This window comes from Triturus cristatus, chromosome 9 (genome assembly GCF_964204655.1).
Source record: "Triturus cristatus chromosome 9, aTriCri1.1, whole genome shotgun sequence".
In the NCBI taxonomy this organism is placed as follows: domain Eukaryota; kingdom Metazoa; phylum Chordata; class Amphibia; order Caudata; family Salamandridae; genus Triturus; species Triturus cristatus.
The window spans coordinates 843,695,296-843,767,384 of NC_140592.1; the positions used below are offsets into that span (position 1 = coordinate 843,695,296).

Below are 72,089 nucleotides of genomic sequence, written 5' to 3' on the forward strand. Positions count from 1 at the left end.
AATGGCTAAAAATCCTAGTTTGCAAATGTTTTCTAAATAATAATGGCTCTGCCATATTTGCCTCATAATGCAAGATCTGTAGCATGATCTGACCATTTAAACTAATAAATTGTTTGTAGCTCAAACGTATCAAAAGTTAATAAAAAATGTGACTTGTGTTGCTGCGGAGTAGATGTCAGTTAATAGCTCACTGTTCTATGTTAGGATGTTAACTTATAAACTGCAAGTAACAAAAGGATCTCTCTGACAAAAGCAGTAGCCCACTGGCCTTACATTATGTGCACTTTGTGATCTGCATGGTACATGTTCTTTGCAGCAGGTACATTAACCCTCTGAGCTACCTTTCCATGAGTCAAATCTTCCATTAGACAAAATTCCGATCGCTCTCTAGGAAGAACATTAATCACCAGAGTCATCATTACATTTTTATTGTTACCGAAAATTATTGGAGGCCAGGAAGGAGGCAGCAAGCGCTTTTAAAACCATAATATACTTGCAAAAATGATGCCTCCACCTAAAGGTCACACCGGTTGCACCGCCCTAGAGCTGGCCTTTCTCAAGGGTCCTGTGATCTCAGTGACAGGGTCATTGTTCTAGGGTGTACTGCTTCATAGGCCTACCCGCAAGACTGGAGGTGAACTTCAGTATGAATACTGGTGGACAAGCCTTGAAGGTTAACCTACACTTGTCATGCTAGGGTCCACCTGCTGGTGCTACGACACCGGGGCTTCTAATGTCTTGCGAAGCCTTCTAAGGTCTAGCATGAGATAGTGCTCTCTCAGGAGAGTGGTCTGGCGGACTGGTTATTAAGGCTGAACCTGGTTCCCCAGTTCCAAATTCAGCAGCTCTGGCCATAGTGCCACATCCTCTCCCCCACTGAACACCATACTGCCCCACTGAGAAAAACTCAGACTGCCTTCAACTACATCCCAATTTTTGCCAGTTATAAACACCTGGATGCGGCTCAATTTAAAATACGCACTGGGCAAGAGCAATATGTGGCCTACAAAAAAAAGTGACAGCATCCTGGAAAAAGCAAACAATCATAGGGAATGCAAAATTTTGCAAACCATGTGAAATGTAAGCAGGAACAACATGGTTACCTTAACGCTTTTACACTCACTATTCAGAAATCAGTGAGTGCTTTTGCCTGAAGAGTTAAGGACATGACAACAGGGACCTGAATGGACCCATTTCAATGGACATTGCTTATATCCTTACAAAACGTAAGCAGTATGGTAAAAAAAGACCAAATCCCTAGATACAGAGCAGCAGTACAAATTTTGTTTTTCAATCCTCACATTGCAGTACCTCCAGGATTGGTGCACTAGTTCCAAGCCCAGGGAAAACAAAGCCAAGTTAACAAAAATAGCGCTTCACTGGCAAACTCTGTAAAAGTGGCGCTAATGTGTTTGGGTGTGAATAAAATCAATCTGGCCAGTTTGCTACCACTCTGTCTTACTTTATTTAGTTATTTATTTTTCATATTTCTAAACTTTTATTCCCGATGCTGCACTTTGGAATTAAATGTCAGTAAAATAGACATTGATTACCAGCAAAAGTGATTTTCTTGTTTGGATCCATTTCACAGGGAAGCAAATAAAAGAAAGGTGGGGAGACAGTGCTGCGCACAGGCACCTCCTCCTCCTAAAAGGTTAGAAGATTAGGTTGCTCTGCGCACACCGGCCCTGTTGGTGTCACCCCATGTGAGGGTGTCACCCGGTGCGTTCTGCACCCCCCCCCCACCCCCATAGTGACGCCTCTGATTCCTAGTGCAAGTACTACATACAAAAGGATGCTCTTGATGGATCTCCTTAAAATCATTGCAAACTTTTACCATACATAACGTTACAAGGAAATTTGTTGGAAAGGCATGCGTTGTAAAAACACATGCGTTGAAAATAATGCGTAGTTAAGACTATGCATCGTTACAACGCATGCGTGGGAGCGCTTGCATTATAATGGCAGGCGAGGTAATAGCCCCGATGTAATGGTTGTTTCCCCGCTGGCTTGTGCAGTGATCATTAGTAATTGGATCGAAACACAGAGGAGGGGCAGTTTAATCTTAAGGATTATTTAGAGGAAAACATTTTCGTGACCTTTGAGGCTTCCGTTGACCGTTTGCTTCCGGTTCTCGGCACCATAAACTCGAGTACGCTTTTGAGAAGGGCAAGTCACGATTTACTCATGGCGAAGTGCAACATGCATTGCTGCGTGCGCAATGGAAAGGAAAGACAAAAATAATGTTTTTACTAGGGCAGTTCTTCAGAAGGAAATGTGGTCAAACAGGTTGTTTTCCACTTCCGCATTTTGTTCTGGCTGAAACGTGCTTGTTTAACTAGTGGAGACTGAAGATTGCATTTGGATCCAAAGAATAGCTTTTGATACTGTCTTTTAATTGCATTTGATAACAAAACGAAGTGAACTTTGCCTCTCTGGGAAAGGAACACATCATAGCTCGATAATGGTTTTTTATTTGCAGGACGTGCTTCGTTTCTGGCAGGTATGTTTGGCCCTGCATGGCCCTTTTCTCTGTTTAGTCTCCGGGGCGTGTCATTTAACAGAGGTCAAACACAAAATAACTTTTCTGCTTCTGGGATCTTTTCTTTTGTGGTATTAAAATGAAATATTACCGCCCTGGTGCAAAGAAGATATGCAAAATGTAACACCTATTATCCTCATGTGACCAGTTGATATCAAGGCCGAGAGAGACTGGGAAAACGTCCCTGGGCGATAATTCCTTCTCAAAGTCACCTTGTAATTCAGATTGTATCCGGAACGCTCGCGATATTTGAATCCCCGACTGTGTGTGTTTGTTGGTGGTGGGGAGGGAGGGAGAGAGAGGAGATTGGGGGTGTAATTGGGTCACCTAGTTGCGCTTCATGCCAGTCCCTGCAAGGAGGCTGACCGAGCAACCCTTCTTACCTCAGGCTGTATGGAAGTAAGTCCACCTGACCAGTTTCAAATGTGGGAGGTACACGGGAGACCCCAATCACACTAAAGAATGACAAACTGGCTAAAGGCCCTCTCCAAGGGTAGCGCATGCGTACTGCCTAGGCGAGACCTAAAAAGCATTGAAATCTATGCTTCTTAAATGGATAAGTATGATTTTCCACTCATAAATTGTGTAGATGTTTTATTTCCATTTCCACACTGCAAAAGGACTTTTAAAAATGGGAACACACTTGCAAAATGTTTGTAAATGCCCACAAAAATATGTTTGCCAGTGTTTATCAACTTTTTGCTGGGTAGCCAACCATGAATACCCTTTGTGCCCGCCCTTAGTTGGAGACTTTCCATAAAAGGCAATCCACAAAACTAGCTAATTGTCCTCAGGAGAAAATCCAATCTGTTGATGGAATTGTTGAATGATCCTGATATTGTGAGAAGAATCAGTGAATTTCCACCTGTGGGTTAATATTCTGCACATGTATGTTTCACTTATAGGTGCAAAAACATCTGTCAATTGGGCCCTAATATTTGAGAGTGTCCATATAAATCAGATCCAATGCAATTCTACCCACTGTTATAGAGCTGGTATGTATATTGAACTGATGTGTTTAATGCTGGAGTGAATGAACATACTAATGAATGAATGAATCATTGTGGTACTCGAGCCAGATGGAAAGACTGCTGTATGTTGGCTACTATAGCCTTGGAGAGGAAAACATTGGATTGCCTTAGTCCTGACTGCAGGCCTATCTAGAGAATTTTGGACTTTATAAAAGAGCCATTTTGCGATCACAAATTTTGCAAATTTACAAAATGACTGTTTGCTATGCACGAAACCTGTTTAGTGATTCTAAAAAAAAAAGGAGATTCACAAAATGGCTTTTTACTATTTAATAAACCCCCTTTTGTGGTTAGACAAGCCTTTCTAAATTTCAAAAAAGATTTTGCGACTCATTCTGAATCCCCTTCTAACTGCGATTCAAAAGAGATGTATCAGTAGTTTGAGACCACAATTGTGACCGCAAACTATTGAAAAGATACTGCCACTTCAAACTGGAGACTTTAGAGTGTCTCCCTCGCCCCGCTGCAGTTCTATAGTCGTGAAAAGAAAACATTCCTTCTAAGGGCGAGGATGTCTTAAAATATAATTTGTCAAACACATAGAAGTTAAATATCTGCCTATATAGGAACACTCCCATACATGTTGGAGCGCACAAAAACACACCTTTATCAGTCTTATCAGTTCTGAATCACTCAGAAATAACTCCCTATTTTTCAGCTAGTTTGAGGTATTTGTGGAATGTTTCACTTGCACTTATGAACACAGTTTTACTCCATAAGTGTCGCAACTTCAACATGAGTGAAATACGCAGAGAAATGGGTATTATATGCCGCTATATCTTCTTACATATTCCCCCACACACATCTAGAGGCAGTTTAGTCTGTAGTGAGTGTTCCATTAGTTTTCACACTCACTCATATATTCATATTCCCAACCTAAAGTCAATCATTGGATGTTGTTGTTCAAGGCATTCTCAATCTCCTTCAAAAATATGAAAATAAATGCAAAAGCGATATCCAGTGAAGTCACTATTCAGCCAAAAAATTCCACACACCAGTCAAGCCAAAACCCATCTGCGGAATTCCTGAGACCATGTGTCCCATCCAAAGTGGGGTTAATAAAAATATCACGTTGTATCAGGTGTAAGAACGTGTTACCTACCACTGTAAGAAGGTGTGTCTTCAGAAATTCACACTACAAAAATTCATAGCATTCCTTCTTTGTTTTATCAGTTGACTTTTTTTCCGGGCAAATCCTCGATGTGAATGTGCCTGCAGACAATGGAGCCCAATCCTTTTTCTGAGAGGAAAGTTCAGGGGTTGCGGGTACTAGTGGGTTGCACACAGACAGCTTGCTTGAACAGGGTACTCTTCAAGGCATCTTTGAAGTGGTGAAGGCTACTACAACCAGATTTATGACCATAAAGTTACTATTAGTGCATTTGCAGCTGTTTGTGGAGACCTCTCAGCCAGCGCGGATATCTCCATAAAGTAATGAAATCTCCATAAAGTAATGAAACAAATGAATACATTTTAGTACAATTTAAAAAAAAGTTAATTTAATTTTTTTTTAAACATAAGATCACCTTTCTTCAACTCTTTTTCACCTAAGACTAGCACACTAACAAGACACTAACATACCAGTTCGAAAACTTTACATCCTATTTAATTAAATTTTAAGTTAATTTTGTATTAACTTTTTTAAAGGAATTTATATTTTTAATTCCCCTCCTTACAGTATCAGATATATTGAATATATTAGAAGTTTAGTTCTGAATTATGTGGTCATTTCTTTTATTATTTTTAATGTAAGTTACCATTTAAAATAAATTAAATTAAAATGTAATTTAGTGGTTAAAAAAATAAATGTTGTAAATTATAATTAACAAGCATTAGATTTTTTTAAATGTATTCCAGCATTGCAAATATTGTTGTTGGTGCTAGTTTTATTCCCTATCTCCCTGATTTCTCTTGCAATGTGTTGCAGTACTAGTGGTTGGCCACATGGGTGGTGCTTGACTTACTTGAAAGTTTGGTTGATATGTAAACCTGCTTTGTAAGTAGTACTACTAGACTAGATGTAGGTGTGTATTTTCTGAATTAAAATTACCTTAAACATTTGTGGGTGTGCTTTACATTGGCATGTCTCTCCTTAAACCACTCACATTAGCTACTAAAACCTACATGTCCGTGTTCGAACATTTCCACAGCCACAACAGAGATATCTGCACAGAAAAGATAGGAGCGGTGGAGGTGGAGAATCTTCGACTCAAGTTTGTGAATTGCAATTTAAAGTACATAAAGTGGTACTACTTTAGATACTCCAAAGTGGCTTTTGTGAATAGGGCCCAACAAAAATTTGGTCCACACAATCGGTTAGGTCAGGTGTCAAAATATTTTATTTGTATTATTTCAAACTCTAGCCAATTCCCTTTGTAGGTAAAACTATGTCTAGGAATGAAAACATATTGTCTGTTTGTCAAATCACTTTAGCATAATCTTCAGTCATATAGGTCTAAGCACACACATTCCTAGCTCAGACCCTTTGCTCTCAGGACACACATGTACTTTAAAATATAGGGGCTAGCTCGGTTTTCCTAGGAGAGTGGATGCATAAAATCAAATCAGTAAACAAAGAGGATTCTTTCTGATTCGATTAGCGTTAAACTTCAATTAACTTTTGGTATCTTGGTATATGCTTGCATATGAGAGCAACTATTGCTAGGGAGATCTTAGGAACTTAGTCCATAAATTCTATATCACATGACTGTCAAACACAAGAATTAGTGCACGCCAAGGAAAACATTTAAACACAGGCAAGATTATAATGAACCATGCAGCCAATGAACATCGTTTGCAGCAATTATTTACATATACGACAACTTAATCAGACCGGTAGATAAGATACTTAAAACAAGTTAGTGCCTGGGGCTCTTTTACAGATCTTTGGTGAGGACGAAGAGAAGGCTTGTCTTCAGGTTTTCTTCTTTTTGCTCTTCTTGGACTCAAGTCTGGCGATTTGATTCCTGCATATATTGTGTGGCCTAGCAGACATCTTGAATTGCTTGCCAGGTAGGTATGTGCGTTGATGTTTATGGTTTGAAAAGGGATGCAGCAGATCTTGAAAGTGACGTAGGCGAGCATGAGGAGCCAATGGTGTGTGTAAGACGATGGTGCAAAATGGTTGTACTTCCTTTTCCCCCTGGTCAATGATACGACTGCATGGAGACCCCTCTTCAAAGACCAAAGGCTGTGCACAGAGGGATAGGCTGAAGAGCCTGTTCTGTTTTGATTTCTTGTAAGAGTTTCAGTGATGCCATGAGTCTTGTTTTTCCATAATGTATTATTGGCACATTTTGAAGAACAATCTCCCCTACTCATACTGCCGCTCTTTTTTTGCTCAGCCCTCCACACTCTTTCTCTCGTTCATAATCTCTATGTGTTTCCATCAGGGCCGGACTGGCAGTAGCGGGCACTGGGCGTATCCCTGGTGAGCCATCAGGGTGGGGGGCGGTTTTGGACACCGGGGTCCGTTTTTGTTAACAGGGGCCGGTTTTATTGGCCCCATGTAACAAAAGCAGCTGCAGTGTTTTCCACGCACCCCCCCCCCGCACCCCATCCCCCCACCCCCACTACTGGTCCTACTGAATTGTCAGGGCTGGTTTGCGTTCCCAGTCAGGCCCTGGTTCCCATTCTCTGCTTTCTTTTCTGATCTCCTTGCCCTTTATATGATTGACACTGTTTCAAAAATCCCAGCATTGCACGACAACATGGGGGTTTCTTTGCAACCAGAAATCCTGTATACATACCACAACACATGCCCTTGCATTCAAAGAAGTGTGAATGGATATTTTCCTGTCAGGATTACTGTGCCTAAGAAAATGGCCATCACCATTAATGTGCCTAGATTATGCCTATCGAAGTTACTATAGTATGCACATCTGTGAATTTTCCTCATAATATGTCAATATACCATTTTGCCCTAAAATGTGCCTGACAAAGTTTCTGTGCCCTAGCATAAGCCTGTCCGTTACTGTGACATACACAGCACTCGAGAAAAAAACCCACAAATGTGAGAGAAACATTTATGTCAACCTTTTATTAAGACATGTAATTTAAGTTGTCACTCTTACTTAAATATTTCATTTATAATTACGGAAAGAGAAAGCAACACATATTATTCATGTAATAATTTACAGAGAAGCACAAAAAGGAAACTTATCTCTGTACATACATAAGGCACATTTGCACAAATTCATCATTTAAAAATATATTTCCATAAAACACAAATAGCACTGGAAACAAGGGAGGCTTAGGCAACAACATAATATAGAAAGTTTCTACAGCTATGTGATTCAGGATGATCACGGATCCACAAGCCCAGAACCAGAGGAAGATCCTTCTCCTACCTCCCCGCCAAGACCTGGAACACCCTCCCCTCAGGCAATCTCCATCGCTGACCCTATTCAGGAAGGATCTCAAGACCTGTCTCTTCGACTGAACCTCCACGCCCAGATGGATCAGCAGCCCACCCCCCCACCTCAGCGCTTTGATACCCTCATGGGTGAGTAGCTGCGCTTTACAAACTCCTGATTGATTGATTGATTCATCGATTGATTGATGGGTTCAGCATGTGGTACTAAGTCCTTGTGCAAGTACTACATACAAAAGGATGCTCTTGATGCATCTCCTTAAAATCATTGCAAACTTTTTTCAATTTGACACACAAATCCTTAACTCTGTAAGAAATCCTACTAATAAGAAACGGAAGAGTCTCTGTTTCCTCACAACGACATGGATCGCCAATATTTTTTTACAACGTATGTGCTTTTACCATACATACCTTTACAACGAAATTCGTTGGAAAGGCATGCATGGTAAAAAACACATGCGTTGAAAATAATGTGTATTAAGACTACACATCGTTACAAGGCATGCGTGGGAGCGGTTGCATTGTAATGTCATACGAGGTAATATGCGCGATGTAATGGCTCTTTCCCCCCTGGCTTGTGCAGTGATCATTAGTAATTGGATCGAAACACAGAGGAGGGGCAGTTTAATCTTAAGGATTATTTATTTAGAGGAAAACATTTTTCTGACCTTTGAGGCTTCCGTTGACCGTGGAACGAGCCACTACGTTTGCTTCCGGTCCTCGGCCCCATAGTACCGCCAGGGGCACCCTTCAGTCCCCCCTCCCCCAAGATGCATACCCAAATAACACACACACAGACTATTGAGTTGGGTAAAGTTTGCTGCAGGTTTATTACATATTACAATATGTAATGGGTGGGTTATCTTACGGGCGATCCAAGGGCAGGCAACCAACTGGGCCGCCTGCCCGCCTGATGAGTCGGGCAGCGCTGGAGCGAACCCCGCCTTTGCTGCCATCCAGGTGATTCTTTTCTAGGATCACGTGCCGTTGGTAACTTCTACACATGCCCCCCCTCTCGGGCGGAGCGTCGCATAGCAAACCCCCGGTTGTTCAGGCCCACAACCGCCCACAGGACTAGCGGGGCGCCGACGTGGCTTCCGGCACCCTTCCTCAGGCTCCTCGGTTTTGGCTCAGGCACCCCCTATGGTGCCGCGCAGAGGTACCCTTGTTACCGGCCTGCTTCCAGATCGCCCTGTAACTCCGCCTGCAACGAAAAAAGAAACATTACAATGCTCTGAGCCCCCCCACCCGACCCATACGCCGGGTAAGCGGTAGGGAGGGATGCGGCGTCCTGGGCGAACAAAGAGGACGCCAGGAGGGTGGGGGAAGGCTAAATAGCCTCCCCTTCCCCACAGGGGCCCGGAAGTGACGCGCTTGTGCGTCACCTCCGGGCAAGCGAGAGGGGAGGGGGTCTGCTCTAGTGGCCCCCTGCGGGGGCCGCGGTCGACGGCATAAACTGGAGTACGCTTTTGAGAAGGGCAAGTCACGATTTACTCATGGCAAAGTGCAACATGCATTGCCGCATGCGCAATGGAAAGGAAAGGAAAGACAAAAATAATGTTTTACTAGGGCAGTTCTTCAGAAGGAAATGTGGTCAAACAGGTTGTTTTCCACCTGACCCATACGCCAGGTAAGCGGTAGGGAGGGATGCGGCGTCCTGGGCGAACAAAGAGGTCGCCAGGAGGGTGGGGGAAGGCTAAATAGCCTCCCCTTTCCCACAGGGGCCCGGAAGTGACGCGCTTGTGCGTCACCTCCGGGCAAGCGAGAAGGGAGGGGGTCCGCTCTAGTGGGCCCCCTGCGGGGGCCGCGGTCGACAGCATAAACTGGAGTACGCTTTTGAGAAGGGCAAGTCACGATTTACTCATGGCAAAGTGCAACATGCATTGCCGCATGCGCAATGGAAAGGAAAGGAAAGGAAAGACAAAAATAATGTTTTACTAGGGCAGTTCTTCAGAAGGAAATGTGGTCAAACAGGTTGTTTTCCACCCGACCCATACGCCAGGTAAGCGGTAGGGAGGGATGCGGCGTCCTGGGCGAACAAAGAGGTCGCCAGGAGGGTGGGGGAAGGCTAAATAGCCTCCCCTTTCCCACAGGTGCCCGGAAGTGACGCGCTTGTGCGTCACCTCCGGGCAAGCGAGAGGGGAGGGGGACACCGGCCGGCGTCCCCGCCCCCCCTCCTCCTTGGGAGGGGGTGGGGAGGGGCGACCGGTGCCCCGGCGGCACTAGGGCGCCGACCGCTCTAGTGGCCCCCTGCGGGGGCCGCGGTCAGCGGCATAAACTGGAGTACGCTTTTGAGAAGGGCAAGTCACGATTTACTCATGGCGAAGTGCAACATGCATTGCCGCATGCGCAATGGAAAGGAAAGGAAAGACAAAAATAATGTTTTACTAGGGCAGTTCTTAAGAAGGAAATGTGGTCAAACAGGTTGTTTTCCACTTCCGCATTTTGCTCTGGCTGAAACGTGCTTGTTAACTAGTGGAGACTGAAGATTGCATTTGGATCGAAGGAAAATGCCAAAGTGCTGCAGCTTTTGATACAGTCTGTTTATTGCCTTTGATAACGAAACGGAGTGAACTTTGCCTCTCTGGAAAAGGAACACATCATAGGTTGATAAAGGTTTTTTATTTGCAAGACGTGCTTCGTTTCTGGCAGGTATGTTTGGCCCTGCATGGCCCTTTTCTCTGTTTAGTCTCCGGGGCGTGTCATTTAACAGAGGTTAAACACAAAATAACTTTTCTGCTTCTGGGATCTTTTGTGGTATTAAAATGAAATATTACCGCCCTGATGCAAAGAAGATATGAAAAATGTAACACTCGTTATCCTCATGTGACCAGTTGATATCAAGGCAGAAAGAGACTTGGAAAACGTCCGTGGACGATAATTCCTTCTCAAAGTCACCTTGTAATTCAGATTGTATCCGGAACGCTCGCGATATTTGAATCCCCGACTCTGTGTTTGTTGGTGGTGGGGAGGGAGGGGGATTGGGGGTGTAATTGGGTCACCTGGTAGCGCTTCATGCCAGTCACTGCAAGGAGGCTGACCGAGCAACCCTTCTTACCTCAGGCCGTACACAGGAGGCAAGTCCACCTGACCAGTTTCAAATTTGGGAGGTACATGGGAGACCCCAATCACACTAAAGAATGACAAACAAGGATAATCCTCTTCCACACGGTGTGCTACAGCACCATCCCTCCCAAGCCACTGCACTTTTAATCACATATATAACTGTGCCACTAACAGTCTCTCCATTTTTTTTTAAATTGCACTTTCAAAGTTGCCCAGATCCTAAATTGTGGGAATTATTTTTCCATCTATAAACTCCATAGAACCGAAGTTTGAGATAGAAAAAACGGAACAGCCAGTGGAACATTGTTGTTTACTCCGAACAGTGAGTGGGAGCCCCACCAGGGACAGAAACATGCAGGCCTAAATGTGCATGAGGCTTAAACAACATCCAACATGAGTATCCATATGAGGAAGGACTTTGGGGTTTCTGTTTCAAAGTGGTGGAACACTCTCCTGTGGAGATTTTGTAGGTGCAATCCTTCTCCTGCGTCAAGAAATGATTACGGAAATACTTGCCCCTGAACTGCACACTTGGGTTAATTGTATTGTCTGGGTGATTTTGTTTGTATCTGTTTTGTGCTATCCAAACAACTTTGAAGTCGCTCTGCTGCATTGGGTGCTGTCTGAAACAATATAGCTTATACCACGTGTGCCTCTTACATTTAAATAAGACCAAACCGCTACAGATCTATCACCCAGTACCCTTACCAGTCCACAGCAAGGGACAGCTTACCAACTGGACAGGGATAGAATGACTAAAGAGTTCTGCTACACACCACAGGCCACTGGAGGTATCTAGCGTGATACACCTCTGCAGGTCCAGACTATATACCATGACCACTTTTTGATATCTTTTCATGACAGTCATATGAGGGATGACTGTAACATGGTCCATCCTGGCAGATCTCAGACCATCTCACCCTCTCACCTATGCCTGCTTGGGACCATAACATCTCAAAATGAACCACTCTGTGCAGTAGCCATCATAGTGGACTGTTTACATAAAGACTACCACAAAGGAACCTGCAGTGCTGATCTAAGCTACCACCAATGTGCTAATCATAAGCTTCGCTTCTATCTGTTACTCATTCATCACACCACTAAGCGCTCCATCTCATGACACAATAACCGCACCTTGGTGATGCATGACATGGAAACACTTTCCACTTAGGATCACAAAAAAGTACACCCTTCCAACCACACAACCTACACATTGAAGTGTACTACCCATGAGTACAAGTGTTTCAGCTCCCCACATAGGGGTAGTAAGTGCTCTATAAACATAGCAACGCAATGCAATTCAACCAATCTACGTGAATGCATTCAAATTGTCTGTGCACTTCAGAATTTTTTCCAATTATAGTGTCTCCATCAGCTTTAATACCGGAGCTCTGATTTCCATAGAATTTGCGCCAGGTTTGTGATACTTTTTTAACACAGACCCTCCGCAAAATCCTGGTTGGTATATACAGACCATTGTAAATGACTATTTGCTTTGGTTTGTAACCAAAAGTAATGTAAGGCTGCACAATGCACGGCCTTGCATTATTTTATGTGAAGTGGGTATTCCATGGGTAGTGCATAGCCGTTCTCGTGCATCTTCTCTACACGTCGATTTTGATGCAAATCCATATCTACAAAGATTTGTGGACATGGATTTGTGCCAAAATCCTGTGCCTATGAGGCAGGTGCAACAAGGAGAAATATTTGTATTTTTCCTCATTTTTTCCTCTTTATACTCATACAAAGAGGAAATTGCCTTAAAGCATACTTTTTGCGCAGGTAGGGATCCCTTCCTGCATAAAAAACTATACTGACCACAACGCAGACTCCTTTGCACTAAGGCGCAAGGGTGCCTGCATTGGCGCACAGCTGGTGAAAGTGCGCCAGTACAAGGGGAGAGCAGAAAAGGGCCACCTCTTTGTAGATATGGCACAGTTCTGCTCTCTTCAGTTCAGGCAATGCAGTGCAGCAACTTTACTCGCCACCGTTCATTTATGCTTCAGAGTGAAAGAATACAGCTAAATCGAGCCATCATTTTCTGGTATTGCATCCACAATATGTCGCGTTTTCTCCGGACCTAACTAGTTGTGCCTGGTGGTTTCAGATATGAGTCTTATTCTTGTGACAGCAAGAAGTGCTCGGTGAGAACAGCCTCCAACAATGCTAGAGGTCACCTTATCACCATGTACAGTGGAAACAATAAAGGCGGTTAAACATGAAAACAAAGGTTGATGACTGCACCCAGCCACGTGCACTTCAGAGCACAGGTGCCCTTCAGCGTGTGAAGATCACCTTGCACAGGAGTGCCAGGACTATGAGCACATCCACAGCCAATGAAACGCCGGAGTATTGCATCACCCAAGACCTGGGTTTCTCACAAAAGCTCCCAGCACCGCTGTTTTTACACCTGATCAGGGGTTGTGCTGTCGAAACGTCTGTGGACCTATCCTCAAGATTTCACTTCAACATGCACGTGCAATTTGCTCCTACAAATTCATAAACAGTGCAAATTACTCACACCTTTGTTCATCACAATCTAGTTATGCTGCTCACACACAGATCCCCAATGCACAGATTATTTGCCTTTTTAATCAGCACATCCCCCATCCTCAGCGAGATGCACTAGCCTCCGCACACACTTTTCTTTTTTCACGGAGTTTTATATAGCGCAAACTTGACCCGAAGGTATCAGGTATCAGAGCGTCTTACACAAGCACCAGTTGCGTTACACAAGGACACATTCATTTTTGTTAGGCACGGAGAGATTAAGTGATTTGACCAGAATCACAGGATGTTGCGCGTCCTTGCCGAGACTCGAACCCGGTTCTCCAGTTTTGAGGTGGACCGCTCCACTCCTGTCATAGGATGTGTAAAAAAGTATTTGGGATGTTTATGACTCCTGTCCGATTTTCAGAGTCACCTAATGGCAGTATGAGGATTTATGTGCGGACTTCATCTCTATGTATGTGTAGTGGGTTGATATATTACATTTCAAACATCGCAGTGGGCTGGTCCATTAATGCCCTGCATCTGCGTTGAGCCCTGTGCACCCACACGAGTGGAGGGCTGAGGACCTTCTTTGATCTTCTGTCCTTGTCCCTCCGCCCACATGCATACTACAATACATCACTATGTAGGAGGCTCTCGCTTGATACTTACACCTAGATTATTTTGATGGTACAATACTGGAGCATGGGAAGTGGAAAGAAACATAGGGTTTCATTTATGAGTTTTTTTTCCCTATGGCAGCCCTGCAGGCCTTCCTGCTGCGCTGCCCTACGGCAAAAGAAAAGGGCAGGAATGCGCCGAATCTGCACTGGCACACAATGGACTGCCATGCGCCAACACAGGCACCTCTGCACCATGGTGCAAGGGTGCCTTCATTGTGGGGATGATCATTTTTGTGCAGGAAAGGAAACCTTCCTGCACAAAAACAATCACAAGGGGCTTTTTCCTCTTTCTATGTGTGCTGCAGCACACGTAGAAAAAGGAAAAGCAAGGAGAAATAAAGCTATTTCTCCTCGTGCCTCCCTTAGGCCTCCCCTCGGGAGGCGTATGTGTTTGGAGCTGCCTTAGTTACAATTTCTCGTAAATCTGGGGCAGTGTGAAAAAACCATGGATGTTGCCGGGAACGCCCCCAACAACACTCATTGCATGCCCCTTTAACGCAGAAAACTGTGTTAAAGGGAATTATATTTACAAGGCAGCATTAAGGCAAAAAAGTGGCTTAGAGCTGCCTGGGAAATACAAAGCAGGCTCATACCCCACCGGAGCGACACAAAAAGAGACGCGCTGGCGGCGCAAGGGGCTTATAAATAAGCCCCATAAAGTTTAGCATCAGTCAACAATCTGGGGCAATAGGAGATTTGCATGAAAACTGAGTGTTAGTGCTTCACCAAATGGCATTGTGTTGGGTCGCGCCGGACCTCCAATAATGCAAGGAAAAGGGTGTGAGCAAATATGTTTATAAAGCAAAACCCCATAAACATTACCACATCGTGAAATTTACCAAACAAACACAATGTAGCACTATTTAGCGCTGGCGATAATAGCACCAAAAACATGCACCAAATGCAAATAAGTGAAATCAATGAGCAACAACTGAAGGCATCTAAAAGTCACTTAGAAAGACACCCCATCTTCAAAAAACAAACAAACACAATCACCCCTTAGTAGAGAAAAATATTCTTAGTGCCAGTGACACTGTTGGGCAGTGGATACCACTGAAGAAAGCGATAGACTACCCCATAACCAGTTCTATTATATCAAGGTTTCCTGAACAAATAGCACCATCCGAGTCCCAACAGAGAGGTCGCATTAAATATACAGCAAATGTCAAATTACTAGCTGTACTGCACCTCCCAGCATAAGGCTACTTCCTGAGTGCACGCGCATCCCTACATTCAGATCTCCTGAAGCCAAAGTCAATGAGGTGCACTTGTGTTTTTGTGGAAATCCCAACTGGGTTAAATGTTTGGAGTATAGCTTCACCGGTGCCAGACATAGATGCTGATTTTGATTGTGAATCCTGAGACCGTAGGATTATTTGCTATTTTTAGAGATTTAGTGAGATTCTCAGACATTAATATCACAGTGTGATCCTCATTAAGGAATTTGTGTATAAGCTGTGACCAAGGAATGTCTTGAGCAAGTTGTGTGTCGTTATTTGCACAACTGGTTTGACTTACATAGAAAGTGAATAACTGGTGCTATGAATTGTTGTTTTAAACCGCACGTCAACATTTCACACTGTTTTAGAAATGTGTGAAGTGTTATTAAATTTATTGGCCATGGTTTACCTTGACATGGCAAGTGGACACCCAGCATTTGCATTAAATGTTTTCGAAGGCTCATACAAATAGGAAAACACTTTTTGATGCTCAATTGCAATGGACTACAGCCTCAAAGATGCACTGGTTTATGAACAATTGGATACAATGTGCACCTTTTTTTGTTGAAAGTGTTTCCTATTGCTTGCGAATTCACAAAAGAAGGAAGTGGTAAAAGAGCCGCACCAATTACCAGTGACGGCTTATCGATAGGGGCAAATGAGCGTTACCTCAAAGTCTCCTTCCCAGAAAACATCACCATGCTGAACACAACTCTAATGGAAACACAAAATTGGCTAACAACTGATCACCTCAAACTAAATACTCAAAAAATGGAGCTCCTTCTTATCGCCCCACTCAACCAGACACTGGTAATCGAAGAATGGTTGAAACAGCTTACAGCCCTCAACTGCACCCCACAAATCATTGACTACAAAATCACTGAGCGTTACTCTTGACAAAAATCTCAATATGCAGAAACACATCACTGCCTCCACCAAAGTAGCAAACCATCAAATGAGTATATTAAGAAAATAAAATCTTTCTTCCCCCCCAGCGATTTCAAACATGCTATACAAGCCTTAGTGATTCCAGAGATGGATGATGGTAGAACAATCCTTTCTGCACTACCCAGATCCAAACTTGCTCCTCTAATGGGACTAACTCAACTCTGCCACTAGACTCATCACAGTCAAAAAGATACAACCACATCACTCCGGATCTCAAATCCCTCAACTGGCTCCCATACGAAGCTAGAATCCAGCAAAAAATTGCCTGCATGATGCACAAAGCCCTCCACCACAATATCCTTATCTATCTCGTCCAGAAGTTCAAACTCTCCAGAGGTTCCTGAGCAACCAGAAACTCCTTTCTTCTGAAACCTCAGAGATTCCACAAGATGAAAACCTACAACCGTGCCTTCTCTGGGATTGCCCCAAGAATCTGGAACACTTTACCTCCAGAAGTCAGAACAAATCCCTCAATCATTTCATACAAGAAAGAAGCCAAAGAACTCCTCATGAACACATTTCTTCCCTAGATCACATGAATCTACTCTCCTCAGTCACACACATGACTAACTATCTCTGGCTACCTAATACGCTCCTCAGTGCAATACCGACATTACCCCCCTGTTTCTCAACTCTGCCTGGTTTTGCAGTGGATAAACTATGACATTATGTTGTTATGAATGATGTAACTTTGCTATTCGACTGTTAGTGAACTTGTAGTGAATATGTTACTACTGATTCTAGTACACAGCATGCTGCAATTCTGTAAATCACTCTGATACCCGCAAGGGTCATGTGTGCTCTATAACAAACTATTAAAATAATAAATAAATAAATATGCGTTCTTTTTGTGTCACTCCAAGAATGAACGGAATGCAAACTATTATTGCCTCACTCTGCGTTATTGAAGTATGTGAATTGACTGAAAAGGAAGCATACACATATTTCAATAACGCAGGGAGAGGCGACAATACTTTACATTCCGTTCATTCTTGGAGTGACACAAAAGGAACATGTGTCCCCACCACTTTTAAATGGCACCAGCCACTGCTGCCAGTTAGTAGTCTCCAAGGCTCATATCAGCTGTTAGTGCTCACCTCACTGGGCCAACCATTGTAAGGTCCAAAAGCAAACAGCTTAATATAGAATGAGAGAGGTACTCCCCAATATTGTTTTGTTCCACATTTCATATTACTTCAGAATCCAAATCTTGTGGTGGTGTCTTGTTAAGTCTTTTCAATTTGAACAGTTAAATTTAACAACAACGTGTTATTCTTTAAAACCTTTCTTTAAACATTTCTTCAAAATATCCATATCATGGTAACAGCCAACACATTTCATCCCATTAGGAGAACTTCTTCAGGGTCTAAAGGTTGAGCATTAAGACCTGTAGTCCGTTTATAATTGCTCTTTGGCCCATGTTTGATGCATTCCAGAGTGTAAACCGTGTAACAATGGTCTGCAATCTGTGTTGTGTGGCGTCAAGTGTGACGCCTGATTCCTCATGGTATCACTTTGTTTCAGTCATTGGGAAGACTGGCACATACTAGGGCTCCGGTTAGACCTTCAGTCTTACCCTAGGATTGACTTTCTTATTCTTGCCTTTATTGAAATGTTTGACTGTTGTCCTTTTCTGGTCCGGTCTGTGCTACTGTTGTTATTTCTTGTACCCTTGTAACTACCCATTTGTAAAGCGCAGACGCACTGTCGAATGCATCTTGAGAAGCTTTGACGTTTGTTGGATAAAATTATGACACGGGTGCCGTCCCGTGCAAGATGCACCATCTCGAAGGAATGAGAGGCTGAGGGAGAGGAACCTTCCTGCTCCGGTTTCCAGCACAGTGTGTCTTGATGAAAAGTGGCTGCTCCCATCACATCCAGATCCTACCAAGTATTCTAACTGACTCTCTGAAATCTGTACGCATTGGAACCTACTATAGGTGTTCAATGAAAGCTCAATGTGACTACACATCCCAGCATGCTGTATGAAGAAATCAAATACGCAGTTGAACCCATGAGGGGGTTTTCAACCAATCAGCATGCAGTATAAAGAGCGCTCCAATGCGTACAGGACAAATGCCTCAGATGAAGTGGTACGTTGGCCACAGAAATGTGTCAGGCAATACAACGAACTTAGATGGCTGGGGCAGGCTGAACCGTGATTCCGAATGGCAGACGCACTGTCGAGTGCATCTTGAGAAGCTTTGGCGTTTGTTGGATAAAAAAAAAAAAAAGAAGAAAAAAATATATATATACGAAGAACTCTCCAAACTTCAATGCGGCGAAAAAAGGGTAACGGACACCAAAGGTAGAATGGCAACATTTATTCTTCACACTCCTCCGTTTGGCGGGTTTCGAGCAACAAAGTGCCTTTGATCACTATATATATACATGCACACATGTATATATTTATGTGACGGTATATCTATCTACATACATATACTTATTGGGACCCCAATACTATTGTTTTGGATTTGGGAGAAGAGGTTGATTTTTTAGTGTCAGACAGGCTCCAAACACTACGGCCTCGGACCAAACCACCACAGAAAGCTCAACAGCAAAAAGAGCAAGATGTAACAAAAGGAGGGGTGAACGTCGGAAAAAACACAAAATCGCCCAAAAAACAAAAAAAGCAATTTTGGCGAAAAAAATATTAACAAGTAATGAAATTATAAATCTATCCACGATCACCCTTAGCGAAGCCGAGAAACAACTTTTAAGCCTTGGGTTGACTTATTGTCCGGTTTCTGATTTCAACTACACAAAAACGAGAGTTGATATTTATTTGTACATCAGGAAACTGAAATTAAAAAAGTTTTTTTGTGTTAAGGATGGCCAAAATGAACATGAGAAGGATTCATCGATTAACACTGTTGCTGTTAGAAACCCTTTGAACTTACAAGCTAAAGACACTAAAACTTTGTTGGCAATGCATCAACTGGCAACAAATGACACGATTGATCTTGATATGACATCCACACAGGAATTGAGAATGGCCTCGGTTGAGCAGCTGGGAGCAAACCTAAGCCCATTCAAACCAAAATCAAAATTTATTCCTACAATGCCTAGGGATTCAATTGATGTTTTCCAAGACGTTGTTGTGGATGATCTTAAAAAACTATATCACAGGATAAAACACAAAAAAAGATACAAAAGTCAACATGAAAAGGATTATTTGTTGCTAACCAAAAAATTGGGTGATGGTCATAGGATTATTGTGGCCACCGCGGACAAAGGAGGTAACGTGGTTATCTGGCCACAAGATGCCTACATAAAAGAAGCAATGAATCAACTTAACAATCAATTATGCTATGCAAAGAGTACCATCAAAGAGTTTAATCATGCCAAAGAGACACTAAAAAAGCTACTGTGGAAATGGAAGAGAGAAGGCATGATCTCTAAACAGGAATTTGATTTTTTGCATGTTGAACATCCCCTATTACCCAAATTGTATCTTCTACCCAAGGTCCACAAGCAAGTTGTTCCAGTGCCTGGGAGACCAATTATTTCCGCCATTGCAGGAGTAGCGGAGCATGTGACTGAATATATTGACTACTTCCTGCAGGACTTGGTGAAGGATCTTCCCACTTACATTAGAGACACTGGGGACTTTATTGGTAAGATCAAAAATGCTGGATGGAGTGACAATATGCTATTTATCACCTTAGATATTGAGTCGCTTTATACAAGTATTGACCATGCATCTGGGCTCAGAGCTTTGGAATTTTTCCTGGGCAAAAGGCCCATTAATTGTTATAATCATAACAAATTATTGATTGAACTTACCAATTGGTGTCTCAACAACAATTATTTTTTATTTGGTAATGACATCTACATCCAACGACGTGGTGTTGCGATGGGGGCATGCTTCTCTCCTAGCTATGCATGTTTACATGTAGGCTGGTGGGAGGAGCATGTCCTCAGGCAAACACACTATGGTATTTACAACAAACATGTGGCACTTTGGTTGCGTTTTATAGATGATGTTTTTATTTTATGGCGTGGTGATCTTGCCAGTGCAACTGAATTTGTTACTTCCATCAATATCAATCAGGAGAATCTCAAGTTCACTTCATCTATTAGTAAGTGTGAAGCTGAATTTTTAGATGTTAAAGTGTTTATACACCATAATCACTTGGCCACTAAACTCTTTCGGAAAAGCACTGCTGGAAACAATATTCTTCATGCCAGCAGTGCGCATCCTAGACACATCATTGATAATATTCCATTTGGGGAATTATTGAGACTCAAGCGGATTTGTAGTGAAGCGAGTGATCTCGAAATGTGTACAAAGGAGGCACTGGAAAGGTTCCGACAGAGGGGGTATAGGGAATCAGTCTTGAGGGAAGCAGTTCTTAAAACAGAAGCCAGAACTCGGGAATCACTATTTTCATCTACATCTAATACATCTTTAGATAGTGAGTCCACTAACATCAGCCAATCCCCCAGGCTCATTACAACCTATAGCAAACAGGCAAGGCAAATCAGATCTATTATTCAAGAACGTTGGCCAATTTTGAAAACTGATTTAGTCTTAAAACCCAGATTACCGGATAGGCCAACGATAACTTACCGGAAGGGGCCCTCTTTAAAAACGCATGTTTGTCATGATTTTCCTGAGCTTCAAAAACAAGAGGAGTGGTTGAAATCCCGGCCGGGATTTAAACGCTGTACCACATGCAGAGCGTGCAAATTTGGAAAAAACACCACCCAGTATTGCACACCATTTAGCCCTGATCCGGTTAATATACATGGATCTTTTAATTGCAAAACTGAATTTGCTGTCTATATATTAACGTGTACCTGTGATCTTAGATATGTAGGGAGTACCCGGCAACCAGTACATGTTAGAATTCTTCAGCACTTACGTGCTATTGTAAATAATGATGCGTCTTATCCGGTGGCAAGGCATTTTAAAGTTTGTCATAACAATAATTTGCAATGCCTTAGTTATTTGTTATCGCCTCGGTTCCAAAAACTAAGAGAGGGGGTGACCGGGATAAAATGCTCAGAAGATTAGAGTCTGAATTCATTTTAAAATTAGACAGCAGATTTCCCAATGGGCTTAATACAACGGAGGATCTGCATGTGTTTCTTTAAGACATGTCAAATTTTGGGTCAGATTTATTTTAGAGTGTATTGCCATGACCGCTTTCGCGTAAAAATAACATATCATGTAAAAATGATATTATGAATTTCCATTTGTTCCTCTTTTTCTTTTATTTTACATTTTATCTTTTCCTATGTGTGCTTAATCGCACAAATTAGGGATACACAAAAAAATGTTTTTTCACTTTTTTGTATTTGACATAGATTCAGTGATGTGTCTGTCCAGATTTAGAAATCAATATCAACATTAAATTCAATTATAGTGTTTGTGTTTATAAGATTTTAAAATTCAAACATTTCAAGTGCTTCACACATTATATTCTGTGTTCTGATAACATATATTATACTTTCAGGTATATGAGACAAATTTTAGTACATGTATGGTTAGGCATAAAATTAGCATAATTTGCACAATTTTCTTCCTGTGTTTACATATTTGCGTAATTTGCACATTTTGATATGATGAATTTTAATCTGATATATTTGCACTTTATTGCGTTATTTGCACAGTCAATTGAACATTGATACCATCATGTTATACATTTTTGGAACATTTGCATTATATGCATAAGAACTTTGTTTTGATACCAATTGAGCACTTGATGAATGTCTTATGGTATTTTGGATTTAAACCTGTTATTTAATTATTTACACACATTTAAGTTTTAAATGTATATGTTTGGAAAACAGACTAATGTAATTCTAAATAGTGTGTCTTCACTTTTTAAAAGTCACATGGTGTAAAAAAATAGTGAAAAAAATGTAACCAATGAAATACCTTATAGTATTTAAGGGGCACATTTTATCCAACTGACTGTCTGTGAGCAAGGGCGGATGCCCGAAACGCGTCAGATTGGTGAAACTCGGCTGATAATAAATTAACAACATTTGTGCCTTACCTGGATTTGCGTGGTTTCCATTCTTCGTTTCTACGGATTTTTTGGAGATTACAAATGTGTGATATATATATATATATATATATATATATATATATATTATCTACTGGCGGTCGCCAGTAGATAGTTATAGTTAGGACCTATTTTCCATAGAAAATCCGCAACATTCTATTCCCAATAAGTCTGGCGCCGGTTGACAAATCTTCGTGAAATTTTTCAAACCTTTGGCCAGCTCCGCTCCGCTCCTACCCTGAAAGTTTCTTGGTGATTCATCAAGCGGGGGCCGAGAAAAAAGGGGGGTCCCAAAACACGTTTTCCCCATGCAATTTCCCATAGGATATGTTGTCGCAGCTACAGCCCGAACCGCTGAACGGAATTACACCAAATTTGGCAAAGAGGTAGTCCTCAGTTCAGACTCGTGCCTTTTGCATAAATGGTGTGAATCCGTTCAGTAGTTCCTGAGAAAATTAGAGTTAAAAGTACATATATATCTATGGCCGGGGAGGATCCGCGCACCCTACCCGCACCGTAAGTGCACCCTCCTCGAACCGAGCACGCACCCTCCCGATCGCGCGCTGAATGCTAATTGGCTGTCGAGTGTCTGTCTACATTCGAAACCAGGAACTGTTGGCGGACATTTTCTGCCTCGGTAGAAGCGAGGCTGAAGAAGCAAGGGGAATAAGTGTGTAAAACATATAAAGGGGGCAGAGTGGAAATACTCTGACCCTCTAGAGGTGTTTAGGGGTCCCAGAAGGACACCCTGGGGCCCCCTTTAAAAAAAAAAAAAGCCGAAATGCGTGCAGGGTGCGCGCATCCTATCGCGTTTGGTGCACGGATCCTCTCGCGTTGGTTGCGCGGATCCAAAAACATGGAAAAAATATATATAAAATAAAGTTTTGAACATAATATTTTGAAAAATATTTAAAAAAATGAAAAACCCATTAAATTCAAATAATATTTTTTAATTTTTAAAAGAATTATTTGAAAAATAAGTTTAAAAAATGGTGATAAAAAAGTATTTTAAAAAAAACATAATTAATGAAATTGACACACTGAATTGGAAAAATATAGAAATCCAATCAAAATCATTAAACATGATATCTTTAGAGATAAGTTATAGATAGGAATTAGCATTTAAAAAACTTTGAAATTCACTGAAAAAATCATAGGATTCATGCACATTATAGTTAGGCATTGGCATTTAAAAAACCTTTGAAATTCACTGAAAAACCAAAGGTTTCAGGGGCGTTATAGTTAGGAATTGGCATTTAAAAACCCTTAGAAACTCACTGAAAAAACCATAGGTTTCAGGGGCGTTATAGTTAGCTGGACATTTCCCTCGTACAAAACCCTAGAAATTCCCCTGTTATAGTTAGTTCAGCTAACTATAACTCGCGCACCGCAATGCACTGCTGATGATGTCACATATTACATCACTCATGACATGGTCAGTGGCATCACTGATGACATCACTGATGACATCTCAAATGACATCACTGATGACATCACTGATGACGTCATCCATGTGATAAATTAGTGCATCTTCTCACACCCTAATATAACCTTTGATACACCGACTCAAAATTTCAGACGGCCATTTTGAAAACCATAGATACTCCAATACCAATAACTACATACCCACTCATTAACTCTTAGGTCTACATACACCTCCACTCACTCACCTGTACAGTCATTCATACTAACAGTCACTCCGTACAAGACTATCATATGCATTTATACACCTATATAGACACTCACACACCGCCAATCATCCATTGAGGTACTGACACACCTAGTCAGTCGTGCAAATAATTAAACACAGTCCAATTTACTCACCTATACAGTTAAACACACTCAAGTTCACTTACTCATAAAAATAGTACCACATTCTTACGCTCTTATACAATCATTGATACAAGCACACACTCATCCATACAGCCATTCTCACAATCACACACTCTCACATATACCCACTTATATACTCTTACACACATATATACTGCCTTTCACATATGTAGTTAGACACACATGTACCACTGAGATATACATTCAGTCCCTAACACACCAATACATACACTCACCAAACCATACAGTCCTTCACAGATGCACTCTTAAAACCATGCACCCATAGAATCACCCATTCACACATCTATGCATAGAGTCACCCACACCCTACCCACACAAATACTCAGGCACCCATACAGATACTCAGACAACCAATCAATAACCGATATAGACACTCATATAGCTATTCACAAAACCATGCAGCCACTTATACACCAACACACAGACACATACAGACATTCACATAGTTTAGTCACTAGTCTGCAGTAAGATACATTTAATGACTCACTTATAGAGTCAGTTACGCACCTAGAAAATCATCCATTCACACACTTATACACCCACTCATTCTTCAACAGACCTTTCCCTATATATATTAAACATATTAAAGCTGTACAGAAACACATACTCACTGGATGATGTCATCAGTGATGTCACTGACCATGTCATGAGTGATGTAATATGTGACGTCATCAGCAGTGCATTGCGGGGGCGCGAGTTATAGTTAGCTGAACTAACTATAACAGGAGAATTATTAGGGTTTTGTACGAGGGAAATGTCCAGCTAACTATAACGCCCCTGAAACCTATGGTTTTTTCAGTGAATATATATATATATATATATATATATATATATATACATATATAACGACCACCGCCTTCTTTCAGGTAAAATAAAGGCTTGGCACACTCCCGGGTAATTCAAAAAGGCTTTATTTAGAAATATCACTTGCGTGCTTCTGGCAGTCCCTGAAACGCTTATATATATCCGGAACCAACACACCTCTGAGCCTTGCTTCCAATTCTAGGGGGAACAACCTTTACAACGCAACTTTTACAACGCACTACCATTACAACGCATTTTTTACAACGCATAATCCATTACAACGCATGACATTACAACGCATGACACTACAACGCATTTTTAAAAACTACCTTTACAACGCATTCCATTACAACGCATACTACCATTACAACGCATACCATTACAACGCATAATATTACACTATACTATCCAACACTTACCCTACTGATGCACCCCCGGGAGTTAGAATAGTAATTTTTACCCCTATACTATCCAACACTTACCCTACTGATGCACCCCCTGGAGTTAGAATAGTAATTTTTACCCCTATACTATCCAACACTTACCCTACTGATGCACCCCCTGGAGTTAGAATAGTAATTTTTACCCCTATACTATCCAACACTTACCCTACTGATGCACCCCCTGGAGTTAGAATAGTAATTTTTACCCCTATACTATCCAACACTTACCCTACTGATGCACCCCCTGGAGTTAGAATAGTAATTTTTACCCCTATACTATCCAACACTTACCCTACTGATGCACCCCCTGGAGTTAGAATAGTAATTTTTACCCCTATACTATCCAACACTTACCCTACTGATGCACCCCCTGGAGTTAGAATAGTAATTTTTACCCCTATACTATCCAACACTTACCCTACTGATGCACCCCCTGGAGTTAGAATAGTAATTTTTACCCCTATACTATCCAACACTTACCCTACTGATGCACCCCCTGGAGTTAGAATAGTAATTTTTACCCCTATACTATCCAACACTTACCCTATTGATGCACCCCCTGGAGTTAGAATAGTAATTTTTACCCCTATACTATCCAACACTTACCCTACTGTTGCACCCCCTGGAGTTAGAATAGTAATTTTTACCCCTATACTATCTAATACTTACCTTAAATGTAATTTAATATTATGCGTTGTAATGGTATGCGTTGTAAAGGTAGTATGCGTTGTAATGGTAATGCGTTGTAAAGGTATTTTTTAAAAATGCGTTGTAGTGTCATGCGTTGTAATGTCATGCGTTGTAATGGATTATGCGTTGTAAAAAATGCGTTGTAAGTGCATGCGTTGTAAAAGTGTGCGTTGTAACGTCATACATCCAATTCTAGGCTTAGGCAGGAGACGGCACAGTTCGGCAAGTTTCCACAAATATTGTTATTTTCTTTTTCTCTTACAAGCCAAGGTGCATTGTGCTAAACAAAACAAAGGATGGCCTACGCATTTCGTCTGGAGCCTTCAACTGAGCCATAGAGTGGTAACATCAAGGGTGTCTAGTCTACTTAAAGGGAAATATCCCTCATTCCCCCCACCTATTTACAAAAACACTGGACCGTATACACTATTCCATGTTTGTCTGTTGGTGGCCACAGTGTGCAATTCATTTCCTGTAGTAACTGTACCATTGTCATACAGCGATTTTTCATTTTAAAATATATATCTATATCTATATATAGCTATATATATATATATATATCAGCAGAGAGAGGGTTCCTTCTGGGATCGAGCCCGTCATCAGGTGGTGCGCAAAGCTGGCGGAGCCACAGCCGGACAAAATTTTCCAAGAAAAGTTCAGTGAAGCGCACACTCAAAATGATATTCTGCTTGTGCAAAAAACTTTATTCCTCAGTTGCAACGCGTTTGGACAGTAGCAAATATATATACAGTATGTGCATTGTGTTTTTTTGTAAAAATAATGCCTGCTCAGAGATTATTATATCTCACGAGTTATACATGCAAGATCCTTATTTTTTCTCTCTTTCTTTCTCTTTTGTCTTTCTTTTTTTCTGACCTAGAGCAAGCATTTCACTTTGTTCGTCAAGTACTTTTATCCTTTACTATGGCACTCGCCATGCTATGTAGAGGACAGATTTATCTATGAACAAATAGTAAAGTTTAAGTTGACCCTGTCTAATCTTTCACTGTGTCGTTTTTATTTTCTTGTTGGTTCCTGATATCTCTTTACCATTCTTTCTACATAAATGGAGTGTCTCAGAGCTGTCCTCTGGGTAAAGTTCTATTGATCAAATTCACACAGGGTCAGTACATTCCACATTTTAATCTACTTTTACGATCTCCTTCCTCTGGAACTAAGACCTTGTACTGGAGGGACACTGCAATGATGTGGTTATGGCCTTTTCTGAGTAAAGCACTCCAGCCACGGCCCGTGCAGGTAAGAGCAGTGGGGCCAGGTGAGGGGGGATTTTGATAGACGACAAGGGAAAATTAAATATAAAAATTATTTCCCCTCGTCGTCATGTGACAAAATACCCCCCCCCCCCACCCCCACCCGGCCCCACCGCCCCAATGCTCTTACCTGCACGGGCCGCAGCTGTAAAGTACTCATTAAAGATCAAATCTCACCACATCCTTTTATATAAATTCCTCTGTGCGATCTGTCTAAAATGAATTGTGAGCATTGCTTACTGTAATCTGTGAAGATTATAACCAATCTTCCCTTTCTATTTTAGCCATCTTCAATCATAGAGAAAAAATAGGAAGTATTCCATACTTACTGGCTGTTAAATCAGAGTTATTGATCACTAATTCTGGGTTAACTAAGGTGCAATAGTGTCAGAGTTAAGGTGTCGTATCATAAAGTGCATAAAACGAAATTCTCATTATTAGATCTACATTTCTCAGGGTTATCCTAAAGTGCAAATTGCTTATTAAAATGCCTGATGTCATACTTTATCTCTAACTCCGGATGCTATTTAGCACAAAGTAAAAATGCTTTATCTTCTTTTCTTATTATTATTATTATTTATTATTATTATTATTATTATTATTATTATTATTTCTGAATTTGTAAAGCGCATGGTTACACTTACAGTGTGTCCCCGCGCTGTCAGAAGAGCCATCTACTCCGTCAGTCAGACAAGACGGGTTAGTCTTTAGGGAAGAGGAATGTTTTGAGCTTTCTCCGGAAGATGAGCTCCGAAGTTTCCACTCTTAAGCTCAGGGGGAGAGAGTTCCATTTATGTGCCGCCAAAATACGAAAGGATTTACCTCCCATTCTGGCTTTCTTGTGTCTGGGGACAGCGAGGAGGCCTGCTCCTAACGAGCGGAGTTGTCGAGTGGGCGTATAGGGGCAAAGAAGGTTCCGAAGGAAGGCCGGGCCCTTGCCATGTACGATCCTGTGACCAATGCAAAGGACTTTGAAATCAATTCTCTCATTGATCGGCAGCCAATGCAGAGTTCGTAGGGATTTTTTTGAAGGGGCTCTTCTGGGCAGCCGGAGGACCAGGCGAGCGGCAGCATTCTGAATTGTCTGCAGTCGCCGCCGGCTAGTGGCATTGGCTCCCAGATAAAGGGCATTGCCGTAGTCCAGTCTTGACGTGACAAGGGCGTGGACCAGGGTCTTCCTAGATGATTCTGGGAGCAGGTCGATGGTTTTGCGGAGTTTCCGTAGAATCGAGAAGCACGAACCGGCTACCCGTCTAGTATGGTAGTCGAAGTCCATCTTTGAGTCCACCCATACTCCCAGATTCTTGACCTGATCACTAGGGGTAGGAAGGGGCCCCAGGGTCTGCGGCCACCAAGCAGATGACCAGACTGAGGGGGGTTTTCCAACAATCAGCACCTCAGTCTTGTCACCATTAAGACGGAGGCAATTCTTCGCCATCCATCCCGCCATATCCTGGAGGCATGCTGAGAAGTTAGCGGCGGCTTGTTCAGCAGGTTGGGTCAGAGCGACCACCAACTGTGTGTCGTCTGCGTATGTCACTACTTCCACCCCGTATCGTTCCGCAGTGGTAGCCACGGGGGTGACATATAAATTAAAAAGGGTTGGACTGAGGCTTGAGCCCTGCGGCACTCCTTGACCAAGGTCAAAGGTATCGGAGCGTGCTCCTCCTTGCTCTACCGAGAAGCTACGGTTGGTGAGAAAAGATTCCAACCATAACCAGGCCATGCCTGTCACCCCTCCTTTCTTCAGACACTGCAGCAGCGTATGATGTGCTACAATGTCGAAGGCTGCACTGAGGTCCAGGAGCACTAGAGCTGCCACATGTCCTGCATCTACGTGCTTCCTCAGTGCCTCAGTCGAAAAAAGGAGGGCTGATTCCGTGGAGTGGCGTGCTCGGAATCCCGATTGGTTGGTATGCAGGAGGCCTCTGGACTCTATGTGCGAGGATAGTTGTTGGTTCACCAGCTTTTCCGCCAGTTTAGAGAAGAAGGGTAAAAGCGAAATGGGGCGGAGATTGCTAAGCTGGGACGCACTGATGTTGGTTTTTTTTTTTCAGAGGCAGTACGACTGCCAGTTTCCACCGGTGAGGGACTTTGCCAGTGTTGAAAGAGGTAGATAGTATGTGGCCAACATAAGGTGCCAGATGACTCATGGCACTGGCCAGGAATTTGGCAGGGGCAGGATCGTGCGGGGAGCCTGATTTAATGCCTTTAGCAGTGGCTATCAGGAGTGCTTCTGACGGAACTTGATATACTGTGAGGCAGTCTTCGATCTTTGCCTCCCAGGTTGCTTCTTCATGAGGAGGAAGAAGGTTAGAGCCAGTTCTTGCATCATCTGGGAAACTGTTGTAAATGTCGCGTACTTTTTTGTGGAAAAATTCCGCGATAGCGTTACATGATTGAGCTGATGTGTCGGCCTGCTCTAAAGCAGGGGGAGGTGAAGTAATCTCTTTATAAATCCTGAAGAGTTCCTTGGATGAGCAGTTAGCACTATCTATTCGATCCGCATAGAAGGTCGCTTTGGCTTTCCTAATTTGGAGGTGGTATTCTTTAATGCTAGCTCTGTATACATCTCTTGCCTCTAGTGAATAGTTCTTCCTCCAGGCTCGTTCAAGTCTCTTACAGGCTGCCTTGGTTTCTCTAAGAGTTGTGCTGAACCAAGGTGCAGTTTTAGTTAGTCGCTCTGGGCCCTTATTGGCCCAAGGGGCAGTGATGTCCAGGGCCTTAGTGATGTGTCCGTCCAGGGCTATGCAAGCTCTGTCCACGTCCACTCCTAAGTCTGCTGGGGAACCGTTTAGTCGGAAGTGATGCTCGAAAGAGTCCATGGAAAACCGGGCCCATTTCCTTTGTAGTTTATTGGCGCAATGGTGAGTTTTTATGTGATGAGTCATGACTAGGAAGTGGAAAGGGACTAGGAAGTGATCTGTCCACAGCAAAGGAATGGGAGTATCCTGTGTCAGATCCTCTAAGTTATTAAAAATGGGGTCAAGAAGGTGCCCCTGACGATGAGTCGGGAGGTGGGAGGCAGTGACTAATTGTAAGGTTAGCAGCTCTTGGCATAATTCTTGAGCAGCTGAGTTGTTAAGGTCTTCAATGTGGAGATTAAGATCCCCTAATACAAGGAACTTCCTGTATCTCATAGCCAATGGGGTGACGTTCTGGATAAGACTTTCCGTAAAGTTTCTACTACCTCCAGGGGGTCTATAAATCAGTAGACCTTTGATGACCGTATTTTTGTCGATGCCGATGGAGAAAGCTCCAGTTTCGCTATCTGTTATAGTAACAGGTTCGAGGGAGCATGTCATATTCATTCTATAGATTATGGCAATGCCACCTCCCCTTCCCTTAGGTCTATCCTGCCTGCAAATTGCATATCCAGGGGGCAGGGCCTCCCTGACTTCAGGGTCTGAGTCTTCATCCAGCCAAGTTTCAGTAAGGCATAGTAAGTCCCATTTGTTGTCGATTATAAGGTCGAATACTTCGAGTTTATGCTTTTTGAGGGAGCGACAGTTAAGTAGAGCGCCACTGATTTTTCTACTGTGCTCTGGTTGGACATTGCCGTTTGGCGTGCTAGCTTTGGGATGTTTATTGAGGGTGAAGCCACAGTTATCGCAGGAATTAGTAGGTCTACTGAGATCCATACTGTGCTCACATACCTTTAGGGAGTTGGTGCGAAGGGTGAGGAGTTCCTCTTTGTCGTAGCGGTTATCTGGGAGGTGAGGACCAGGGGGTCTAGCCCCGTGCCCCGGTCTGCCGCGGACGGGCGCAGACATGCTTGCCCTAGGCGCGCCTTCGGCGCGCAGACAGCGCTCCCGCTGCGCTCGTCCGCTGCGCTTCCGCTGGCAACACATGATATGGGCGGGGGAGGGCGTGGCCTCGAAAGTGGGCGTGGCCTGTGCGTCGCCGGTGAGGCGAGCTGGGGGTCGTTGCAGTCGTCGCAAGGGCGCTGTTTGGATTTCAAACTGAGGGAAAGTGAAGCAACAGGCTTCTGGTAAGTTTTACACAGCTAAAATCACTTTATACAATTTTTAAGAACACGAGTCTCCCGGCGTCTGCCAGCGGAGCTCTGACACTTCTGGCGGCGTCAACACAAAGCGCGCGCTCTTATAAGTGATCCCGAAGTGGGCGTGGCCTCGAAAGTGGGCGTGGCCTGTGCGTCGCCGGGGAGGCGAGCTGGGGGTCGTTGCAGTCGTCGCAAGGGCGCTGTTTGGATTTCAAACTGAGGGAAAGTGAAGCAACAGGCTTCTGGTAAGTTTTACACAGCTAAAATCACTTTATACAATTTTTAAGAACACGAGTCTCCCGGCGTCTGCCAGCGGAGCTCTGACACTTCCATTCTGATTGACTAAAGTGCAATAGTATCACATTTTAAAACATCATAAAAATAGGTACATAATCCGAAGTTCCCTATTATTTGATTTACATTTAACAAGGTTCTACTAAAGTGCAATATGCTTCAGTTAAAATGCTTAATTCTCTTATTCTTCCTAAAGTTCAGGATGCTTTCTGACGTAAAGTACTTGATCTTAAAGTGCTATGCAATAAAATACTGTATATTCCTTTGCTTTCTTTAATCTATGAGTACCATAGAAGTTCTAGATACCATGTGATAAAACATCCAGATAAGATAACAAGTGACAAGAGAGGAAAAATAATTGTAACTTAAATACCCATGTCTCAAACAAACACTAAGTCGTGCTTTCCGTATTTCATATATAAATACATATCATAAAACCTCTCAAGTGCAATGCAATAATCTAGATATTCATATCCTGTATACCAAAGCTAAGAGTCATAACTCCTCCGAGAACGGGAGGAGAGGATGGATAAAAGGGAGGTAACTTTTCATTTTAAAGAGGTAAAACCTTAAATAAACAGTCCTATCAGCTGATATAGCGAAAAGAAATAAAATAGGGGAGATGATGTTCACAAATGTACATATAGTTCAGCATCTGTATTTAGGCCCCACTGTATTTCAGTCCCAATGGTAATCATCCATCTTGACTCGGTGCTTCTGAATGCTGGCTCACAATCTTCACCTCTTGGTTTAGCACGGTGGTGTTGGATTCCATAATAACATATTCCACTTTTGTCACCATTGTGTTCCTCCCACATGTGCTTAGCCATCACATAAGTGTAATCTCTGTTAGAGATTGCTCTTAAATGTTGAACTATGCAGAGTCTGAGTTTGTTCACAGTACGTCCAACATACTTTTCGACACACCTTTATTCTAGCACATAGACCACATGTGATGTTTCACAGAGTATTCATTCTTTAACATTTTTGACATCTAAAAAAGGCAGATATTTTTAACTAGTTGCCATTCTCTGCCTTTCGGGCTGGTAGATAGCTTTGAATCAGAATGTCACCCAATGAAAATGTTTTTCTGTACGTGATTTTTAAATAGTCTGGAATCCATTCTTTTAAGTCCTCATCCTTTTTGTAATACTCCAATTATTTCTAAATACCTTTTTGATTTCTCCATCTGAGAGGTTGAAATCCATAATGTATCTTGTTATTTTTTCCTTTGATTTTTGGAACTAACAAGCCTTCTCTGTTTTGTGCCCTTGTTCTCTTCCATGCGTCTTCCAATACTGAGGTTGGATATCCTTGTCTTTTAAACCTCTAGAACATCTCTTGCCCTTGGATCTCAAATTCATGTGGCTCCGAACATATATCTTGCCATTGGCTGGCGAGCGTTGCGCCCCGCCACCACTTGGCCTAGAGCCGGGGCTTCTCGCCTATGAGAAGGTGCCCGCCATCTTCCCTGAGGTTGGTGAGGGAATCCATCAGTCCTCTTGTAGTTGACACTGGCGTGTCTCGCCCAACCAGACCACCTATTTCATTTGCCATCAGTCTTTTGAGACCCAAAACAATGGGTTTGCCCTCAGCAACGCTGCAATGGTTTTTGGCAGCTTCCAGAATTCAGTCCGCCAAGACATGCTGCGGGGAGCGTCCAGTTGCGCTCATTTCTGCAGCTCACCAGGCAGTTTACCTCCCTGACTTCCACGAGACCAGAAGGCCCCCGCCCTGGAGCTCGCTAGCCCAGGTGAGCGCTACAGTGAGATATAGTGGAAAGCAACCAAACACAAAGAGAGAACATGAAGTCGACAAGCTGTCTAGTGACCTGGACAGTGCAATAGGAGCCAGCCCACGCACCACATACCTGACTCCGGGGCAGCCACCATCCTGGGAGCGGACTAGGCAGAAGATACATGGACACCATTTTGAGTTAGCTCTCCCTGCTAAACCCACGAGGACTGAATCAGAAGATGGTGCTCCCCTCACACTCTGTCTAAAACGAATGTGGGACTGAGGCCATGAAGTCTATAGAAAACATCGAAGGACTAAGTTCCAAGGTATGTTTATCCCTAGTTGCCAAAATACCGTCCATTTTGTAATGGTTTAGATGGTGATCCCCTATTCTATTTATTCAACCTCTACAAGCCTTTATGGTGCAAGGTATTTTGCACATTTTCATTATTTGCTATAATCTAATCTTTCATCACCCCCTTATACATACCATATCTGTGAACATCTTGATGCATTTCACGAGGACCTTTATGCCTGTTGAAATTTGGGTTCGTCCTAGCCCCTTGTTTCACACACCATATCAGTAGGTGAGATCATATTTGCCTTTCCTTAGGTCCGGGGCGTGGTTGGTACGTGCACCCGCCAGATCCATTACATAACTTATTACTTGGGACGCATTGGCACAGAGAGTAGTCTGCCTCAGTACCATCTTAACCCCATAACCAGGTGAACTCTGCTTTGTCACTGGGATAACAACAGAAGACGATATCAACAGTTATAAATCGGTCCCAGTTGACCCCCTCCATTTAGTTGCTCTTATTCTGCTCATCCAGACATAGAGACTAACTACACTAGAGCTCCCGACATTATTTTGGAACAGTTAGGCTACAATGCCTTTAGACTTATTTATCCTCCTAATCTATAAAAAAAAATGCTTCCAAAACCTTAAAAAACAGATTTCTCAAATTACATCCAGAAACACTGATTTTGGACCCTTATTTCTGCACTAAAAAAGGAGCTATAATTACCAACCTCCTTTTCAACACTCAAAGAAGAGCACAATGGAGAAAAGCCTCGCTCTCTCACCTCAGGATCGCGACATCTAGGAAAATTCCACATGGACTCAAACTCTCGGTAGCCCTCTCACCGAATTACAGAGCTGATACAACCATCACTCTATAAACTAATGGGATAATCCTCATACAATCCTCCAACCACAACCTAGACATTTTAGATGAAACCTTCTCTATCATCAAAAACACTATAAATAGCAATGATCAACCCACCGCCCAAGGCTCTCTTGTCTTCAAGGACACCCTTGCCTCACACGTCCCACCCATGTTTACTACACACATTACATCACCACTCAGCCATGGGGAACCGGAGACCCTATCCTTGAATCAACAATCAGGAATAAGCCCTTACTACACCTCTTTAGGAACGACTGCGGAGATACACATCAATGAAAACAACAATTTCACCATGACTATCCCCTTGTCGGCTGAACACACTCCTGAGGATACAGCGACTATGCCCAAGACACTACACGGGACCCAAACAAGTGCCCCTGCGAGGCCAGAAAATCCAAATTCGAACAATACCTTACACCAAAAGACCCACTTGCTCCTACCCAACCAGCTCACATGCTCTCCACCTCAACGCCCCATGTCCCAATCTATCCACAACCTCTACTCCACTGGTACGCCCTGGCCAGATGCATCCTTACACTACAGGCATGAGCACCTTCCCATCCCCGGGTATTTTGACTCAATCATCATCCACCTGTTCTCACACATCTTTAGAAGCCAGGCTTAGCCTGATGGCACAGGACCTCAACTACTTAGGTCAGATCTAAAAAAGCCTCATAAGCATCACCTCAGAGTTGGGGAACAACAGAGTTGACAACATTACGCCTGAGAGGATTAGACTCAACCATACCCTAGATTTTAATTACCGCACTAGGCCGATCCACACCCCACAGACAACGGGATCTGAACTGTCTTGGCATACCCCCTTCTGAAATGGCTAACGAAACCTTACCCTAACGCCTATTCGCGGCACCACAGACTGAAGGATCACCTTTCCGATAGGGACATTCACTCCCTCCTCCTCTCATATTACCCAACTTACTCAGCTAACAGAGGCGGTGTGGCCCAAATCCAAACAGTCACTACAGACTCACTCAGAGATACAAGGCACAATCACAGAGCCATACAGAAGTCGAAGCTCAAGCAAGTGCCCAGCACTTAACCATCCTCTGCTGCCACCAAGCCACATCTTAAATGCATGCTTTTCAATTGCAGATCAGCAGTGAAACATGCGGCGGACATCGGGGACCTCATCCTCACACAGGCGCTAGACATACTGATCCTGACTGAAACATGGCTAAATGAGGCCTCCTCACCTACCTATGACTTTCTAGTTCCACCAAATCACAACATCATTAGATTAGATAGACCAAGCAGACCTGGCGAGGGTATTGCCTGCATACATGGAAACAATATTGCAGTGAAATAGTCGAATAAAATGGACATATCCTCATGCGAATACCTAGGCACTGACATTTGGAGCACCAACAATCCATGGTGCAAACTGCACATAATCTATCACCCTCCAGGTGACAATCCTTTTATAGAACAAATGATGAAAACCATCTCAACCAGTGCAGAAAAGCATGGGGCCCACATCTCCCTTTGTGATTTTAACCTGCACTGGAACGACCCTAATGACCAAGCAGTCAACAGCCTGAAAACCTTCCGAGCTGACCTCACCCTGACTAAATGCTGTGACGGTCCTACTCATGACTTGGGTGCGACCCAGGACCTTATCATTGCCAAGAGTAACACCATCCAACTGGAGTCTATCTTCCTCTGTGACTGGACAGCACTGTATCACCTTCCTCATCACAGAATCAGTGAAGACAAAAAAGGTTCAACCAAATAAACCCAAACAATGAAAAAGGAGCATGCATAATATTAACTGGAATGATGCGACATCCATCAGCAACAACATCCTGACACCTCCCTTGAGTATGGCAGATGTCCATGACCTAACAAACCATCACAACAACTACATGTTGAACATTTTAGACTCAATAGCACCCTTACAGCTAAAAATAATGTCTACCAAAGACTCCAAACCTTGGTTCAATGGTAGCCTTGGTAGGACTTGAGCCGCCTGGCGCCACCTTTCTCCATCTTATGGACCGCGGCTGGGATGCTTGGTACCTGTCACCCCGATTGATCATCATCAAGGGTGCCGAAATCGCTGCTCGCCACTGTCCCCAGACTTGTTTTTCCCTTTCTCCCTTCAGATTTTGCCCGCCCTCCTGATCCGGCTGCTGCCTTCCCCTATCGAGGTCGCTACCTGGGGGCCCGCTCTGACTGCCTCCTGTTTGCTTCGACCCGATTATGGTCGGCATCCCGCAGCCTTTCCCCACAAGATCCGGTGACTGCCCTTCCCCTGCCAACCTTGCTCCAGGGGTTGGTTCCCTTGTTTGTTTTTCAAACTGACTGTTTTCTTCCTCGTCCTCCCGCCATTTTGTCAAGTCCGGGGTCCTTGACCGGATTCACCAACTTGTCATCTCTACAGACTCTCAGGTTGAATTCGGCTGCCGGTCCACACCTTGTACCCTCCAGACTCGTCATCGCCCTTATGGATCACCTCTTGGACCTCTTCACCCCTCTTTCCTTGCTATTTCACCGGGATGCTTCTATTTGCCCCCTCCTCCTGTCTCCTTCCCTTTCTAACGCTACCTGAAGCAGGGTAGGAGGCCTGGCCTTGGATTTTGTTGATCTACTGGACCCTACTGGTTTGTTGACTCGCTTTCACTATTTTTGCATTGCCTCTTTGTACTATTCCCCTTGGCTGCTCCTCCCAGTCCTGCTCCTCATCTCTTCCCCCGTCATTTTCCCCCTTCCACTCCCGTGGTACCATAGTACCTGTTTCTGTTTGTAATAAGCTAATAACAGAAGTGATGATGTAATTATGTTTTCTTCTCTTCGCAACGTTCTTTCATGTAACAGCTGTAACGTGTGAAAAATGCTAACCCCATGTGAAGCGCTCTGATACCTATGGGTCTAGCCAGCGCTATTTAAAACTCATCAAATAAATAAATAAATAGCCTTAATACAGAAAGACGTAAGCTTAGATAAACTGATTGAGATTGGAGAATTGCACCGTCCCTCGAAAAACTTAAAACCCAGAGAGCACGGAGGAACATCTACAACAAACAAACCAGAAGCTCAAAAGCAAACTTCTCTAGAAGCCAATTAGACAATGTTAGAAATAATCCCCAAAAACTGTTTGAACTGGTCAAGCTACAATCCTATAAGCAACTCAATACTTACCCACAAATTCTAAACCACAGCCAAATTGTGAGGATTTTGCATCCTTCTAAATTGAAAAGACAAGAAGGATTGAAAATGACATGCGGTCAGCTACAGAGCACCTTCCTCTCACACCTCCTTGTAACCCTCCCCACACCCCTGATTGCTGAGATACCAGGTATCCCAGCACACACCACCAAAAACAATGCTACTTGGAGCATATTCAAAACATTTGATGAAAGTGTCATCCTCAAAATCCTTACTATACTAAAACCCTCAAGCCACTTTAGCAACCCTCTATCAAGGAACGTCTTTAGTGAGATCAAAAGGTCCTTACTCCCTCTCTGGACTTAAATAGTCAATGCCTCATTACTTCAAGGATCAATATCTGACTGCCGTAAAGCTGGGCAGTTTACAAGCATTATAAAAACCGACGGTGGACCTCTCAAACCTAAACAACTTCCGCCCAATCTCCATGATTCCAACACTAGCAAAACTCCTTAAGAAATGTGTACATGTTCAACTGTGCAACCACATTGACCAATTCAGTCTTTTAGATCAATTCCAATCTGGCTTCCGCCATGGCCACAGCACTGAATCGGAACTTACACATATTGTTGATGATGCACTAAAATTTTGGGATCAGAAAAAATCCTGCCTTCTCATACTCCTTGACCTCTCGTCAGCCTTCAATACTGTCAAACATGAAAGCCTCCAAGACCTACTTAAATGTAGGAGGGGACTATTGGGGACCTTTCTTAACTGATGTGCCTCTTTTCTCCACAACAGTACTCATAGAATCAAGGTCAATATGTCCCTATCCACCTCCTCACAGGTCACTTTAAGAGTCTCTCAGGGATCTGCACTCTCACTCACTCTTTAATGTATTCATGGAACCTCTAACTGATTTGCTGAATTTATCTAAATCTATCACATGTACGCAGATGACACCCAAATGTACTTAAAAATCACTTCCCTGAAGATATTAAGTCTCTAAACTCAACCCTACAAAAAACACAAAACTGGCTGACTTGTAACCACCTCCAACTAAAAGCTCTCAAAGTAGAATTCTTCCTTATTACCCCACTCAAACATTCTCCAGACATTGCAGAATGGATGAAACAACTAACAGCACTGAATTGTGCCCCACACATTATAGAGTCATCAAGATCTCTGGGAATAACGCTGGACAAGAATCTGAACATGCGGGAGCAAATCAGCTCTTCCACCAAAGGAGCGAACTTCCACATGAGCATCTTAAGAAAGATTAAACTCTTTATTCCCCCGGATGGCCTCAAGTCTGCTGTTCAAGCTCCAGTGATTCCCAGGTTGGACTATGGGAGTGCAACCTTTTGTGGCCTACCCAGAGCTACGTTGGCGCCACTAAGGTCCTCTCTTAACTCTGCTGCTAGGCTCATTACAGGAGCAAAAAGGAACAATCACATCACTCGTGACGTGAAATCATTTAAGTGGCTTCCATATGAGGATAGGATTAATTTAAAAAATGCCTGCATGACCCATAAAGCTCTACATTTCAACACTCCGAGATACCTTGCACAAAAACTAGAGCTGTCTGGTGGCGTAAGAGCATATAGAAGTACCAGTTCACTACTGCTGAAACCACCAAAATGTTCATAAAAAGAAAACTTACAACCAAACCTTCTCAAGCATGGCCCGAGAATTTGGAATGCCCTTCCCCTGGAAATCAGAATTAATCCCTCAACTGCTTCATTCAAGAAAGAAGCCAAAAGGATACTGATGAACAAATCTTTGCTGGTGAACGCAAAAACTATACTCCAGGAGGTGGTGGGCTTCGGGCCATATATGGCTGGGGAGGGGGGCAGTGCAGCCCCCTCCCAGTTTTTTAAGTGATTTGGTCCCAGGGAGGTGTTGGCCCCCTCCTTTGATCTGCATAGGCCGGCCCTGGGGAGGTGGTGGCCCCCGGGACCGTATATGGCCACCACCTCCCTAGGGCCAAATCGCTTAAAAAACTGGGAGGGGGGTTGCTTTTATATTTAGCCCCCAGTGGTAGTCACCGGGGCTTGTAATAAGCCAAGGAGAAGGGTCTGCAAGTCCCCTCTCCATAATTATAATGAAAGCCCCAGGGAAGGTGGTGGTCCCTGGGGCACTGAGTAAGCCCAGGAGAGGGGTCTAGCTGCCCCCCTCCATTATTTAAATAAAGCCCTGGAGGGGTGGTGGTCCTGGGGATCTTAGAGCCTTAGGAGGGGGTCCCTGTGCATCCCCTCCTTAATTTTAAATATGCCCTGGCCTTGGGCCACCTGGGGGCTCATTTCAAAACAAGCACGGGGGAACACGCTTGTTTTTTGTTTTTTTTCAATTTTGCTGCAAATCCACTGAGCCACCCGCGATTTTGTGGCAAAAATTAAAACAAATGTTTTTAAACGCCAGCGGGGTCCCTCTAGGACCCCACCACCACATCTAAAAGGCCATCTAGGGACCTCACCATCACATCATATTTTTGACATTTTTTGTGGTACTCGGATGAAGCCAAGTCCCAAGATGGCTGCCAGCACTTCCTGGTTGAAGTATTGGCAGCCAATCAGATTACAGCATGGGGACTGCCAGATCCGCGAAGATCCATGCCCCCAGATATACAAATGTGGATTTCAATTAATAGCTCCAAAACTACTGAACGGATTTAAACCAAACTACCAAAGGGTACTACTCTAGACCAAGATCTACCTTTCTGCCAAATTTGGTGTAATTCCGTACAGCGGTTCAGGCTGTATTCATGTCTAAAGTCCCTATGGGAATTAACATGGGAAAACATATTGTGGGAATCCCCCTTTTTCTCAGCCCCTGCTTGATGGACCACTCTGAAAACTTCAAGACAGCAGCTGAAGAGAGCATTGAATTAATTTGGAAAAGTTCATGAAGATTCATTAAAAACTGCCAAAATGATGGGCACCTACCTAATGGTGACCGATATATATATATTACCTACTGGCGGTCACCAGTAGGTAGTTATAGTTAGAACCTAGTTTCCATAGGAAAAGCGTTTTTTGATTTGCCAATATCTTTGGCACTGTTTGACGAATCTTCGCGAAATTTTCAAATTTAATGGGTCGGCCCTCTCAGTTTCTCTGTTGAAAGTGTCGGTGTAATTTGTGAAGCGAGGGCAGAGAAAAAACGGGGGGTCCCAAAGTGCATTTTCTCCATGTTAGTTTCCGTAGGAATTTTTGGAATAGGCTACAGCCCGAACTGCTGGATGAAATTACACCAAATTTGGCAAAAAGGTAGCTCTTGGTTCAGAAAGTGCCCTTTCTTTTAAATGGTGTAAATCCGTTCAGTAGTTTTTGAAATATTAAAGGAAAAAGAAATATAGGTATCTTGGCGGAACATAACCACACATCTCCTCCCGAACATGACCTTGATTCTAATTGGCTGCCAACACTCCAAACCAGGAAGTGTTGGCAGCCATCTTGTGCCTTGCATCGAGTGAAAATCAAAAAGGTGAGACATACATTGTAAACAAGAAAAGGGGGCAAATACCATACTTCAGTCAAATGGCCCGTATTTGGGACTCACCTGACTCACCGGTCTGGACAAAAGATGCACTAGCTCGACCTATTAGAGAGGCTGGTTTAACGAGATGGAACCATATCATGCAGGATGGTCTCTTAATAAGTTGGGATTCGTTCAATCACCTCTTGGGACAACAAATGTCCAGATTTAAATACATGCAAATACATAGTTGGTTTCAGGGCCCAGGTACAGTGATAGGAAATCCAAACGAACTGGAGGACAGACTTCTGAATGAGACTGTACTTAAAAAGGAGCTTGCAACAATATACTGGCTGCTGGTGGAACTGGAAGATGGGGCCTTCATACTACCAACGGAACTGTGGGGAAGATGCTTGCCGGAATCTTCATTGGAAAATAAGTGACAAGTATCAATGGCTATGTTATTTAAAATAGTAAAACCAGCGCACCTAAGAAGAAACCATCTTTTCTCCATTCATAGAGCCTATTGGACGCCCCAGAGATTGTCAAGGTTCGGGAGTAGAGGAGATGTGGTCTGTCCTAGGTGCAGCAGTTCAAGAGAGGACGATGTACACATGTTTGTGGAATGTCCGGAGATTCAGCCTTTCTGGAATGATGTGAGTAGGGTTCTGTCTACTGTGCTGGATATGGATATTAAGGTAAGCGCCTTGCTGGTTATTTTTCGATGTGTAGACTCACCTGTAAGCATAACCGATAACAAAGCAAGTTTGCATTTTTACTCTATTCTGTTGGCACGCAGGGAAATATGTAAACAGTGGATAGCTGCATCCCCTCCAAAATTCATTGATTGGCTAAATTCTATTAAGTATGTTGCTAACCTAGACATGAAGGCTTTCATAAAGCATGACTTTTGGTCTCCCTTAATAGAGTGGTGTGAGCAATAAATGAACAACGAAGTCCGATGATTATGCCTTCCTTGCCTCGTCTGGGTATTGGGTCCCCCCCCCCTTTGCTTCCCATTCTACGTTTTGGCGTATGGGGGAGAGCAGGGGAGAGAGACAACAAGGGAACTTAGGATGGATAGTGGTGCTTCTAATAAACAAGGGCACAAAAGGACTGAAGGCAGTACCCTCTCCTTCCTATCCCTGTCTCCCTGTTTCCAGCACAAAAGGGCATGACACACTATGTACGGGTGTAATTGGAATGGAGCTTATTTAGAGGCAAATGAGGACAAAAAAAAAATGTTTTAAAAAGAAAAGGGGGCAGGGTGAAAACACCCTGACCCCTCCAGGCCTGCTCAGGGGGTCCCACAGGGACCCTCGGGCCCCCCCAAAAATATTTTTTTGAAATTTTGAGGCGGGGTTGCGCTGATGCGTGAATCCATCTGAAAATATAAAAAACAAAGCGCGGGCTCCTGTGCTTCGTTTTTTAAAAGCCCGCAGGTGGGCCAGGTCTCAGGGGCAATTTGATTTATGTAGCTGGGGCCCGTGCAGCCCCGGGGAGGTGGTGGTCTAATTTATTCACGGGGGCATGCGGCCCCCCCGCAGCTCCAGGAACCGCCACCTCCCCGGGGTTTCAAATCATTAAGAGCTGGGGGGCTTCGCGGCCCTCTAAGCCCCGGGGACTGCCACCTCCCCGGGGTGCTCTATATTTAACGGCCCTGGAGACCACCACCTCCCCGGGGCTCTAGAAATGTTGGGAGGGGGGCACATGGCCCCCCTCCAGGAACTCTTGATGGCCCTGGGGACCGCCATCCCCCAGGGCCGGCTCTTGCAATGTCCCGGGGTGCCCACCCCCGGGACATTGCCGTTTGCTATGACAGGGCGGGAGCACGGCTCCCGCTCTGTCATAGCAAACTCTGCTTCGGTGTTTGGAAGCGAGAGCAGGAAATCTGCTCTCGCTTCCAAAAACCGAAGCAGAATTGCTTTTGCACAAGGGGAGCTGCATGTTTGCAGCTCCCCTTGTGCTAAAGCAATGCCAGCTCCTGCAGGAGGCGGGTAGCGGGCTGGGACCGTGGGGGCATTGGGGCTCCCCCCACCATCCCCAACAGTGAGGCCAGGCCCCGGGGGATGGGCTCCCCCGGGGCCAGAAGTGGCCCAGGAGGTGGGCCATGTGGCCCCCTACCCTTTATTTACTTTTTTTTTAAATGGCCGGGCTCCGGGGGATGGGGTCCCCGGGGCCAATAGTGGCCTGAGGAGGGGGCCACGTGGCCTCTCTCTAAAATTAAAAATAAAGGGTGGCCAGGCCCCGGGGGATGGGGTCCCTGGTGCCAGAAGTGGCCTAGGGAAGGGGGGCCACATGGCCCCCTCCCGTAATTAGATAAAAAAGACCACATGTTCTAGCGCTCACCCTTTCATCTTTTAGGAGCAGCCAACCATGCTGCTACATCAGTTTGGCAATTTTAGACTTTAAACTACTGCTTAATTTGAGCCGGGGTCTACCAGTACGCACATGGGCACTTAATCATTAGCACTTGCTCTTTGGACGTGCTGTGTAACAGACTCGTCGGGAATATGCTGTTTCTGTTTTATAACACACAACACACAAAGTGGCGAGTGTAATGATGCCGAGGCACAAGCCCACATGGAGGGACAGCTCAGTGTGAAGAGAGCCTGCTGCAGAGACCACGTGTTCTAGCGCTCAGCCTTTCATCTTTTAGGAGCAGGCAACCATGCTGTAACCTCAGTTTGGCAATTTTAGACTTTAAACTACTGCTTAATTTGCACCGGGGTCTACCAGTGCGCACATGGGCACTTAATCATTAGCACTTGCTCTTTGGGCGTGCTGTGTAACAGACTCGTTAGGGAATATGCTGTTTTTGTTTCATAACACACAAACCGGCGAGTGTAATGATGTTAAGGCACAAGCCCACATGGACGGACAGCTCAGTGTGAAGAGAGCCTGCTGCAGAGACCATGTGTTCTAGCGCTCAGCCTTTCATCTTTTAGGAGCAGGCAACCATGCTGCTACATCAATTTGGCAATTTTAGAATTTGCGCCGGGGCCTACCAGTGTGCACATGGGCACTTAATCATTAGCACTTGCTGTTTGGGCGTGCTGTGTAAGAGACTCGTTAGGGAATATGCTGTTTCTGTTTTATAATACACAACACACAAACTGGCGAGTGTAATGATGCTAAGGCACAAGCCAACATGGACGGACAGCTCAGTGTGAAGAGAGCATGCTGCCGAGACCACGTATTCTAGCGCTCAGCCTTTCATCTTTTAGGAGCAGGCAACCATGCTGCTACATCAGTTTGGCAATTTTAGACTTTAAACTACTGCTTAATTTGCGCCGGGGTCTACCAGTGTGCACATGGGCACTTAATCATAAGCACTTGCTCTTTTGGCGTGCTGTGTAAGGGACTCATTAGGGAATATGCTGTTCCTGTTTTATAACACACAACACACAAACCGACGAGTGTAATGATGCTAAGGCACAAGCCCACATGAACGTACAGCTCAGTGTGAAGTGAGCCTGCTGCAGAGGCCACGTGTTCTAGCGCTCAGCTACCAATAAATAGCTATGCACTCATCCAATCACTCTGTGAATACTCATGCAGTTATAAAATCATCATGCACTATCCTTGCAGTCCTCCAATGACCCAGGCAGTACTCATGCACTCCTGCAATCACCCAGATACTAACCATGCACTCATACAATAATCCAGGCATCACCTATAAACTAATGCAATCAGTCAAGCATTAGCAATGTAGTCTTCCAATCACCCACACATTACCCATGCATTCATGCAATCAACCATGCAGTACCCATGCAATCCTCCAATCACCCAGTTACTATCTAAGCACTCATGCAATTACTCTGCCACTACCCAAGCACTTATAAAATCACCCAGGCACTACCCATGCACTCCTCCAATCACCCAGGCACTACCCATGCATTCATGCAATCACCCAGGCACTACTTATACACTCATACAATCATCCAGGTATTACCTATAAACTCATGCAATCACCCAAGCATTACACATGCAGTTACAAAATTAATGAGGCATTACGAAAGCACTCTTCCAATCACCCAGGCACTACCTATGCACTGCTGCAAAAACCCATGCACTACCCATGCACTCCTGCAATCAACCAGCTAGTAACCATAGACTTATCCAAGCATTCCACCAATACCCAAGCACTTATAAAATCACCACACACTACTCTGCCACTCTTACAATCACCTTGACACAACCCATGCACTCATGCAATCATCCAGACATTACCCATAAACAATGCAATCAGTCAAGCATTACTCATGTAATCTTCCAATCTTCTATACATTACCTCCATACTCATCACCGATACATTAACCAAGCAGTTACAAAATCACCCAAGCACTACCCATGCACTCATCCCATCACTCAGGCACTTCCTATCCACTGATGCAATAACTCAGGCACTACTCATGCACTGCTCCAATCAACCAGGCACTACCCATACATTCTTCTAATCACCCAGACACTACTCATTCACTCCTTTAATTAACCAGCCAGTAGACATGCACTCCTCCAATCAGCCCGGCACTATTCATGCACTTATGCAATCACCCAGGCATTACCTATGCACTCATGCAATCACTCAGGCACTACCCATGCACTCATGCAATCACCCAGGCACTACCCATATACTCATGCAATATCCAGGTAGTATCCATAAACTCATGCAATCACCCAGGCATTACCCAAGCACATGCAAAATCACTCAAGCAATACCCATGCACTTACAAAAACACCAAAGGCATTACAAAAGCACTATTCCAATCAGCCAGGCGCTATTCATGCACTGATGTAATATCACATGGACTACCCATATAGTGCTCTATTCACCTGTGCACTACCAATGCACTCCTCCGATCACCCAGCTACTAGTCATACAGTTATCCAAACACTCCACCAGTACTGACGCACTTATAAAATCACTATACACTACCCTTGCACTCTTACAATCATCCAGGCTCTACCCATCCACTCATGCAATCATCCAGGCATTACTCATAAACTAATATAATCAACCAATCATTACCCATGCAGTCTTCCAATCACGCATACATTACCTCTGCACTCATGCAATCACCCAAGCAGTAACTACACATTTTTTAAATCACCCAGGCACTACCCATGCACTCTTCCAATCATCCAGGCAGTACTCATCGACTCATGGAATAGCCCAGACACTATCCATTCACTGCTCCAATCACCCATGTACTACCCATGCACTCCTGCAATCACTTAGTCACTAGCATGCACTTAAAAAATCACCATGCACTATGCTTGTACTCCTCCGATCATTCAGGCACTACCCATGCACTCATGCAATTACCCAGGCACTACTCATGAACTTCTCCAATCACTCAGGCAGTATCCATGCACTCATGAAATCACCTAGGCATTACCCATGCATTCCTCCAATCACCAGGCACTACCCATGCACTCATACAAACGTTCTGCCAATATCCAAGCACTTAAAAAAATCACCATGGACTACATTTCTACTCATGCAATCACCCAGGCACTACTCATGCAGTTATAAAATTACCCAGGCATTACCCATGCAATCATGCAATCACTCAGGCACTCATGCAATGAACCAGGCATTACCCACTCACTCATCCAATACCAGTCAGCAAAAATCTGGGGGGGGGGGGCAGGGCACAGGATGACTTTGCAACAAGGCCTCTTTCTGCACATCTGATGGTTCTTTCTGCATATCTCTTGCTTCTTTCTGCACTTTTCTTCCTCCATCTGCACATGCCCTACCTATGTAGGCATAGTTAGAAATTAGCATTTAAAAAACCTTAGAAATTCACTGAAAAAAACATAGGTTTCAGGAACTTTATAGTTAGAAATTAGCATTTAAAAAACCTTTGAAATTCACTGAAAAAACCATAGGTTTCAGGGACGTTATAGTTAGAAATTATCATTTAAAAAACCTTTGAAATTCACTGAAAAAAACACAGGTTTCAAGGACGTTATATTTAGAAATTAGCATTTAAAAAAGCTTTGAAATTCACTGAAAAAACCATAGGTTTCAGGGACGTTACAGTTAGAAATTAGCATTTAAAAAAACCTTAGAAATTCACTAAAAGAACATAGGTTTCAGGGACTTTATAGTTAGTTGGACATTTCACTCCTACAAAACCAGAGACATGTGGCCTTTATAGTTAGTTGAGCTAACTATAACTCGCGCCCCGGCAATGCACGGCTGATGACGTCACATATTACATCACTCATAATATGGTCAGTTACATCACTGATTACAATCTTCTGAAGAATTTTTTGATATTCCAGGGTTGGATCAGATTCCAATGGAAGATAAATATCTTGATTGACAACATGATTATTAACACTCATCGTGTAAAATTCTATATCCATGACTATTAAAGCACCTCCTTTGTCAGCTTTCTGGAAAGTCAATTGTTTATCTGAGCTTAAGTTTTTAAGTGTATTCCATTCTTTGGAGGACAAATTAGTTTTCTTCGGTTTAGTAAATGCAATTTCTTGAACATCTGCTAACACCGACCTTTCAAAGGCTTCAATCGTCTTGTGTGTGAATGGCGCACAAAAGGTACTTTTAGGATTGAAATCTTTATCCCATGTTACTACTTGTTGTTGTTCTTGTGTGTCCTTGAAAAAAAAAAATTAATTTCAGAGACCTGAAAAATTTAAATAAAGCTATATCCGTTTCCGCCGAGTTGGAGTGGTAAGTGGGAACAAATGTAGTACCTTTATTCAACAATTTGATTTCAGCTTTAGTGAGCACTTTAGATGAAATGTTTATTATGAGTTCACTTTCGACATCTGGCTCCTGGTCCTTTCTGCGATGTTTTGATCGGTTTCTTTGGCCCCTTCTTGTGATCCTTCTACTGTTGGTGGGGAATTCGCTGCTGGACTGATGTCTAAAAAAGCAGATTGTTGGATAGTTTTACTTGTGGATGGTTTAGCAATTGGTATAGTGGTTTTACTTATTGGACCTCTTAACACAGAGATGTCGGAATCGGATACAACGCTTTCTTGGGATGAAGATGTTGTTGTCTTTTGTATCTGTTGATGTGATTGCCATTTCCTTTGATTGTAAACTTCAGCCCAACAATATACTTCTTCAAGTTTATAATCTAATGTATCTCTTCGATACTTACGGACTTTTCGCTCATTGACTTCTTTAGCATATTTTTCCAGTTTGAGAATGATATCTTCCAGGGTTTTTATTAAGTCTGGACTTTTATTGATTTCTGTTTGTAAGATTTTGATCTCTTCTTCCAACTCAATCAATACTTTAGATAATTCTTCGACGATCAGCAAAATTAAATCTAATGAACATTTGTTAAGAATCTGGTACCATCTTTCTGCAAATTTTTTACTGTTTTTGCACAGCATTGGCTTCAGGGCTATTCTGAGGCCCCTTGGTATTCTCTTATTTTTGTGGTAATGAATTAACGTGGTGGCATGCATCCTTTGATTAATTTCTTTCTTACTCATGTATTCAAATTGTCTTAACAACTGTGCTGTAGTGGTTTTCTGTGGAGTGAATTTTCTGGTCTCCTGAATCAAATCATATATTTCTAAAGCAGCTTCCGATGTAAAGCCTAGGGTTTCAGCCTTATTGGTGGTGAGTAGAGCAATATCGTCTAGTTGCATGGTTACACGATGGTGCAATCAGGGATGAGGAGGACTGGGGTTCAGAAAATGCAAAGCAATGTTATCCCCGTGCACTCAGACAATAGTTGTGAGGTTCAAAAACTCGTGTTGGCGCCACCTGTGTCACACGGAGTCCAACCGTGTCTTAAAATGTAGAGAATATTGTGGGGAGTGTCACCTTCCCACCAAACAAGTGCGCACTCTATTCAATGAAACACTAAGGTTTCTTCACATATTTCTATTTATTGATTTTGAAAATAATTTCTCCATTAATTAAACTTCAGAAATTCATGGATCAACCGAATGTTGCATGCATAATTATCTTCTTATGAAGCAATTCATTCTTTGTTTTCAACGTTAAACATCCACCCAATGCATTTCGGGTCAATCAAATCTGACCCTTCTTCAGGGATCTATAAAAAATGAATGAAACGGGACCATTAAGTTCACTGCACAATTCGAAGAATGATAAACATGATATGCATCCTAAACATAAAGAAGAAATCTAAAAATAAACATGATTCTACAGGTGTAGAGTTGTCGAAACAATAATGAATTGCAAAAACTGGTCAATTTCATAAAGCGTCAGTGTAAAACTACCTGTAAGATGTCTTAAGGATAAATGCGCTATAACGTGTGCAAGAGCAAACATGTTCATATCTAGCATTCATTAAACAGACACAAGATTCTGTCCAAAGACCTGAGTATTACAAATGTCAAACCTTACAAACATTCGTGGCGCGAATCTAAATTCAAGAAAGCTTTAAGCGTGTAGCCTTCGTTCCATTCTATAGCGAACGTCTATAAACATTTCTACAAAACAACAATACCATTTGTATTTATTTCCTTTGTATTCACTTACTCAGATTTCATTTTATTTTCTTTCATTTCACTTTTGTATATTTGATTTCTAGTTTGCACTTAAGATTTGGAGCTCTGTGCACTTCATTAGGTTACCACAGACTTGTTCATATTCTGGTAAGCTTGCTTTTAGTTCACATCACACAGGTCAACTTTATTAGTCAGGTAATGTTTACATTAACGTGCATTTTTAGGTGTAGCCGTCGTCTTCCCGATCACGTGGGACAGACGTTGTTGAGTTGATACAGCAGGATTGGTTCTCCTGCTAACACGTCATCGTACTCAGTTTACCCTCATTACGTGGCGACGACCACAACACATCACATGATCATTAGCATTCGTTTTTTTAAATCGCTACTGAATTGGCGCGCAAATCGAATTCTGGTAACAGAGCGTGATTCAACGGCTACAGAGACCCGTCGGTCCTCAGTAAGTTGTTTTGTAGAAATGTTTATAGACGCTCGCTATAGAATGGAACGAAGGCTACACGCTTAAAGCTTTCTTGAATTTAGATTCGCGCCACGAATATTTGTAAGGTTTGACATTTGTAATACTCAGGTCTTTGGACAGAATCTTGTGTCTGTTTAATGAATGCTAGATATGAACATGTTTGCTCTTGCACACGTTATAGCGCGTTTATCCTTAAGACATCTTACAGGTAGTTTTACACTGACGCTTTATGAAATTGACCAGTTTTTGCAATTCATTATTGTTTCGACAACTCTACACCTGTAGAATCATGTTTATTTTTAGATTTCTTCTTTATGTTTAGGATGCATATCATGTTTATCATTCTTCGAATTGTGCAGTGAACTTAATGGTCCCGTTTCATTCATTTTTTTATAGACCCCTGAAGAAGGGTCAGATTTGATTGACCCGAAATGCATTGGGTGGATGTTTAACGTTAAAAACAAAGAATGAATTGCTTCATAAGAAGATAATTATGCATGCAACATTCGGTTGATCCATGAATTTCTGAAGTTTAATTAATGGAGAAATTATTTTCAAAATCAATAAATAGAAATATGTGAAGAAACCTTGGTGTTTCATTGAATAGAGTGCGCACTTGTTTGGTGGGAAGGTGACACTCCCCACAATATTCTCTACATTTTAAGACACGGTTGGACTCCGTGTGACACAGGTGGCGCCAACACAGGTTTTTGAACCTCACAACTATTGTCTGAGTGCACGGGGATAACATTGCTTTGCATTTTCTGAACCCCAGTCCTCCTCATCCCTGATTGCACCATCGTGTAACCATGCAACTAGACGATATTGCTCTACTCACCACCAATAAGGCTGAAACCCTAGGCTTTACATCGGAAGCTGCTTTAGAAATATAAGATTTGATTCAGGAGACCAGAAAATTCACTCCACAGAAAACCACTACAGCACAGTTGTTAAGACAATTTGAATACATGAGTAAGAAAGAAATTAATCAAAGGATGCATGCCACCACATTAATTCATTACCACAAAAATAAGAGAATACCAAGGGGCCTCAGAATAGCCCTGAAGCCAATGCTGTGCAAAAACAGTAAAAAATTTGTAGAAAGATGGTTCCAGATTCTTAACAAATGTTCATTAGATTTAATTTTGCTGATCGTCGAAGAATTATCTAAAGTATTGATTGAGTTGGAAGAAGAGATCAAAATCTTACAAACAGAAATCAAAATCTTACAAACAGAAATCAATAAAAGTCCAGACTTAATACAAACCCTGGAAGATATCAATCTCAAACTGGAAAAATATGCTAAAGAAGTCAATGAGCGAAAAGTCCGTAAGTATCGAAGAGATACATTAGATTATAAACTTGAAGAAGTATATTGTTGGGCTGAAGTTTACAATCAAAGGAAATGGCAATCACATCAACAGACACAAAAGACAACAACATCTTCATCCCAAGAAAGCGTTGTATCCGATTCCGACATCTCTGTGTCAAGAGGTCCAATAAGTAAAACCACTATACCAATTGCTAAACCATCCACAAGTAAAACTATCCAACAATCTGCTTTTTTAGACATCAGTCCAGCAGCAAATTCCCCACCAACAGTAGAAGGATCACAAGAAGGGGCCAAAGAAACCGATCAAAACATCGCAGAAAGGACCAGGAGCCAGATGTCGAAAGTGAACTCATAATAAACATTTCATCTAAAGCGCTCACTAAAGCTGAAATCAAATTGTTGAATAAAGGTACTACATTTGTTCCCACTTACCACTCCAACTCGGCGGAAACGGATATAGCTTTATTTAAATTTTTCAGGTCTCTGAAATTATTATTTTTTTTCAAGGACACACAAGAACAACAACAAGCAGTAACATGGGATAAAGATTTCAAACCTAAAAGTACCTTTTGTGCGCCATTCACACACAAGACGATTGAAGCCTTTGAAAGGTCGGTGTTAGCAGATGTTCAAGAAATTGCATTTACTAAACCGAAGAAAACTAATTTGTCCTCCAAAGAATGGAATACACTTAAAAACTTAAGCTCAGATAAACAATTGACTTTCCAGAAAGCTGACAAAGGAGGTGCTTTAATAGTCATGGATACAGAATTGTACACGATGAGTGTTAATAATCATGTTGTCAATCAAGATATTTATCTTCCATTGGAATCTGATCCAACCCTGGAATATCAAAAAATTCTTCAGAAGATTGTTGAGCATGCATTTGAAATGAAATGGATTAGTGGCATAACCAAACCATTTTTCGATATTAAATATCCCAGAAGACCGCAACTGTACATGTTGCCGAAAATACATAAGGACGCAACCAACCCCCCATTTAGACCCATAGTCTCGGCTTGTGAGTCCATCTCTGAACCAATTGGAAAATTTGTCGATAAATTCTTACAGCCCATTGTGCAAAAAAGTGTTACTTACATTAAAGACACCACATCATTTTTGAACTTACTTAAGATGATTAAACTTGAAAAGGATGAGACATATGTACTGTGTACAATAGATGTGATGGCGCTATACACATCGATACCCCATAATGAGGGGCTAGACGCGTTAGAATGGAGTTTATTAAGAAGTGATTTGGAAGAAACCCAAAAACTGTTCATTGTGGAGCTTATGCAATTTGCATTATATTGTAGCTATTTTGAATGGCAAGGAAAATTCTACAATCAAGCAAGCGGAACATCTATGGGCTTCGGGGGGGCTCCCTCGTATGCCAATATCTTTATGAGCAAATTTGAGACTGACTATATTCTTGAGAATCCTATATGGACTGAAGGAATAGTAATGTACAAAAGGTACATTGATGACCTATTTTTAATTTGGAAAGGATCTCGTCAAGAACTTGAAAACAACATCTTCATCCTAAACACTTACAATGATCGAATAAAATTCACACATTTCATTGATGAGAAATCTATTGCATTTTTGGATGGAAAAGTAAAATTAGAACAGAACCAAATCAGCACTCAAGTCCATACAAAAAAGACAGATAAAAATTCTAGTCTATTATTTCAAAGTTTTCATCCAGAGCCTCTCAAAAAACACTTACCCACTTCTCAGTACATCAGAATTAAACGTATTACATCCAACAACGAAGATTTGCAAGTAACCCTAAAGGAGCAAACTGCCAAATATCGACAAAGAGGTTATCCTGAAAGCGTTTTAAAAACATCTTTGGAAAAAGTGTCAATGCAATCACGAGATGATTTACTTCAAGAACGAACATCAACTAAAAAGAAAAAGACTGTATGTGTCCTGAAATATTCCACAGAGTCGCTAAAGATCAAAAGAGCCATAAACAAACATTGGAGAATAATACAAATGGAACCAGATCTGAAAGATTTATATGATGACAAGATAACATTTGCATTTCAACGCTCTAAAAATTTGAAAGAAATATTGAATACACCAAAGAAAACCATTATGAAATGGCGTGGAATGCTTCAATGTCATAACTGCACACATTGCGGCAATGTTATCGTTGGGAATAAATTAACTCACCCCACAAAAGGTTATCAAATTGATCTAAATCACACCAGCACTTGTGACACAGCCAATTGTATTTATGCCATCAAATGCCCTTGCGGCAAAATATATGTGGGTCAAACTGAACGGAAAGTGAAAATCCGCATCACAGAACATAAAAGTAACATCAGATTGAAGAATTCCAAATCAACCGTGGCAAGTCACTGGATTGAAGCTCGACATCAAATATCTCAACTACGCTTTACAATATTAGAGACGCTCACACAACGGCGAGACCAGGATCCTATGAAACAGAGGTTAAGAACAGAATATTATTGGATCAAAAAATTGAACTGTTCCCATGCTATTGGGCTAAATGACCGAATTGAGTACTCGTGCTTTCTATAACATGTTCCAGAGACACTGCATTGGCTGAAGGAATCCTCTGGACCCAATACCATTTGTATTTATTTCCTTTGTATTCACTTACTCAGATTTCATTTTATTTTCATTCATTTCACCTTTGTATATTTGATTTCTAGTTTACACTTAAGATTTGGAGCTCTGTGCACTTCATTAGGTTACCACAGACTTGTTCATATTCTGGTAAGCTTGCTTTTAGTTCACATCACACAGGTCAACTTTATTAGTCAGGTAATGTTTACATTAACGTGCATTTTTAAGTGTAGCCGTCGTCTTCCCGATCACGTGGGACAGACGTTGTTGAGTTGATACAGCAGGATTGGTTCTCCTGCTAACACGTCATCGTACTCAGTTTACCCTCATTACGTGGCGACGACCACAACACATCACATGATCATTAGCATTCGTTTTTTTAAATCGCTACTGAATTGGCGCGCAAATCGAATTCTGGTAACAGAGCGTGATTCAACGGCAACAGAGATCCGTCGGTCCTCAGTAAGTTGTTTTGTAGAAATGTTTATAGACGCTCGCTATAGAATGGAACGAAGGCTACACGCTTAAAGCTTTCTTGAATTTAGATTCGCGCCACGAATGTTTGTAAGGTTTGACATTTGTAATACTCAGGTCTTTGGACAGAATCTTGTGTCTGTTTAATGAATGCTAGATATGAACATGTTTGCTCTTGCACACGTTATAGCGCGTTTATCCTTAAGACATCTTACAGGTAGTTTTACACTGACGCTTTATGAAATTGACCAGTTTTTGCAATTCATTATTGTTTCGACAACTCTACACCTGTAGAATCATGTTTATTTTTAGATTTCTTTTTTATGTTTAGGATGCATATCATGTTTATCATTCTTCGAATTGTGCAGTGAACTTAATGGTCCCGTTTCATTCATTTTTTATAGATCCCTGAAGAAGGGTCAGATTTGATTGACCCGAAATGCATTGGGTGGATGTTTAACGTTGAAAACAAAGAATGAATTGCTTCATAAAAAGATAATTATGCATGCAACATTCGGTTGATCCATGAATTTCTGAAGTTTAATTAATGGAGAAATTATTTTCAAAATCAATAAATAGAAATATGTGAAGAAACCTTAGTGTTTCATTGAATAGAGTGCGCACTTGTTTGGTGGGAAGGTGACACTCCCCACAATATTCTCTACATTTTAAGACACGGTTGGACTCTGTGTGACACAGGTGGCGCCAACACGAGTTTTTGAACCTCACAACTATTGTCTGAGTGCACGGGGATAACATTGCTTTGCATCTGCGTTGTTGTAATGACCCCACACAAAGTGTTATGCTGGGAATTACTATCCAAAGCAAATTAGGAATTGCATTAGATGAAGTAACGTAAAGTTGCAATACGTGCTGCTTTGCATTACTTTGTGTCAAGGGGTGACATGGGTGGTACAATGGCATTACAATGCAACCACCCATGTGTTGTGTCTCAAATCCCTATTTACAAACATTCGTAGCCAGGGATTTGTGCCACAATTATTCGCCTCCTCCCGGCAGGTGTAAAAATGGGACACGTTATTTCTGCTACTTTTTCCCTACTTTGCATGTGTGCTGCATTGTACAGCGCACATGCAACGCAGTAAAAGTGTTAAAGGATAGTTTTGTACAGGAAGAGTTCCCTTCCAATACAAAAACGATTCCTTAGAGAACGCACAAACCCTTGCGCTATGGTGCCAGGGTGTGTGCTTTGGCACATGGCAGCTTAAACTACGCCAAAGCAGGGAGAGAGAAAAACACTGCAATATTTTAGTAGATATGGTGCTTTTTCTGCTCTCTTCCTTTCACACAACGCCGGATAGGAACTTTGGATGGATTGTGTGTATTTTTCCTAAACCTGGGCCTCAGTGTGCACAGCTCTGTGTGGATAGACTGTTCTCCTGCTGCGCTCTACATTCTGCCAGGAACATGATGTTGCTCAGGATTCTCCTTTCCTTTCTCCAGAATGCTGTAAACAAGAGCTTCAGGCAATGATTATCTCAGGGCTAGAGTATTGTGTAATAGACTATTCGTCAGTGCTCTAAAAACAGATTTCAGAACCACAGCTAATGTACATTCACTGTTAGTATGACTTTTGCACGTCAGTCGCTGTGAGCGCCAGTTGTGCCAGCATCCAGTGCAGAAAATAACTGTATTTACAAGACTGTGCCTTAAACCATGCTGCAGTAACCAAATCAAGGCCCCAATTATCTTCAGGAAAACCTCGGAGATATATTCCCAATCACGCTCTTCGCTCAACTTCTGTTCCTAATTTGATGACACATCTTGTCGGAACGCACCAGAGAGGGGTGGGCGTATTTTTAGTTTACAAGCACCCAAGCATTGGAACTCCCTCCCTCGATTCCTAAGGGTCATGAGTCATCATTTGCTGTTTAGGAAATCTCTAACAACTCTCTTGTTTGAATAAGCCTTGTGACGTTTATTTGGCTAGTCTCCCAGCTCCAATAGGTCTCAGAGTCAGGGCAACCTTCTGGGAGCAGTGCGCTCTACAAATGTTAATTACGTAACAGCTTCCCACTGCTAGTTAATGGAGGGTGTTGGCCCTCTTTGCAGCTACAGGGGTGGCTCTTTATTAAATATTTGTACTTTAAATACTACTAATTGTCGTTTCTTCAGTTTGATGCTTCCATGTATATGCACCATAGTACAGCGAAACATATTGATTTTGTCAATGCTTGTTTTTTCTAGCCTTAAAGACAGGGTACCAGGGAAATAACCGTAAACCTGTAGCCTGGATTCATATTTTTATTGCTTTTACATAAACAATGTTTGAATTATCTACAGTACCTGGACTGGTAATACGTGGTCTCCTTTGAGAGCTCAGGCCGGATTGTAAACAGTTCTGTGATCAAGTTAATCTGTGCTTCATTATTGGGTCCCCACATACCCTGACAAGTGAGTTTGAAAAAATGTGGCATTGCAAAAGTTGGAATTCCAAGGCCAAAAATAAATGTACATTTTCAAAATCAAGAGAACAATGCGGCCACAGTTGTAGAATCCATCAGTCCAAAGAAGTGAGACTTTTGACTGGTATTCACAACCTTACAGTGCACATAAACAAACCAAAGTTTAAGGTTCCAGAACTCCCCACCCCAGAAGAGTCAAAATAGAGACACACCAAAGAAACTCTGAAGAAGTACACTCCTGTATGTAAGTGGTCGACCTTGGAAGGGACAAGGCCGGCCTGTCATGTTTGAATGTATTCGATGATTTTGGAATGGGATCTGTTAATGGAGGAATTACTTCTGATCCTCAGCCAAAGCCACTTGAAGAACTAGGCTTTTTTAAAGTGTTATTGATTAGTTTGCTGTGGAATGGGGAGATTGGCTCCTTCATTAGGAATATCTTTATGATTCCGATGGTAGAACGGGGTCACCATCCTTATGTACAACAACAAAAATCTTTATTAGCATAAATATGCAATAGCACGACAAACTAAATTGCACAGTAATAGACAAAATAATAAATATGCAACCATAAAAAGCTTTAGAAACAAACAGCAGCCCTCTTTTTCTTTGAACCACCAGTTTCCATAATTCAAACTACATAGTTGGCTCCATAAAGAGCCATTTAAAGATAGAAAACGAGATTTCCGTTGATTAAATAACACTCTATGAAACAATAGACATATACTTGGTGCAAAGAAAATGTCAGCCTAGTAGAACATTAGCTCGGACCTAAGCTGTGAAATGACTTCTCGTAACTGTCCAGGCAGCCTGGATTAAGCTGGACACTGCCATGTAAATCACCGCATTATCCATTCCATAGCAAAGTGCAAGTGGTTTAGTGCAAGTTGCAATTGAGAACTGCTTGAACAGTGGTACAAGCCATTTAATGCGAAGGTGCTTAATGTTTGCGCAAAATAGCATAAAGTGTCTTAATGTCTCCCGCCCTCCAAACTTACAATTACAGCAATCAGTCCTGAAACTTTTTCAGCAAATTTGGCCAGGTACAGTCTGGTGGTAAAATGCCCAACTGATATTTTAAAAACAGAGTACGGTGTGTTTCAGGGACAATTTCATTTACATATTTTCCAATGACCAATGCATATTTTACTTGCAAATAGTTAGTAGTCAGTCATGAGGAGCGAGCCTGTCCATTACGAAGCTTCAGTTTCTAGCTCCTGAAGATGTCTTTTACCAAACCAACCGTGGTACCATCTATGAGAGTTGAATTTGACCACAGATGACAAAGTCTAAGTTCATTCAGATACCTTTTAGACTAGACTAGCCAGGGATTATCCTGGAAATTATATGGGGTTGATGCTTCAATAACCACTCTCAGATATGACGCCCACTGGTGCCCTTCTGTAGATTCTCTTGATTCAGACAGGGAGTGGCTGCTCACATTGCATGGTCAATATGGTGAAACAATCATAGTTGGTTGACATGTAAGTGTGTTATCCTTTGTAGTTTGAGGCTTATATATCTGTGAGAGACCAAGAATTAAATGGGCTTTGACACACCACACATTTATACACCTCAAATGTGACTTTATCTACAAAGGAGTGAAAGATTATGGCCCTCTTTTAGAGTTTGGCGAAATAGGAAAAATGCCATAAAACAGCTGTAGGAGTAATTAAAATATCGATAAATAATCTTAATAAATGTGCAAAGCTAATGAGACATGAAACATGAATTTAATGCAGATGTTGCACTAGGCAATCATACTTACACATACTAGGCATAATACACTGAGACACTGCCATATTAAAGTTAATAGAGCTAAGAAATAGTAAATTCAGCATTTAAACTTGATCTTGACCTTTTAAGCAGAATTGATTTTTCAATGAATGGTTGCTGTGCAAAATGTTTTCTTTTCGTTATATAGATGTTTTGACTTCCAAAAAAGACAATTGTTAGCTAATGAGTAAACTTTTTATTTATTTAGAAGGTTAGGAATGAAGTTTCACACATGGGAATGTAGACTAGAATGGGAAAATGGATTATGAGAACTTAGAGATGATGAGATTTAGCTCCAGTATAAGAAGTTACTATCTAATGAATATTGTGTTCCTGTGAGAAGACTGGGAGTGAATGCGTTCCAATGGACAAATCGGAAGCTGATTGGTCGACAGAAGAGAGAAGGTGCAACATGAAGATTGAAACAATATTTTGTCTGTTTATGATAGTGAGTGTTCTTAGAGCACACATGAGACCCAGTGCTCCCCATTTTTACACTTTGTTACGCTATTTAGAGACTCTACAGAGTTTCTTGAACCCTTTCTTCATGAGAAGCTCTGCTTTGATTCATTATTGATTTATTAAATTTACTTTTAATGCTGAAGCTTTATCCTTTATGATTTCTCTCGATATCAGAACTCTTTATGGATCTCTGATACTGACACCAGTTCCTTCACATTCTTAGGGTAGGGATTTTCTTTCCTTTATGATACACGCATAAAGCACTATATTGCAATTAACTGTTTACTTATTAATTTCTAATAGGATTCTAACAACTGAGATTGATGAATTTAACTTTTAACTCTAATAAAGATGACTTACTAAGATTTTGAAAAATAACACTTTAACTCATAACAACTCTCTTTATTGTCTGATAATAGATAGAAATTGTGATAAATCTGATGGCAAAGATTTATCGACCTAAGTAGAAAAATAAGAATAGAGCGGAGATTAGCAGATCATAATTTAAACATCTCTGCTCTAGCACAGCAGTCCTCCTATCTTGCCGAACCAGTAGCGCCCAAGTTCCATTTGGAGGTGTAACTAATGTTTGGTTAGCATTGGCAGAGCTTCAAATGGCTCCACAGATGATCACCTCAAACCTGGCAGTCCGTTTGCCACAAGATGACTCAGTAATAGGGTTGGTCACCACACTGTATTTAGGGCGGCAGAAACATCGCGGACCAGAGAAGAAAATGCATGTGTGTTGGGGCCATTCATTTGTTTTATTCTTTAAACAAATAAGTGTGTTGAGCGGGTGTTTTAGATATGGCACTCATTTGGCAAACCTTTAGTGCTATGAAGGGGGACACCACAGTTCTGCCTCGCCTTACAGCAGAGCTATGTCCGCCAGGCAGGTGGGAATCTTTACATAAGGTAGACAGTCTAACACCAGGGCGGTAGAGGCCATGTTGTGCAGAGCACTGACACATCAGCTGCTAGGTTCTAAACAACCCCCTAATTATCCATCTGTCCCGCACCATTAAACCCTCCATCAATCCATTTATCCATCTGGACATGTGTCTGTCCCACCCTCTATGTGTGCCTTGGTGAATGTTTTCTGTATCTGTATGAATATTATCTGTGGCACTATATTGTATGGGTGTGTATCTACGTGTGTGTGCTCATTTTGCATAAATACCGTTAAATGTGGCCGATTTCAAGGGGACCTGTATGTTGTTTGGTCATTGTTAGGGAGTGTGAGATGCTTGTGTGTCTTTTGTTCTCTGTATAAGTGTGCCTATCAATCTGTTAATCTGTGTGGATGGATGTCTGTAGGTATAGTGGCCAATGTGCAGGGATATAGTCAGATCTGGTCCTTTATGTATACAACTGCCTCTATGCTTGTTAGTATGTGTGCACAGTTGTGTGTAAGTATTTATCTGTGAGCTTTTCAATTTATTACACAACAGATTTCAACCACACACACTACGCAGATACTTTTCCCCAGATGATTGCTTCACCTGTGCAGCTTAACTCCCAACACCCTTTTTGTACTTTTAGGTCTTGCCTACAGACAGTTTTTTGCTGTTTGTTGTCGAAGACCTATTGTTGAAATACCAATACTTACAGTGGGATTTGCGTAAGCACATTGCTTACTATTGCTAGGCTGTCTTGTAAATCTCATTAGCTTGCTTCTTGATCATTGGTTGTCCTTCCTATTCTTGTATTTGTTTCTACTCTGGAGCTTAGGTCTGGTGCTAGCATAAAATATACTTCCTTGTAGGAGTTTTCAACCAGCTCTCTTTATCCATTTGTCTATCAATGTGTTTTTCACAATTTTGTTCACCCACCATAGCACACTACAGACACTGACTTACCTCTCTTTGAAGGGTGGCATTCTGCTTTTACCCAATGTGCACTTAAAAAAAAAAAGTAGTCCCCATGTCCAGTTTTACAAGAAACACTCACAAACATTGGCAGCACCAAACACCTTGGCTTCTCTCACTGAAATCCCACTTGTGCGCTCCATTTCTCTTCCCCCTCCTTCTCCAAGCTTGTCTGTTGCTTCTCCTGCTCATCCCCATCGTGCACCCATCTGTACCCTCTGTGTTGCCCCCCTCCCACTATTTGTCTTATGCTTCTTCTCTATCCCATGCTGGTGTCTTGCATTATTGTTTATTCATTTTGCAGGGCTTAGAACCTGCAATTTGCTGGCAATCAACTCCTTTATAGAAAAAATGTGCTTTGGTGAACTTTTTATTTTTCATTTTCCATTCTATGAAGGGTGTCCACCATCTTGGTAGGGTGAATGAAAATAAAACCAAAATGGCCACTGCATCATGAAACATATATGGTGACACAACCATGCGTCCGCATCATTGTGCTTCTATTTTTTGCTCATGCTTTTCATCATCTGCAATAACATTTTTTTTTCAGTTTGTTGGTGCAGAATTGCATTGATAAAAAAGCAATGTCAAAGCCAAAAGGCAAGTCCTAGAGGTTTTCTCAATACCTGTTTCCTGTTTTCTTGGCACCCATTTTAGTCCACAGCAGTGGAGTTTGTCCATGACCCAAAAGCAAAGAAGTATTTTTTGATTGTGGTCTGTCTCCCTCGTCTGGCCCTGTCTCCTTTCCCCCTTCCTCTGTGTTTTTTTGTTTATTTGGATATGTCTTCCATTGCCCTCGTACATTACTACTTTTGAATTTGTAATAGGGGTGCACTCCTGATCCCCACTTCTCCATTTTGTTTTCTTTTAATGGAGGTCCCCACTTTTATTATTTTGTTGTGAACGATACAGCAGGTAAGTGCTGGTGGGAGAATCGCCCAAAGTATGCTCCACACACACCTCAAATGCTCTTTTTCAATGACAGAATATTTGCGTTCAACAGGGCGTAAAGTTCTAGAGGCAAAACCCATGGTGCTGTCAGTTTTTCTTTCAGTTTTAAACAAGACAGCTCCCAGACCATACTCACAAGCGTCCACTGTTACAACAGTTTGTTTACCCTCCACAAACAGCTGCAATGCTGGTGCTTTTGTAATTTTCTCTTTTATAGTTTTAAATCCTTCCTCACAATCTTTATATCATTTAAAGGTTAGCCCTTTTTTAGAAAGGCCCTAAAACATTCAGAGATCTTTGCAAAATCTCTCATGAATTTAGCATAGAATTCACACATGCCTAGAAATGACATAAGTTGTTCTTTATTGTTTGGAGCAGGAGCCTCTACAATACTTCTAACTAAACTACATCTGGGCTTAACTCCTTGCTCCGAAACCATGTGTCCCAAATATTCTATTTCTTGAGGTTTAAAAATACATTTGCCCTTTCTCAATGTCACTCTCCTTTTTTCTAACACACCGAAAACCTCAGTGAGGGCTTGATCATGCTCTGCTTCATCCTTCGAAAAGATGAGAATATCATCTTGAAAGACAACAACATGAGGATTGTTTTGGAACATCTGTTATCAATCTCTGAAAGACAGTTGCTTCCGAAGCTAGACCAAAAGGTAACCGGCAAAATTGAAAAACTCCATCAGGAGTAATAAATGTTGTGAGGTGACGGGATTGTACATGTAATTCTACCTGGTGATAGGCAGCCTTGAGATCTAATTTTTTAAACCAGCTAGAAGATCCAATTTTAGTAATCAAGTCCTCAATTCTTGGAAGAAGAAAGTTGTCAACCCATATGGCTTCATTCATACTTCTCAAATCAACACACATGCGTAAGTCGCCAGTGTTCTTCTTCACAAGAACTATAGGTGAAAGCCACAATGTTGCCTCTACCTTTTCAATAATACCTTGTTCACACAAATCTTACAAAACCTTTTTTAAATCTATTCTAATACTTAGCTGGACGTTGCACAAATATATGCTTTACAGGCTTTGCATTATGCTTGACTTTAATGGTGTGAAGAAAGTCTGTTATTTTGTCTGAACACTCTTGAAACACTTTTTTAAACTTCTGTTCCCAGTCATCCACAGTATTAGTACTGACAAGAGAATTTACATCACTTCTGTCTATAAAAACAGGATTGTCCCATCCATATTTAATAGTTAAATTAAACTCTGCCTGGTGCGTTCAAGCAAGAACATGAATTCCTTTTTTCGCAACATACACTTTACCCTTAATGGTCTCTCCTACAACTCCAATAGAGACCCAAAAGTACCCAAAGCAAATTGATTTTTTTCCCTTCATAAGCTACTGTTAATTAAAGGTGGGCGGAGTTGGCGAAGTGGCACTATGTGGAATTCTGAGGAGTTGCCTTAAAACTCAGTGGAATTCTGCTGCTTTCCGCTCAGCCCTATGGCAGCAGCAGACTGCCTCCAGCTGTCACCGGCTTACCTCTCAGTCGGTCTAGGTGAACGGTGCTGCCACCCCTCCAGCCGCCATGGCGGTGATCCGCGGTGTTTCTTCTCCTGCAACTAATGAAACCTTGCAGGACTCGCGAGGACTGTGCGTGCATGGAGAGTTAAGACCTTAACCCGATCTTCACTTCATGCGCGTGCTTGTGCAGTCCCCGGAAGTCCTGCAAGAAAGGGGTTTCCTTAGTTACACAGGAGAATAAACACTGCGGATCATCGCCACGGAGAATGCCAGCAACTCATCGCCGAGATCTCGTAAGGCAATGACTCGAGGAAGCTCTAATTCTAAACTTGGTGTCTTCAGAGTCCTTGTCAAGCACGGGAAGCAGTTGATTTTTGTGCAAAGGTTCCTTTGAGGCCCACCATGCTGTGGAGGACACTTTTTCAGCCGGAGGGCAGCCCTCGCCTCTGACACGCACTCAGCCTGCAGAAAGGGGTCCTAGTTCAGGCACTTTAGGGAATCTGGCTATTGAACTTGATAAGAGGTGAAGTCCTGCTCCCTGTAATCTAACAGAAAATGATGCCCCCCTTCGACATCGTTGCAGAATATGAGGCACCCAAGAGCATTCCATATCTCAAAGATATCGCAGGGGTCAGGGACGGGGGCAAACTCCGCTACACGGTGGAATCAGAGTTTTTTGCCAAACTCAGTTGGCAAAACTTGAAAACTCCGCCGGGGGAGCGGAGTTCGCCACCCACCCCTACTCTTAATCCATCAGGGGGATGTAATTCCTTCTTTTCCCAGAAGTGAAAAAAATTGTCTTGTGAAATAATAGTGATGCGGATACTAGTATCCACCAAAAGTTTGATTTGAATCTTGTCAATTAAAAAATCCACCTCAAGATCAGCAATCATTCAGGTGTTAGGATCTTCGGTATTTTAATTATTGGTATTTTTAAGTCCTAGGACATATTCCATATTACTATTGTCCTTGTCTAAATCCGAATCTCCACGATTATTTAGTACACACCTAACACCATTTCTTTTTACACCCCTAAAAATTCTTGAAAAATGTCCCATCTTTCCACACTGTCCACATTGTTGATTGATAGGTGGACAATTCTTGAAAGATGACACATGAGAGGGCGAGCCACATCTATAGCAACTCATTTTTTGGTTGAAATATCTGTTTTGACTAAATGATCTAGCTCCTCCTGTAAAACTTTGTTTCTTCATGTCAATAATCTTCTTCGGTAGCACTTTATTTGCTACCACTCCTAATATAGTGGTGTTAGATAAAAGTACTTCTAGTTGTTTTTTCATGTAGAGAGAGAAATAAAGAATAGAAAGAGAGAGAGAAAGAAAGAAGAATTTAAAAAACTGTTCTCAGTCCTATATAAAACACCATTCAACAGTATTGTTGAATTTGACCCAACGTACTTGTCCTCTGTTTATTTCTAAGCAATCATCCACAGTGGTCCAATAGGAACAATGGAGAGATGATGCAAGTGTACTGGAATCTATGCTTTCCAAAGCAAGTTGCTGATTCGTTAGTCAAAGTCAGCTGACAAGAACTAACAGAAGTGAATGTTTCATTGGTGATTTCTTGGTAGTGTTGCGCGCTGCCATGGCATAACACGTTGAATAATAATACCATGGCTCATGAGCACCACTGCATGCCAGAATCAAAATGGGACTTTGTCCTGAAACATGCGCTGGACTTAAACAACACTGGACATTGGATTTAGCTTCGTGCCTTTGCTGTCTTCTGCCGCCCTCTTCAAGCTCACTTGATGAACACTGAGGTAAGCTGTAAAGTGCTTGGGTCCACAAGCTCAGCTGTTGTAACCGGTTAGCAGTGAGGCGGAAGCCGGTTGCATGAATAGAACGCATGAGCTCGGTGAAAACAGCTGACAAGCAGTGTTGCGACGCAGAGGTCAGTCACGAGCTCCGTCAGAGAAACGGATTACGGCTACTGTAACCGCCAGCCAAAAATCAGAACACTTTTGCTATAAAATAAACAGCGCTTCGAAATAGAGCGAAATAGTAGAATAAACGCGTAAGCGACACTCTCTGTGCTCCTTCGCTGTGCCCCCTAACAAAACAATGTACGGTAAACTGAACGGTGAGTCAATAAAATGCTCTACTCAAGACGCCGCCTTTACAGATATTGGTTTTCCTCTGTCGCCACGGTAAAGATGCTCCACACGATCTTTAGAGGGTTGATGAATATGTTTATTAAGGACACACAGAGAAGCATCCTATCAAAGGTTGGCACAGCAAGCAAGTGTGAGTCGAATGGAACACTCATACCTCATACAGTTCCAGATGTGACAGCATTCCATACTCCAGCAGATACCTATTACAATGACATCACCGATTCTGTAGCATGGCGTTCTGTACATAATTATGGATATACTGCACTTGCAAATTTCAACTAGAAAGACTTTGTGTTTCTAGCTGAAACAGATCACAAGTTTTTATAATAAACGTGGTGTTGAGCAGATGCAGACCTTTTGTAAAGATCAAATGGACACCTTTCAGCTGCCGATTGCTGAATTCAGTGTTAACCTGATACTAATTAGGTACAACCTTTGCCGAGACAGTATCAATGCATGCTAAAATGACAAAACATAAAAATAAAACTACCTGAGGATGTGCCCAATTGTGCTGCATAGTTTGCTGTTTGACTTCCTAGTTTAGATAATCCTGCCACATAACCTGGATCCCCATTGGGGCATAATTCCAGTATACATGTTAATGAGTGCACCTGCGTTGTTGTAATGACCCCACACAAAGTGTTATGCTGGGAATTACTATCCAAAGCAAATTAAGAATTGCATTGGATCATTTCCTGAAATAATGTAAAGTTGCAATATGCGTGGCTTTGCATTACTTTGTGTCAAGGGGTGACGTGTGGTTCATTGGCATTACAATGCAACCACCCATGGGTTTGACTCAAATCCCTATTTACAAACATTCGTAGCCAGGGATTTGTCGCACAGTCTTTTGCCTCCTCCAGGCCGGTTGTAATAAGGGAAAATTGTATTTCTGCCCTTTTTCCTCTACTTTGCATGTGTACTGCATTGTACAGTACACATGCAATGCAGGAAAAGTGTTAAAGGATAGTTTTGTACAGGAAGAATCCCCTTCCAATACAAAAACTATTCCTTAGAGAATGCACAAACCCTGGCGCTATGGCGCCAGGGTGTGTGCTTTGGCACATGGAAGCTTAAACTACGCCAAAGCAGGGAGAGAAAAAAACGCTGCAATATTTTTGTAGATATGGTGCTTTTTCTGCTCTCTTCCTTTCACACAACGCCGGATAGGAACTTTGGATGGATTGTGTGTATTTTTCCTAAACCTGGGCCTCAGTGTGCACAGCTCTGTGTGGATAGACTGTTCTCCTGCTGCGCTTAACATTCTGCCAGGACCGTGATGTTGCTCAGGATTCTCCTTTCCTTCCTCCAGAATGCTGCAAACAAGCGCTTCAGGCATTGATTATTATCTCAGGATTGAGTATTGTGTAATAGACTATTTGTCAGTGCTCTAAAACCAGATTTCAGAACCACAGCTAATGTACAATGTCACTGTTTGTATGACTTTTGCACGTCAGTCGTTGTGAACGCCTCCAGTGGTGAAAATAACTGTATTTACAAGATTGTGCCTTAAACCATGCAGCAGTAACCAAATCAAGGCCCCAAGGGCCATATTATCAAGGAATGGCGATAACATTATCGCCGCTTTAGCAGCAGGAAACTGCCGCTAAAGCGGCGATAATGGGCTTGAAAATATGCCCTTGTGAATTCCCATAGAAGCCCAGGTTCACACCAGAACTTGGGCTTCTAAAGCGGCGATAAATGTTATCGCCGTTCCTTGATAATATGGCCCCAATTACCTTCAGGAAAATTTCGGAGATATATTCCCAATCACGCTCTTTGCTCGACTTCTGTTTCTAATTTGATGACACCACTATTTAGGAACGCGCGAGGGAGGGCTGGGCGTGCTTTTAGTTTACATGCAGCCAAGCATTGGAACTACCTCCCTCGATCTCTAAGGGTCATGAGTCATCATTTGCAGTTTAGGAAATCTCTAACAACTCTCTTGTTTGAATAAGCCTTGTGACGTTTATTTGGCTAGTCTCCCAGCTCGTTCGCTCAGAGTCAGGGCACTCTTCTGGGAGCAGTGCGCTCTACACATTTTAATTGCGTAACAGGGCCCCACTGCTAGTAACTGGAGGGCGTTGGGCCTCTTTGCAGCTGCAGTGGTGGCTCTTTATTAAATAGTCATGCTTTAAATACTACTTATTGTCGTTTGTTCAGTTGCCTGCTTCCATGTATATGCACCACAACAAGCATTGATTTTGTCAATGCTTGTTATTTCTAGCCTAAAAGACAGAGTACCAGGGAAATAACCGTAAACCTTAGGCCTGGATTCATATTTTTATTGCTTTGACATAAGCAGTGTTTGAATTGTCTATAATGCCTGTTCTGGTAATAAGTGGTCTCCTTTGAGAGCTCAGGCCGGATTGTAAACATTTCTGTGATCAAGTTAATCTGTGCTTCATTATTGGGTCCCCACATACCCTAACAAGAGAGTTTGAAAAAATGTGGCATTGCAAAAGATGAAATTTGTTGTACTTACACTTCCTGCTGCTCAGCCAGTATGCATGAGTATGTGTGTATGGAATGTTGGAATGCGTGATGACTGTGTAGAATGTTGGTGTGCCTGGTGGACTGGAGGAATGACAGTTGGAGGAGTAGGCTGAGCAGCAAAGATGCAGCTCCTGGTGGGATCTTGAATTAGCCTGCTTAACATATTTACTTGGGATCTTGAGATCCTGAACTTGTAACTACCATCTCAAATGAACTTGTAACTTACCAATAAACTTCTACTTGAACTTACCTCGCGACTACAATCCATCTTTTCTACATTGGCGACGATCTGGAAGAAACCCTGCGTGACAAGACTACTGAAGGTTAAGATACTGATATTTTTATCGAACTGTATGGATTGAAGAAACTACTCGACGAAAAGAAACTTAAAAATCAAGGAAAAGAACGCCCTCGTAAATCCCACCAGTGTCCTTCACCATCTGGACAGCCTACTCAGGGCGCTTCACATTCCTTCTGGTTATTGATTTCTGCTTTAAAAAAAAAAGAGGAAAAAAGAAAGGATACAGCGCTAACCAGTATACGTCAAAGACTGGCAAAATATTTTCTTACACCTGTTTGCCATGGTGTGATCTTGGCATCTGTGAAGACTGCAGGGACTGGCGAGTTTTTGACCACTGTTGTCAGCAGAATCTAGCTACATGTTTGGACATTCAGAGACAACTTTATCTAGGTCATACAGTGGTACAGAGCATGAAGTCTGGCAATGTTTTCATCAACCGTTATCTACAGAAGACACTGGTCTACGTACATTTTGCCAAGGACTTTGCAAGGGGCACTTCGTGTAAGGAGTGTTAATGCGACGCTGTGGGTGAGGCGAGATCTGCACTGTACGTTTTTTTTTATCTTTGTTTGCCGAGTGTTCGACTTCACATGAGTACTGAAGTCGTGATGTTACAGACATATGGAGGTAAGCCCAATTTTGGATTTTAATTCGGGCCCCAGCTGTTCCCTCTACATGTGACAGTTTAATCGCCCAGTTCAAATCACCACACCGCGCGCTCACCTTGTGTGTGGATATTGCGCGTGCAGCCCTACCGCTTTCCAGTGTCCAGCGAAGCTGCTGTGCTTCCTTTGTGACGTTTGCTGGTTTCCAAGGTTCTAATGCATTACGCTTTGCAGCACGGTGGTGCCGGGAGCCATCCTGCGCGGCGTCACCGGTGCGTGCCGCCATTTTGTGTTTGGAATTGGATTGCTGTCAGCTTCATTGTCTTGCTCCGTAGCTCTTCGCATTCTTTCAAAGTTAGCACTCTTGCGCTGTGCTCTCAATCTGCTGTCCACGTTCAATCCAGCATATTGACAGTCTTTGTGAACACTGATGTTTTGAAGTCAAGCCACGCTACTCACCGGAAATGTCTAGATGAGGCGAATTGGACTTAAATCGGCGTGGGACAGTTCGTGCCTTTTCGGGTGAGAGAGTTCGCTCACCGGCGTTTGTTCTTCCTTTCTTATAGATTGTCATCTGCCATGAGTTTTGAACTACGATTTAATATGCTTGTAATGGCTTATGTTTTGTTTTAATGACATTCTAAGGTGTTTGACAAGTATGTGTAAGGGGAGGTGTACTTCAGTTTCATCTTATTTAGTACACCAGGTAATCTGTTATTTACACTGTGTTTTGTTCTATCTTTACTCATATTTTAATTGAGTTGTTGCATATGTGGTATGCATTTAGTGTGAGCTTTATTTGTTAATGTTTTGGCCGATCTAGTTATCTTCAGGGCACTATGCTTAGATGTTTCCTTTAGGGTAGTTGTGTATTAGAGCTGGTCTCTATATACTTGTTTTTATCTTCCGGTGTGGGTGGTGCGCACACCCTTTACACTGATTTCACCTTTTACAGCATGTGTGCCTAATTTTTGTGAAGATTGTTTGCCTAGTGGTGTGGGTCGTTTACCCTTTTTACACTTGCATTACCCGTATATTTTCTAGCGGTGTGGGTTACTTTTTCTTTACACCTATATTTTTGTTTTGTTTTCCCTGCATACTTGTGTAGTTGGTGGTTTAGCCAAGAATTGTAACTTGTTGTGCGCAATGGGCAGTGTACCCTTTTTTTAAATTTTTAATGCGCATTGGGCTGTGTTTCCCATACATTATATGTTTTGGAGCGCAATGGGCAGTGTATCCTTTTCTAAAATTTATGGTGCACAATGGGCCGTGTTCCCTATATATATTTTGTCTGTTTTTTTTGTTGCGCAATGGGCAGTGTACCCTATAATTGTTTATTTTGTATGCATTTAAGTAAATGCATTGAGTTTTCCATAGTGTTCCTTATATGGTTGTGGCGTGTAGAACAGTGTGATTGGTTTGGAATTTACACTCCGCGGGTGTCCTCCATTCTCCAAGTCCTACACTTTGTCCTCTTTAGTGCGTGGTGTGTTGAAATGGGTGACTTGTTTGGATCATATACCTTATTGGTATCAACTTTTCTCCCAACCTTGCACAGTATTTCCATGCTAAAATTGAGTTTAATATAGTGGTTTAGAGGATAGTCTTCTTCCTATTCTCGTTTTCCATCTGAAAATCTTATTTCCATGTGAATTGCTAATATGTTTTCCCTCTTTATCTCATATTTGCAGTTTCTCATTATTCCAATTTCTGGATTCTTCTTCTTTATGTTTCCAAGGGAAGGGGATGTGCTATGTTATGTTCGTATTTTCTCATTTGCACTCTTTTCCTTGCTGTATACTTTCACTCACCTTTTCCATTCTCTGTTCTTTTGCAATACGTACCTATTTTCTTGCAGCTTCAATGTTCTTCCTCATCTTGCATCCTTTCTTCACCTAAAATATTCTTTTGGTTGCAATGTTTCAACAAGCCCTCTGCATATGGGTGCTACCCTCTGAAAAGCTTGTTCTGTTTTTTAGTTCGTTGATTTCTCAAGGGAAGAGGATATGTTGTACTTACACTTCCTGCTGCTCAGCCAGTATGCATGAGTATGTGTGTATGGAATGTTGGAATGCGTGATGACTGTGTAGAATGTTGGTGTGCCTGGTGGACTGGAGGAATGACAGTTGGAGGAGTAGGCTGAGCAGCAAAGATGCAGCTCCTGGTGGGATCTTGAATTAGCCTGCTTAACATATTTACTTGGGATCTTGAGATCCTGAACTTGTAACTACCATCTCAAATGAACTTGTAACTTACCAATAAACTTCTACTTGAACTTACCTCGTGACTACAATCCATCTTTTCTACAAAATTCCAAGGCCAAAAATAAATGTACATTTTCAAAATCAAGAGAACAATGCGGTGAAAACGCCTTCCAGCTCAATTCAATTTCTTGAAAACCTGGCCTCAGTTGTAGAATCCACCAGTCCAAAGAAGTGAGACCATTGACTGGTATTCACAACCTTACAGTGCAAATAAACAAAACATAGTTTAAGGTTCCAGAACTCCCCACCCCAAAAGAGACAATATAGAGACACACCAACCAAACTCTGAAGAAGTACACTCGTGTATGTAAGTGGAGTGGCATGAGCTCGACCTTAGAAGGGACAAGGCTGGCCTGTCATGTTTGAATGTATTAGATGATTTTGGAATGGGATCTGTTAATGTAGGAATGACTTCTTATGCTCAGCCAAAGCCACTTGAAGAACTATGCTTTTTTAAAGTGTTATTGATTAGTTTGCTGTGGAATGGGGAGATTGCTCTTTCGTTAGGAATATCTGTATGATCCCAATTGTAGAATGGGATCACCATCCTTATGTACAACAACAGAAATCTTTATTAGCATAAATATGCCATAGCACTACAAGCTAAATTGCACAGTAATAGACATAATAATGAATATCCACCCATAAAAAACTTTAGAAACAGACATCACCGCTCTTATTCTTTGAATCACCAGTT

General features: G+C 42.3%; 1 long non-coding RNA gene across 1 annotated transcript; it reads left to right on the plus strand.

The window, feature by feature from the left end:
- Nucleotides 1-10,428: 10,428 nt before the first annotated feature.
- LOC146798934 (uncharacterized) lies at nucleotides 10,429-55,186 on the plus strand. Its single transcript, XR_014969214.1, has 3 exons — nucleotides 10,429-10,597; nucleotides 41,779-41,956; nucleotides 55,026-55,186. It is a non-coding gene; the product is annotated as an uncharacterized LOC146798934 (long non-coding RNA).
- The last annotated feature ends 16,903 nt before the right edge of the window (nucleotides 55,187-72,089 follow it).